The following is a 72089-nucleotide window of genomic DNA, read 5'->3' on the forward strand; positions in this document are numbered from 1 at the left end:
AAAACAGAGTGAAATGCCAGAGTGGAAACTGTTAGTGTAAACGAACGCTTCAACATAGAAGAACGAAATATGGAGAACCAAGTGGGCCAAGTGTACTGATCATTACCTGAAAGTATCATCCAGTTTGGGTGAAAATATATTTGCTGAGATTTCTGGAGACTAGTAATTTTTGGAAGCTTGCAACCCCTTTCAATGAAAGTGTTTCTCGCCCGTCACTGCTTAGGGCTACAAGAAAAGGAAACAAAACATAGAGTTAGAATGTGAAACTGCTTTACTGTGTCAAGTTTCAAGAAGCTAGCACAAACCGTGTTTGATTTAGAGTTCCAAATACATCTATCAATATAGGAGAAAACAGAGTGAAATGCCAGAATGGAAACTGTTACTGGAAACGAACGCTTCAACATAGAAGAACGAAATTTGGAGAACCAAGTGGGCTTAGTGTACTAATCATTACCTGAAAGTATCATCCAGTTTGGGTGAAAAAATATTTGCTGAGATTTCTGGAGACTCGTAATTTTTGGAAGCTTGCAACCCCTTTCAATGAAAGTGTTTCTCGCCAGTCACTGCTTAAAGCTACATGAAAAGGAAACAAAACATAGAGTTAGAATGTGAAACTGCTTTACTGTGTCAAGTTTCAAGAAGCTAGCACAAACCGTGTTTGATTTAGAGTTCCAAATACATCTATCAATATTTGAGAAAACAGAGTGAAACGACAAAATTCAAATTGTTACTAGAAACGAACGCTTCAACATAGAAGAACGAAATTTGGAGAACCAAGTGGGCTTAGTGTACTAATCATTACCTGAAAGTATCATCCAGTTTTGGTGAAAAAATATTTGCTGAGATTTCTGGAGACTCGTAATTTTTGGAAGCTTGCAACCCCTTTCAATGAAAGTGTTTCTCGCCAGTCACTGCTTAGGGCTACATGAAAAGGAAACAAAACATAGAGTTAGAATGTGAAACTGCTTTACTGTGTCAAGTTTCAAGAAGCTAGCACAAACCGTGTTTGATTTAGTGTTCCAAATACATCTATCAATATAGGAGAAAACAGAGTGAAACGACAAAATTCAAACTGTTACTGGAAACGAACGCTTACACATAGAAGAACGAAATTTGGGGAACCAAGTGGGCTTAGTGTACTGATCATTACCTGAAAGTATCATCCAGTTTGGGTGAAAAAATACTTGCTGAGATTTCTGGAGACTCATAATTTTTGGAAGCTTGCAACCCCTTTCAATGAAAGTGTTTCTCGCCAGTCACTGCTTAGGGCTACATGAAAAAAAAAAACAAAACTTAGAGTTAGAATGTGAAACTGCTTTACTGTGTCAAGTTTCAAGAAGCTAGCACAAACCGTGTTTGATTTAGAGTTCCAAATACATCTATCAATATAGGAGAAAACAGAGTGAAACGCCAAAATTCTAACTGTTACTGGAAACGAACGCTTCAACATAGAAGAACGAAATTTGGGGAACCAAGTGGGCTTAGTGTACTGATCATTACCTGAAAGTATCATGCAGCTTGGGTGAAAAAATATTTGCTGAGATTTCTGGAGACTCGTAATTTTTGGAATCTTGCAACCCCTTTCAATGCAAGTGTTCTCGCCAGTCACTGCTTAGGGCTACATGAAAAGGAAACAAAACATAGAGTTAGAATGTGAAACTGCTTTACTGTGTCAAGTTTCAAGAAGCTAGCACAAACCGTGTTTGATTTAGAGTTCCAAATACATCTATCAATATAGGAGAAAACAGAGTGAAATGCCAGAATGGAAAGTGTTACTGGAAACGAACGCTTCAACATAGAAGAATGAAATTTGGAGAACCAAGTGGGCTTAGTGTACTGATCATTACCTGAAAGTATCATCCAGTTTGGGTGAAAAAATATTTGCTGAGATTTCTGGAGACTCGTAATTTTTGGAAGCTTGCAACCCCTTTCAATGAAAGTGTTTCTCGCCAGTCACTGCTTAAAGCTACATGAAAAGGAAACAAAACATAGAGTTACAATGTGAAACTGCTTTACTGTGTCAAGTTTCAAGAAGCTAGCACAAACCGTGTTTGATTTAGAGTTCCAAATACATCTATCAATATAGGAGAAAACAGAGTGAAATGCCAGAGTGGAAACTGTTAGTGGAAACGAACGCATCAACATAGAAGAACGAAATTTGGGGAACCAAGAGGGCTTAGTGTACTGCTCATTACCTGAAAGTATCATCTAGTTTGGGTGAAAAAATATTTGCTGAGATTTCTGAAGACTCGTAATTTTTGGAAGCTTGCAACCCCTTTCAATGAAAGTGTTTCTCGCCAGTCACTGCTTAGGGCTACATGAAAAGGAAACAAAACATATTGTTAGAATGTGAAACTGCATTACTGTGTCAAGTTTCAAGAAGCTAGCACAAACCGTGTTTGATTTAGAGTTCCAAATACATCTATCAATATAGGAGAAAACAGAGTGTAATGCCAGAGTGGAAACTGTTACTGTAAACGAACGCTTCAACATAGAAGAACGAAATATGGAGAACCAAGTGGGCCAAGTGTACTGATCATTACCTGAAAGTATCATCCAGTTTGGGTGAAAAAATATTTGCTGAGATTTCTGGAGACTCGTGATTTTTGGAAGCTTGCAACCCCTTTCAATGAAGGTGTTTCTCGCCAGTCACTGCTTAAAGCTACATGAAAAGGAAACAAAACATAGAGTTAGAATGTGAAACTGCTTTACTGTGTCAAGTTTCAAGAAGCTAGCACAAACCGTGTTTGATTTAGTGTTCCAAATACATCTATCAATATAGGAGAAAACAGAGTGAAACGACAAAATTCAAACTGTTACTGGAAACGAACGCTTCAACATAGAAGAACGAAATTTGGGGAACCAAGTGGGCTTAGTGTACTGATCATTACCTGAAAGTATCATCCAGTTTGGGTGAAAAAATATTTGCTGAGATTTCTGGAGACTCGTAATTTTTGGAAGCTTGCAACCCCTTTCAATGCAAGTGTTTCTCGCCAGTCACTGCTTAGGGCTACATGAAAAGGAAACAAAACATAGAGTTAGAATGTGAAACTGCTTTACTGTGTCAAGTTTCAAGAAGCTAGCACAAACCGTGTTTGATTTAGAGTTCCAAATACATCTATCAATATAGGAGAAAACAGAGTGAAATGCCAGAATGGAAACTGTTACTGGAAACGAACGCTTCAACATAGAAGAATGACATTTGGAGAACCAAGTGGGCTTAGTGTACTGATCATTACCTGAAAGTATCATCCAGTTTGGGTGAAAAAATATTTGCTGAGATTTCTGGAGACTCGTAATTTTTGGAAGCTTGCAACCCCTTTCAATGAAAGTGTTTCTCGCCAGTCACTGCTTAAAGCTACATGAAAAGGAAACAAAACATAGAGTTACAATGTGAAACTGCTTTACTGTGTCAAGTTTCAAGAAGCTAGCACAAACCGTGTTTGATTTAGAGTTCCAAATACATCTATCAATATAGGAGAAAACAGAGTGAAACGACAAAATTCAAACTGTTACTGGAAACGAACGCTTCAACATAGAAGAACGAAATTTGGGGAACCAAGTGGGCCAAGTGTACTGATCATTACCTGAAAGTATCATCCAGTTTGGGTGAAAAAATATTTGCTGAGATTTCTGGAGACTAGTAATTTTTGGAAGCTTGCAACCCCTTTCAATGTAAGTGTTTCTCGCCCGTCACTGCTTAGGGCTACAAGAAAAAGAAACAAAACATAGAGTTAGAATGTGAAACTGCTTTACTGTGTCAAGTTTCAAGAAGCTAGCACAAACTGTGTTTGATTTAGAGTTCCAAATACATCTATCAATATAGGAGAAAACAGAGTGAAATGCCAGAATGGAAACTGTTACTGGAAACGAACGCTTCAACATAGAAGAATGAAATTTGGAGAACCAAGTGGGCTTAGTGTACTGATCATTACCTGAAAGTATCATCCAGTTTGGGTGAAAAAATATTTGCTGAGATTTCTGGAGACTCGTAATTTTTGGAAGCTTGCAACCCCTTTCAATGCAAGTGTTTCTCGCCAGTCACTGCTTAGGGCTACATGAAAAGGAAACAAAACATAGAGTTAGAATGTGAAACTGCTTTACTGTGTCAAGTTTCAAGAAGCTAGCACAAACCGTGTTTGATTTAGAGTTCCAAATACATCTATCAATATAGGAGAAAACAGAGTGAAATGCCAGAATGGAAACTGTTACTGGAAACGAACGCTTCAACATAGAAGAATGAAATTTGGAGAACCAAGTGGGCTTAGTGTACTGATCATTACCTGAAAGTATCATCCAGTTTGGGTGAAAAAATATTTGCTGAGATTTCTGGAGACTCGTAATTTTTGGAAGCTTGCAACCCCTTTCAATGAAAGTGTTTCTCGCCAGTCACTGCTTAAAGCTACATGAAAAGGAAACAAAACATAGAGTTACAATCTGAAACTGCTTTACTGTGTCAAGTTTCAAGAAGCTAGCACAAACCGTGTTTGATTTAGAGTTCCAAATACATCTATCAATATAGGAGAAAAAAGAGTGAAACGACAAAATTCAAACTGTTACTGGAAACGAACGCTTCAACATAGAAGAACGAAATTTGGAGAACCAAGTGGGCTTAGTGTACTGATCATTACCTGAAAGTATCATCCAGTTTGGGTGAAAAAATATTTGCTGAGATTTCTGGAGACTCGTAATTTTTGGAAGCTTGCAACCCCTTTCAATGAAAGTGTTTCTCGCCAGTCACTGCTTAGGGCTACATGAAAAGGAAACAAAAATTAGAGTTAGAATGTGAAACTGCTTTACTGTGTCAAGTTTCAAGAAGCTAGCACAAACCGTGTTTGATTTAGAGTTCCAAATACATCTATCAATATAGGAGAAAACAGAGTGAAACGCCAAAATTCTAACTGTTACTGGAAACGAACGCTTCAACATAGAAGAACGAAATTTGGGGAACCAAGTGGGCTTAGTGTACTGATCATTACCTGAAAGTATCATGCAGCTTGGGTGAAAAAATATTTGCTGAGATTTCTGGAGACTCGTAATTTTTGGAAGCTTGCAACCCCTTTCAATGAAAGTGTTTCTCGCCAGTCACTGCTTAAAGCTACATGAAAAGGAAACAAAACATAGAGTTACAATCTGAAACTGCTTTACTGTGTCAAGTTTCAAGAAGCTAGCACAAACCGTGTTTGATTTAGAGTTCCAAATACATGTATCAATATAGGAGAAAAAAGAGTGAAACGACAAAATTCAAACTGTTACTGGAAACGAATGCTTCAACATAGAAGAATGAAATTTGGGGAACCAAGAGGGCTTAGTGTACTGCTCATTACCTGAAAGTATCATCTAGTTTGGGTGAAAAAATATTTGCTGAGATTTCTGAAGACTCGTAATTTTTGGAAGCTTGCAACCCCTTTCAATGTAAGTGTTTCTCGCCAGTCACTGCTTAGGGCTACAAGAAAAGGAAACAAAACATAGAGTTAGAATGTGAAACTGCTTTACTGTGTCAAGTTTCAAGAAGCTAGCACAAACCGTGTTTGATTTAGAGTTCCAAATACATCTATCAATATAGGAGAAAACAGAGTGAAACGCAAAAATTCAAACTGTTACTGGAAACGAACGCTTCAACATAGAAGAACGAAATTTGGGGAACCCAGTGGGCTTAGTGTACTGATCATTACCTGAAAGTATCATGCAGTTTTGGTGAAAAAATATTTGCTGAGATTTCTGGAGACTCGTAATTTTTGGAAGCTTGCAACCCCTTTCAATGAAAGTGTTTCTCGCCAGTCACTGCTTAGGGCTACATGAAAAAGAAACAAAACATAGAGTTAGAATGTGAAACTGCTTTACTGTGTCAAGTTTCAAGAAGCTAGCACAAACCGTGTTTGATTTAGAGTTCCAAATACATCTATCAATATAGGAGAAAACAGAGTGAAATGCCAGAGTGGAAACTGTTAGTGTAAACGAACGCTTCAACATAGAAGAACGAAATATGGAGAACCAAGTGGGCCAAGTGTACTGATCATTACCTGAAGGTATCATCCAGTTTGGGTGAAAAAATATTTGCTGAGATTTCTGGAGACTCGTGATTTTTGGAAGCTTGCAACCCCTTTCAATGAAGGTGTTTCTCGCCAGTCACTGCTTAAAGCTACATGAAAAGGAAACAAAACACAGAGTTAGAAAGTGAAACTGCTTTACTGTGTCAAGTTTCAAGAAGCTAGCACAAACCGTGTTTGATTTAGTGTTCCAAATACATCTATTAATATAGGAGAAAACAGAGTGAAACGACAAAATTCAAACTGTTACTGGAAACGAACGCTTACACATAGAAGAACGAAATTTGGAGAACCAAGTGGGCTTAGTGTACTGATCATTACCTGAAAGTATCATCCAGTTTGGGTGAAAAAATACTTGCTGAGATTTCTGGAGACTCGTAATTTTTGGAAGCTTGCAACCCCTTTCAATGAAAGTGTTTCTCGCCAGTCACTGCTTAGGGCTACATGAAAAGGAAACAAAACATAGAGTTAGAATGTGAAACTGCTTTACTGTGTCAAGTTTCAAGAAGCTAGCACAAACCGTGTTTGATTTAGAGTTCCAAATACATCTATCAATATAGGAGAAAACAGAGTGAAACGCCAAAATTCTAACTGTTACTGGAATCGAACGCTTCAACATAGAAGAACGAAATTTGGGGAACCAAGTGGGCTTAGTGTACTGATCATTACCTGAAAGTATCATGCAGCTTGGGTGAAAAAATATTTGCTGAGATTTCTGAAGACTCGTAATTTTTGGAAGCTTGCAACCCCTTTCAATGAAAGTGTTTCTCGCCAGTCACTGCTTAAAGCTACATGAAAAAGAAACAAAACATAGAGTTAGAATGTGAAACTGCTTTACTGTGTCAAGTTTCAAGAAGCTAGCACAAACCGTGTTTGATTTAGAGTTCCAAATACATCTATCAATATAGGAGAAAACAGAGTGTAATGCCAGAGTGGAAACTGTTACTGTAAACGAACGCTTCAACATAGAAGAACGAAATATGGAGAACCAAGTGGGCCAAGTGTACTGATCATTACCTGAAAGTATCATCCAGTTTGGGTGAAAAAATATTTGCTGAGATTTCTGGAGACTCGTGATTTTTGGAAGCTTGCAACCCCTTTCAATGAAGGTGTTTCTCGCCAGTCACTGCTTAAAGCTACATGAAAAGGAAACAAAACATAGAGTTAGAATGTGAAACTGCTTTACTGTGTCAAGTTTCAAGAAGCTAGCACAAACCGTGTTTGATTTAGTGTTCCAAATACATCTATCAATATAGGAGAAAACAGAGTGAAACGACAAAATTCAAACTGTTACTGGAAACGAACGCTTCAACATAGAAGAACGAAATTTGGGGAACCAAGTGGGCTTAGTGTACTGATCATTACCTGAAAGTATCATCCAGTTTGGGTGAAAAAATATTTGCTGAGATTTCTGGAGACTCGTAATTTTTGGAAGCTTGCAACCCCTTTCAATGAAAGTGTTTCTCGCCAGTCACTGCTTAGGGCTACATGAAAAGGAAACAAAACATAGAGTTAGAATGTGAAACTGCTTTACTGTGTCAAGTTTCAAGAAGCTAGCACAAACCGTGTTTGATTTAGAGTTCCAAATACATCTATCAATATAGGAGAAAACAGAGTGAAATGCCAGAATGGAAACTGTTACTGGAAACGAACGCTTCAACATAGAAGAATGAAATTTGGAGAACCAAGTGGGCTTAGTGTACTGATCATTACCTGAAAGTATCATCCAGTTTGGGTGAAAAAATATTTGCTGAGATTTCTGGAGACTCGTAATTTTTGGAAGCTTGCAACCCCTTTCAATGAAAGTGTTTCTCGCCAGTCACAGCTTAAATCTACATGAAAAGGAAACAAAACATAGAGTTACAATGTGAAACTGCTTTACTGTGTCAAGTTTCAACAAGCTAGCACAAACCGTGTTTGATTTAGAGTTCCAAATGCATCTATCAATATAGGAGAAAACAGAGTGAAACGCCAAAATTCTAACTGTTACTGGAAACGAACGCTTCAACATAGAAGAACGAAATTTGGGGAACCAAGAGGGCTTAGTGTACTGATCATTACCTGAAAGTATCATCTAGTTTGGGTGAAAAAATATTTGCTGAGATTTCTGAAGACTCGTAATTTTTGGAAGCTTGCAACCCCTTTCAATGAAAGTGTTTCTCGCCAGTCACTGCTTAGGGCTACATGAAAAGGAAACAAAACATAGAGTTAGAATGTGAAACTGCTTTACTGTGTCAAGTTTCAAGAAGCTAGCACAAACCGTGTTTGATTTAGAGTTCCAAATACATCTATCAATATAGGAGAAAACAGAGTGAAACGCAAAAATTCAAACTGTTACTGAAACGAACGCTTCAACATAGAAGAACGAAATTTGGGGAACCAAGTGGGCCAAGTGTACTGATCATTACCTGAAAGTATCATCCAGTTTGGGTGAAAAAATATTTGCTGAGATTTCTGGAGACTCGTGATTTTTGGAAGCTTGCAACCCCTTTCAATGAAGGTGTTTCTCGCCAGTCACTGCTTAAAGCTACATGAAAAGGAAACAAAACATAGAGTTAGAATGTGAAACTGCTTTACTGTGTCAAGTTTCAAGAAGCTAGCACAAACCGTGTTTGATTTAGTGTTCCAAATACATCTATCAATATAGGAGAAAACAGAGTGAAACGACAAAATTCAAACTGTTACTGGAAACGAACGCTTCAACATAGAAGAACGAAATTTGGGGAACCAAGTGGGCTTAGTGTACTGATCATTACCTGAAAGTATCATGCAGCTTGGGTGAAAAAATATTTGCTGAGATTTCTGGAGACTCGTAATTTTTGGAAGCTTGCAACCCCTTTCAATGAAAGTGTTTCTCGCCAGTCACTGCTTAGGGCTACATGAAAAGGAAACAAAACATATTGTTAGAATGTGAAACTGCATTACTGTGTCAAGTTTCAAGAAGCTAGCACAAACCGTGTTTGATTTAGAGTTCCAAATACATCTATCAATATAGGAGAAAACAGAGTGTAATGCCAGAGTGGAAACTGTTACTGTAAACGAACGCTTCAACATAGAAGAACGAAATATGGAGAACCAAGTGGGCCAAGTGTACTGATCATTACCTGAAGGTATCATCCAGTTTGGGTGAAAAAATATTTGCTGAGATTTCTGGAGACTCGTGATTTTTGGAAGCTTGCAACCCCTTTCAATGAAGGTGTTTCTCGCCAGTCACTGCTTAAAGCTACATGAAAAGGAAACAAAACACAGAGTTAGAAAGTGAAACTGCTTTACTGTGTCAAGTTTCAAGAAGCTAGCACAAACCGTGTTTGATTTAGTGTTCCAAATACATCTATCAATATAGGAGAAAACAGAGTGAAACGACAAAATTCAAACTGTTACTGGAAACGAACGCTTACACATAGAAGAACGAAATTTGGAGAACCAAGTGGGCTTAGTGTACTGATCATTACCTGAAAGTATCATCCAGTTTGGGTGAAAAAATATTTGCTGAGATTTCTGGAGACTCGTAATTTTTGGAAGCTTGCAACCCCTTTCAATGAAAGTGTTTCTCGCCAGTCACTGCTTAGGGCTACATGAAAAAGAAACAAAACATAGAGTTAGAATGTGAAACTGCTTTACTGTGTCAAGTTTCAAGAAGCTAGCACAAACCGTGTTTGATTTAGAGTTCCAAATACATCTATCAATATAGGAGAAAACAGAGTGAAATGCCAGAGTGGAAACTGTTAGTGTAAACGAACGCTTCAACATAGAAGAACGAAATATGGAGAACCAAGTGGGCCAAGTGTACTGATCATTACCTGAAGGTATCATCCAGTTTGGGTGAAAAAATATTTGCTGAGATTTCTGGAGACTCGTGATTTTTGGAAGCTTGCAACCCCTTTCAATGAAGGTGTTTCTCGCCAGTCACTGCTTAAAGCTACATGAAAAGGAAACAAAACACAGAGTTAGAAAGTGAAACTGCTTTACTGTGTCAAGTTTCAAGAAGCTAGCACAAACCGTGTTTGATTTAGTGTTCCAAATACATCTATTAATATAGGAGAAAACAGAGTGAAACGACAAAATTCAAACTGTTACTGGAAACGAACGCTTACACATAGAAGAACGAAATTTGGAGAACCAAGTGGGCTTAGTGTACTGATCATTACCTGAAAGTATCATCCAGTTTGGGTGAAAAAATACTTGCTGAGATTTCTGGAGACTCGTAATTTTTGGAAGCTTGCAACCCCTTTCAATGAAAGTGTTTCTCGCCAGTCACTGCTTAGGGCTACATGAAAAGGAAACAAAACATAGAGTTAGAATGTGAAACTGCTTTACTGTGTCAAGTTTCAAGAAGCTAGCACAAACCGTGTTTGATTTAGAGTTCCAAATACATCTATCAATATAGGAGAAAACAGAGTGAAACGCCAAAATTCTAACTGTTACTGGAATCGAACGCTTCAACATAGAAGAACGAAATTTGGGGAACCAAGTGGGCTTAGTGTACTGATCATTACCTGAAAGTATCATGCAGCTTGGGTGAAAAAATATTTGCTGAGATTTCTGAAGACTCGTAATTTTTGGAAGCTTGCAACCCCTTTCAATGAAAGTGTTTCTCGCCAGTCACTGCTTAAAGCTACATGAAAAAGAAACAAAACATAGAGTTAGAATGTGAAACTGCTTTACTGTGTCAAGTTTCAAGAAGCTAGCACAAACCGTGTTTGATTTAGAGTTCCAAATACATCTATCAATATAGGAGAAAACAGAGTGTAATGCCAGAGTGGAAACTGTTACTGTAAACGAACGCTTCAACATAGAAGAACGAAATATGGAGAACCAAGTGGGCCAAGTGTACTGATCATTACCTGAAAGTATCATCCAGTTTGGGTGAAAAAATATTTGCTGAGATTTCTGGAGACTCGTGATTTTTGGAAGCTTGCAACCCCTTTCAATGAAGGTGTTTCTCGCCAGTCACTGCTTAAAGCTACATGAAAAGGAAACAAAACATAGAGTTAGAATGTGAAACTGCTTTACTGTGTCAAGTTTCAAGAAGCTAGCACAAACCGTGTTTGATTTAGTGTTCCAAATACATCTATCAATATAGGAGAAAACAGAGTGAAACGACAAAATTCAAACTGTTACTGGAAACGAACGCTTCAACATAGAAGAACGAAATTTGGGGAACCAAGTGGGCTTAGTGTACTGATCATTACCTGAAAGTATCATCCAGTTTGGGTGAAAAAATATTTGCTGAGATTTCTGGAGACTCGTAATTTTTGGAAGCTTGCAACCCCTTTCAATGAAAGTGTTTCTCGCCAGTCACTGCTTAGGGCTACATGAAAAGGAAACAAAACATAGAGTTAGAATGTGAAACTGCTTTACTGTGTCAAGTTTCAAGAAGCTAGCACAAACCGTGTTTGATTTAGAGTTCCAAATACATCTATCAATATAGGAGAAAACAGAGTGAAATGCCAGAATGGAAACTGTTACTGGAAACGAACGCTTCAACATAGAAGAATGAAATTTGGAGAACCAAGTGGGCTTAGTGTACTGATCATTACCTGAAAGTATCATCCAGTTTGGGTGAAAAAATATTTGCTGAGATTTCTGGAGACTCGTAATTTTTGGAAGCTTGCAACCCCTTTCAATGAAAGTGTTTCTCGCCAGTCACAGCTTAAATCTACATGAAAAGGAAACAAAACATAGAGTTACAATGTGAAACTGCTTTACTGTGTCAAGTTTCAACAAGCTAGCACAAACCGTGTTTGATTTAGAGTTCCAAATGCATCTATCAATATAGGAGAAAACAGAGTGAAACGCCAAAATTCTAACTGTTACTGGAAACGAACGCTTCAACATAGAAGAACGAAATTTGGGGAACCAAGAGGGCTTAGTGTACTGATCATTACCTGAAAGTATCATCTAGTTTGGGTGAAAAAATATTTGCTGAGATTTCTGAAGACTCGTAATTTTTGGAAGCTTGCAACCCCTTTCAATGAAAGTGTTTCTCGCCAGTCACTGCTTAGGGCTACATGAAAAGGAAACAAAACATAGAGTTAGAATGTGAAACTGCTTTACTGTGTCAAGTTTCAAGAAGCTAGCACAAACCGTGTTTGATTTAGAGTTCCAAATACATCTATCAATATAGGAGAAAACAGAGTGAAACGCAAAAATTCAAACTGTTACTGAAACGAACGCTTCAACATAGAAGAACGAAATTTGGGGAACCAAGTGGGCCAAGTGTACTGATCATTACCTGAAAGTATCATCCAGTTTGGGTGAAAAAATATTTGCTGAGATTTCTGGAGACTCGTGATTTTTGGAAGCTTGCAACCCCTTTCAATGAAGGTGTTTCTCGCCAGTCACTGCTTAAAGCTACATGAAAAGGAAACAAAACATAGAGTTAGAATGTGAAACTGCTTTACTGTGTCAAGTTTCAAGAAGCTAGCACAAACCGTGTTTGATTTAGTGTTCCAAATACATCTATCAATATAGGAGAAAACAGAGTGAAACGACAAAATTCAAACTGTTACTGGAAACGAACGCTTCAACATAGAAGAACGAAATTTGGGGAACCAAGTGGGCTTAGTGTACTGATCATTACCTGAAAGTATCATGCAGCTTGGGTGAAAAAATATTTGCTGAGATTTCTGGAGACTCGTAATTTTTGGAAGCTTGCAACCCCTTTCAATGAAAGTGTTTCTCGCCAGTCACTGCTTAGGGCTACATGAAAAGGAAACAAAACATATTGTTAGAATGTGAAACTGCATTACTGTGTCAAGTTTCAAGAAGCTAGCACAAACCGTGTTTGATTTAGAGTTCCAAATACATCTATCAATATAGGAGAAAACAGAGTGTAATGCCAGAGTGGAAACTGTTACTGTAAACGAACGCTTCAACATAGAAGAACGAAATATGGAGAACCAAGTGGGCCAAGTGTACTGATCATTACCTGAAGGTATCATCCAGTTTGGGTGAAAAAATATTTGCTGAGATTTCTGGAGACTCGTGATTTTTGGAAGCTTGCAACCCCTTTCAATGAAGGTGTTTCTCGCCAGTCACTGCTTAAAGCTACATGAAAAGGAAACAAAACACAGAGTTAGAAAGTGAAACTGCTTTACTGTGTCAAGTTTCAAGAAGCTAGCACAAACCGTGTTTGATTTAGTGTTCCAAATACATCTATCAATATAGGAGAAAACAGAGTGAAACGACAAAATTCAAACTGTTACTGGAAACGAACGCTTACACATAGAAGAACGAAATTTGGAGAACCAAGTGGGCTTAGTGTACTGATCATTACCTGAAAGTATCATCCAGTTTGGGTGAAAAAATACTTGCTGAGATTTCTGGAGACTCGTAATTTTTGGAAGCTTGCAACCCCTTTCAATGAAAGTGTTTCTCGCCAGTCACTGCTTAGGGCTACATGAAAAGGAAACAAAACATAGAGTTAGAATGTGAAACTGCTTTACTGTGTCAAGTTTCAAGAAGCTAGCACAAACCGTGTTTGATTTAGAGTTCCAAATACATCTATCAATATAGGAGAAAACAGAGTGAAACGCCAAAATTCTAACTGTTACTGGAATCGAACGCTTCAACATAGAAGAACGAAATTTGGGGAACCAAGTGGGCTTAGTGTACTGATCATTACCTGAAAGTATCATGCAGCTTGGGTGAAAAAATATTTGCTGAGATTTCTGGAGACTCGTAATTTTTGGAAGCTTGCAACCCCTTTCAATGAAAGTGTTTCTCGCCAGTCACTGCTTAAAGCTACATGAAAAAGAAACAAAACATAGAGTTAGAATGTGAAACTGCTTTACTGTGTCAAGTTTCAAGAAGCTAGCACAAACCGTGTTTGATTTAGAGTTCCAAATACATCTATCAATATAGGAGAAAACAGAGTGTAATGCCAGAGTGGAAACTGTTACTGTAAACGAACGCTTCAACATAGAAGAACGAAATATGGAGAACCAAGTGGGCCAAGTGTACTGATCATTACCTGAAAGTATCATCCAGTTTGGGTGAAAAAATATTTGCTGAGATTTCTGGAGACTCGTGATTTTTGGAAGCTTGCAACCCCTTTCAATGAAGGTGTTTCTCGCCAGTCACTGCTTAAAGCTACATGAAAAGGAAACAAAACATAGACTTAGAATGTGAAACTGCTTTACTGTGTCAAGTTTCAAGAAGCTAGCACAAACCGTGTTTGATTTAGTGTTCCAAATACATCTATCAATATAGGAGAAAACAGAGTGAAACGACAAAATTCAAACTGTTACTGGAAACGAACGCTTCAACATAGAAGAACGAAATTTGGGGAACCAAGTGGGCTTAGTGTACTGATCATTACCTGAAAGTATCATCCAGTTTGGGTGAAAAAATATTTGCTGAGATTTCTGGAGACTCGTAATTTTTTGAAGCTTGCAACCCCTTTCAATGAAAGTGTTTCTCGCCAGTCACTGCTTAGGGCTACATGAAAAGGAAACAAAACATAGAGTTAGAATGTGAAACTGCTTTACTGTGTCAAGTTTCAAGAAGCTAGCACAAACCGTGTTTGATTTAGAGTTCCAAATACATCTATCAATATAGGAGAAAACAGAGTGAAATGCCAGAATGGAAACTGTTACTGGAAACGAAAGTTTCAACATAGAAGAATGAAATTTGGAGAACCAAGTGGTCTTAGTGTACTGATCATTACCTGAAAGTATCATCCAGTTTGGGTGAAAAAATATTTGCTGAGATTTCTGGAGACTCGTAATTTTTGGAAGCTTGCAACCCCTTTCAATGAAAGTGTTTCTCGCCAGTCACAGCTTAAATCTACATGAAAAGGAAACAAAACATAGAGTTACAATGTGAAACTGCTTTACTGTGTCAAGTTTCAACAAGCTAGCACAAACCGTGTTTGATTTAGAGTTCCAAATGCATCTATCAATATAGGAGAAAACAGAGTGAAACGCCAAAATTCTAACTGTTACTGGAAACGAACGCTTCAACATAGAAGAACGAAATTTGGGGAACCAAGTGGGCTTAGTGTACTGATCATTACCTGAAAGTATCATCCAGTTTGGGTGAAAAAATATTTGCTGAGATTTCTGGAGACTCGTAATTTTTGGAAGCTTGCAACCCCTTTCAATGAAAGTGTTTCTCGCCAGTCACTGCTTAGGGCTACATGAAAAGGAAACAAAACATAGAGTTAGAATGTGAAACTGCTTTACTGTGTCAAGTTTCAAGAAGCTAGCACAAACCGTGTTTGATTTAGAGTTCCAAATACATCTATCAATATAGGAGAAAACAGAGTGAAATGCCAGAATGGAAAGTGTTACTGGAAACGAACGCTTCAACATAGAAGAATGAAATTTGGAGAACCAAGTGGGCTTAGTGTACTGATCATTACCTGAAAGTATCATCCAGTTTGGGTGAAAAAATATTTGCTGAGATTTCTGGAGACTCGTAATTTTTGGAAGCTTGCAACCCCTTTCAATGAAAGTGTTTCTCGCCAGTCACAGCTTAAATCTACATGAAAAGGAAACAAAACATAGAGTTACAATGTGAAACTGCTTTACTGTGTCAAGTTTCAACAAGCTAGCACAAACCGTGTTTGATTTAGAGTTCCAAATGCATCTATCAATATAGGAGAAAACAGAGTGAAACGCCAAAATTCTAACTGTTACTGGAAACGAACGCTTCAACATAGAAGAACGAAATTTGGGGAACCAAGTGGGCTTAGTGTACTGATCATTACCTGAAAGTATCATGCAGCTTGGGTGAAAAAATATTTGCTGAGATTTCTGGAGACTCGTAATTTTTGGAAGCTTGCAACCCCTTTCAATGAAAGTGTTTCTCGCCAGTCACTGCTTAGGGCTACATGAAAAGGAAACAAAACATATTGTTAGAATGTGAAACTGCATTACTGTGTCAAGTTTCAAGAAGCTAGCACAAACCGTGTTTGATTTAGAGTTCCAAATACATCTATCAATATAGGAGAAAACAGAGTGTAATGCCAGAGTGGAAACTGTTACTGTAAACGAACGCTTCAACATAGAAGAACGAAATATGGAGAACCAAGTGGGCCAAGTGTACTGATCATTACCTGAAAGTATCATCCAGTTTGGGTGAAAAAATATTTGCTGAGATTTCTGGAGACTCGTGATTTTTGGAAGCTTGCAACCCCTTTCAATGAAGGTGTTTCTCGCCAGTCACTGCTTAAAGCTACATGAAAAGGAAACAAAACATAGAGTTAGAATGTGAAACTGCTTTACTGTGTCAAGTTTCAAGAAGCTAGCACAAACCGTGTTTGATTTAGTGTTCCAAATACATCTATCAATATAGGAGAAAACAGAGTGAAACGACAAAATTCAAACTGTTACTGGAAACGAACGCTTCAACATAGAAGAACGAAATTTGGGGAACCAAGTGGGCTTAGTGTACTGATCATTACCTGAAAGTATCATCCAGTTTGGGTGAAAAAATATTTGCTGAGATTTCTGGAGACTCGTAATTTTTGGAAGCTTGCAACCCCTTTCAATAAAAGTGTTTCTCGCCAGTCACTGCTTAGGGCTACATGAAAAGGAAACAAAAAATAGAGTTAGAATGTGAAACTGCTTTACTGTGTCAAGTTTCAAGAAGCTAGCACAAACCGTGATTGATTTAGAGTTCCAAATACATCTATCAATATAGGAGAAAACAGAGTGAAATGCCAGAATGGAAACTGTTACTGGAAACGAACGCTTCAACATAGAAGAATGAAATTTGGAGAACCAAGTGGGCTTAGTGTACTGATCATTACCTGAAAGTATCATCCAGTTTGGGTGAAAAAATATTTGCTGAGATTTCTGGAGACTCGTAATTTTTGGAAGCTTGCAACCCCTTTCAATGAAAGTGTTTCTCGCCAGTCACTGCTTAAAGCTACATGAAAAGGAAACAAAACATAGAGTTAGAATGTGAAACTGCTTTACTGTGTCAAGTTTCAAGAAGCTAGCACAAACCGTGTTTGATTTAGAGTTCCAAATACATCTATCAATATAGGAGAAAACAGAGTGAAATGCCAGAGTGGAAACTGTTAGTGTAAACGAACGCTTCAACATAGAAGAACGAAATTTGGAGAACCAAGTGGGCTTAGTCTTCTGATCATTACCTGAAACTATCATCCAGTTTGGGTGAAAAAATATTTGCTGAGATTTCTGGAGACTCGTAATTTTTGGAAGCTTGCAACCCCTTTCAATGAAAGTGTTTCTCGCCAGTCACTGCTTAGGGCTACATGAAAAGGAAACAAAACATAGAGTTAGAATGTGAAACTGCTTTACTGTGTCAAGTTTCAAGAAGCTAGCACAAACCGTGTTTGATTTAGAGTTCCAAATACATCTATCAATATAGGAGAAAACAGAGTGAAACGACAAAATTCAAATTGTTACTAGAAACGAACGCTTCAACATAGAAGAACGAAATTTGGAGAACCAAGTGGGCTTAGTGTACTAATCATTACCTGAAAGTATCATCCAGTTTGGGTGAAAAAATATTTGCTGAGATTTCTGGAGACTCGTAATTTTTGGAAGCTTGCAACCCCTTTCAATGAAAGTGTTTCTCGCCAGTCACTGCTTAGGGCTACATGAAAAGGAAACAAAACATATTGTTAGAATGTGAAACTGCATTACTGTGTCAAGTTTCAAGAAGCTAGCACAAACCGTGTTTGATTTAGAGTTCCAAATACATCTATCAATATAGGAGAAAACAGAGTGTAATGCCAGAGTGGAAACTGTTACTGTAAACGAACGCTTCAACATAGAAGAACGAAATATGGAGAACCAAGTGGGCCAAGTGTACTGATCATTACCTGAAAGTATCATCCAGTTTGGGTGAAAAAATATTTGCTGAGATTTCTGGAGACTCGTGATTTTTGGAAGCTTGCAACCCCTTTCAATGAAGGTGTTTCTCGCCAGTCACTGCTTAAAGCTACATGAAAAGGAAACAAAACATAGAGTTAGAATGTGAAACTGCTTTACTGTGTCAAGTTTCAAGAAGCTAGCACAAACCGTGTTTGATTTAGTGTTCCAAATACATCTATCAATATAGGAGAAAACAGAGTGAAACGACAAAATTCAAACTGTTACTGGAAACGAACGCTTCAACATAGAAGAACGAAATTTGGGGAACCAAGTGGGCTTAGTGTACTGATCATTACCTGAAAGTATCATCCAGTTTGGGTGAAAAAATATTTGCTGAGATTTCTGGAGACTCGTAATTTTTGGAAGCTTGCAACCCCTTTCAATGAAAGTGTTTCTCGCCAGTCACTGCTTAGGGCTACATGAAAAGGAAACAAAACATAGAGTTGGAATGTGAAACTGCTTTACTGTGTCAAGTTTCAAGAAGCTAGCACAAACCGTGTTTGATTTAGAGTTCCAAATACATCTATCAATATAGGAGAAAACAGAGTGAAATGCCAGAATGGAAACTGTTACTGGAAACGAACGCTTCAACATAGAAGAATGAAATTTGGAGAACCAAGTGGGCTTAGTGTACTGATCATTACCTGAAAGTATCATCCAGTTTGGGTGAAAAAATATTTGCTGAGATTTCTGGAGACTCGTAATTTTTGGAAGCTTGCAACCCCTTTCAATGAAAGTGTTTCTCGCCAGTCACTGCTTAAAGCTACATGAAAAGGATACAAAACATAGAGTTAGAATGTGAAACTGCTTTACTGTGTCAAGTTTCAAGAAGCTAGCACAAACCGTGTTTGATTTAGAGTTCCAAATACATCTATCAATATAGGAGAAAACAGAGTGAAACGACAAAATTCAAATTGTTACTAGAAACGAACGCTTCAACATAGAAGAACGAAATTTGGAGAACCAAGTGGGCTTAGTGTACTAATCATTACCTGAAATTATCATCCAGTTTGGGTGAAAAAATATTTGCTGAGATTTCTGGAGACTCGTAATTTTTGGAAGCTTGCAACCCCTTTCAATGAAAGTGTTTCTCGCCAGTCACTGCTTAGGGCTACATGAAAAGGAAACAAAACATAGAGTTGGAATGTGAAACTGCTTTACTGTGTCAAGTTTCAAGAAGCTAGCACAAACCGTGTTTGATTTAGAGTTCCAAATACATCTATCAATATAGGAGAAAACAGAGTGAAATGCCAGAATGGAAACTGTTACTGGAAACGAACGCTTCAACATAGAAGAATGAAATTTGGAGAACCAAGTGGGCTTAGTGTACTGATCATTACCTGAAAGTATCATCCAGTTTGGGTGAAAAAATATTTGCTGAGATTTCTGGAGACTCGTAACTTTTGGAAGCTTGCAACCCCTTTCAATGAAAGTGTTTCTCGCCAGTCACTGCTTAAAGCTACATGAAAAGGAAACAAAACATAGAGTTACAATGTGAAACTGCTTTACTGTGTCAAGTTTCAAGAAGCTAGCACAAACCGTGTTTGATTTAGAGTTCCAAATACATCTATCAATATAGGAGAAAACAGAGTGAAATGCCAGAGTAGAAACTGTTAGTGTAAACGAACGCTTCAACACAGAAGAACGAAATTTGGGGAACCAAGAGGGCTTAGTGTACTGGTCATTACCTGAAAGTATCATCTAGTTTGGGTGAAAAAATATTTGCTGAGATTTCTAAAGACTCGTAATTTTTGGAAGCTTGCAACCCCTTTCAATGAAAGTGTTTCTCGCCAGTCACTGCTTAGGGCTACATGAAAAGGAAACAAAACATAGAGTTAGAATGTGAAACTGCTTTACTGTGTCAAGTTTCAAGAAGCTAGCACAAACCGTGTTTGATTTAGAGTTCCAAATACATCTATCAATATAGGAGAAAACAGAGTGAAACGCAAAAATTCAAACTGTTACTGGAAACGAACGCTTCAACATAGAAGAACGAAATTTGGGGAACCAAGTGGGCTTAGTGTACTGATCATTACCTGAAAGTATCATCCAGTTTGGGTGAAAAAATATTTGCTGAGATTTCTGGAGACTCGTAATTTTTGGAAGCTTGCAACCCCTTTCAATGAAAGTGTTTCTCGCCAGTCACTGCTTAGGGCTACATGAAAAAGAAACAAAACATATTGTTAGAATGTGAAACTGCATTACTGTGTCAAGTTTCAAGAAGCTAGCACAAACCGTGTTTGATTTAGAGTTCCAAATACATCTACCAATATAGGAGAAAACAGAGTGTAATGCCAGAGTGGAAACTGTTACTGTAAAGGAACGCTTCAACATAGAAGAACGAAATATGGAGAACCAAGTGGGCCAAGTGTACTGATCATTACCTGAAAGTATCATCCAGTTTGGGTGAAAAAATATTTGCTGAGATTTCTGGAGACTCGTGATTTTTGGAAGCTTGCAACCCCTTTCAATGAAGGTGTTTCTCGCCAGTCACTGCTTAAAGCTACATAAAAAGGAAACAAAACATAGAGTTAGAATGTGAAACTGCTTTACTGTGTCAAGTTTCAAGAAGCTAGCACAAACCGTGTTTGATTTAGAGTTCCAAATACATCTATCAATATAGGAGAAAACAGAGGGAAATGCCAGAATGGAAACTGTTACTGGAAACGAACGCTTCAACATAGAAGAATGAAATTTGGAGAACCGAGTGGGCTTAGTGTACTGATCATTACCTGAAAGTATCATCCATTTTGGGTGAAAAAATATTTGCTGAGATTTCTTGAGACTCGTAATTTTTGGAAGCTTGCAACCCTTTTCAATGTAGGTGTTTCTCGCCAGTCACTGCTTAAAGCTACATGAAAAGGAAACAAAACATAGAGTTAGAATGTGAAACTGCTTTACTGTGTCAAGTTTCAAGAAGCTAGCACAAACCGTGTTTGATTTAGTGTTCCAAATACATCTATCAATATAGGAGAAAACAGAGTGAAACGACAAAATTCAAACTGTTACTGGAAACGAACGCTTCAACATAGAAGAACGAAATTTGGGGAACCAAGTGGGCTTAGTGTTCTCATCATTACCTGAAACTATCATCCAGTTTGGGTGAAAAAATATTTGCTGAGATTTCTGGAGACTCGTAATTTTTGGAAGCTTGCAACCCCTTTCAATGAAAGTCTTTCTCACCAGTCACTGCTTAGGGCTACATGAAAAAGAAACAAAACATATTGTTAGAATGTGAAACTGCATTACTGTGTCAAGTTTCAAGAAGCTAGCACAAACCGTGTTTGATTTAGAGTTCCAAATACATCTACCAATATAGGAGAAAACAGAGTGTAATGCCAGAGTGGAAACTGTTACTGTAAACGAACGCTTCAACATAGAAGAACGAAATATGGAGAACCAAGTGGGCCAAGTGTACTGATCATTACCTGAAAGTATCATCCAGTTTGGGTGAAAAAATATTTGCTGAGATTTCTGGAGACTCGTGATTTTTGGAAGCTTGCAACCCCTTTCAATGAAAGTGTTTCTCGCCCGTCACTGCTTAGGGCTACAAGAAAAAGAAACAAAACATAGAGTTAGAATGTGAAACTGCTTTACTGTGTCAAGTTTCAAAGCTAGCACAAACTGTGTTTGATTTAGAGTTCCAAATACATCTATCAATATAGGAGAAAACAGAGTGAAACGCAAAAATTCAAACTGTTACTGGAAACGAACGCTTCAACATAGAAGAACGAAATTTGGGGAACCAAGTGGGCTTAGTGTACTGATCATTACCTGAAAGTATCATCCAGTTTGGGTGAAAAAATATTTGCTGAGATTTCTGGAGACTCGTAATTTTTGGAAGCTTGCAACCCCTTTCAATGAAAGTGTTTCTCGCCAGTCACTGCTTAAAGCTACATGAAAAGGATACAAAACATAGAGTTAGAATGTGAAACTGCTTTACTGTGTCAAGTTTCAAGAAGCTAGCACAAACCGTGTTTGATTTAGAGTTCCAAATACATCTATCAATATAGGAGAAAACAGAGTGAAACGACAAAATTCAAATTGTTACTAGAAACGAACGCTTCAACATAGAAGAACGAAATTTGGAGAACCAAGTGGGCTTAGTGTACTAATCATTACCTGAAATTATCATCCAGTTTGGGTGAAAAAATATTTGCTGAGATTTCTGGAGACTCGTAATTTTTGGAAGCTTGCAACCCCTTTCAATGAAAGTGTTTCTCGCCAGTCACTGCTTAGGGCTACATGAAAAGGAAACAAAACATAGAGTTGGAATGTGAAACTGCTTTACTGTGTCAAGTTTCAAGAAGCTAGCACAAACCGTGTTTGATTTAGAGTTCCAAATACATCTATCAATATAGGAGAAAACAGAGTGAAATGCCAGAATGGAAACTGTTACTGGAAACGAACGCTTCAACATAGAAGAATGAAATTTGGAGAACCAAGTGGGCTTAGTGTACTGATCATTACCTGAAAGTATCATCCAGTTTGGGTGAAAAAATATTTGCTGAGATTTCTGGAGACTCGTAACTTTTGGAAGCTTGCAACCCCTTTCAATGAAAGTGTTTCTCGCCAGTCACTGCTTAAAGCTACATGAAAAGGAAACAAAACATAGAGTTACAATGTGAAACTGCTTTACTGTGTCAAGTTTCAAGAAGCTAGCACAAACCGTGTTTGATTTAGAGTTCCAAATACATCTATCAATATAGGAGAAAACAGAGTGAAATGCCAGAGTAGAAACTGTTAGTGTAAACGAACGCTTCAACACAGAAGAACGAAATTTGGGGAACCAAGAGGGCTTAGTGTACTGGTCATTACCTGAAAGTATCATCTAGTTTGGGTGAAAAAATATTTGCTGAGATTTCTAAAGACTCGTAATTTTTGGAAGCTTGCAACCCCTTTCAATGAAAGTGTTTCTCGCCAGTCACTGCTTAGGGCTACATGAAAAGGAAACAAAACATAGAGTTAGAATGTGAAACTGCTTTACTGTGTCAAGTTTCAAGAAGCTAGCACAAACCGTGTTTGATTTAGAGTTCCAAATACATCTATCAATATAGGAGAAAACAGAGTGAAACGCAAAAATTCAAACTGTTACTGGAAACGAACGCTTCAACATAGAAGAACGAAATTTGGGGAACCAAGTGGGCTTAGTGTACTGATCATTACCTGAAAGTATCATCCAGTTTGGGTGAAAAAATATTTGCTGAGATTTCTGGAGACTCGTAATTTTTGGAAGCTTGCAACCCCTTTCAATGAAAGTGTTTCTCGCCAGTCACTGCTTAGGGCTACATGAAAAAGAAACAAAACATATTGTTAGAATGTGAAACTGCATTACTGTGTCAAGTTTCAAGAAGCTAGCACAAACCGTGTTTGATTTAGAGTTCCAAATACATCTACCAATATAGGAGAAAACAGAGTGTAATGCCAGAGTGGAAACTGTTACTGTAAAGGAACGCTTCAACATAGAAGAACGAAATATGGAGAACCAAGTGGGCCAAGTGTACTGATCATTACCTGAAAGTATCATCCAGTTTGGGTGAAAAAATATTTGCTGAGATTTCTGGAGACTCGTGATTTTTGGAAGCTTGCAACCCCTTTCAATGAAGGTGTTTCTCGCCAGTCACTGCTTAAAGCTACATAAAAAGGAAACAAAACATAGAGTTAGAATGTGAAACTGCTTTACTGTGTCAAGTTTCAAGAAGCTAGCACAAACCGTGTTTGATTTAGAGTTCCAAATACATCTATCAATATAGGAGAAAACAGAGGGAAATGCCAGAATGGAAACTGTTACTGGAAACGAACGCTTCAACATAGAAGAATGAAATTTGGAGAACCGAGTGGGCTTAGTGTACTGATCATTACCTGAAAGTATCATCCATTTTGGGTGAAAAAATATTTGCTGAGATTTCTTGAGACTCGTAATTTTTGGAAGCTTGCAACCCTTTTCAATGTAGGTGTTTCTCGCCAGTCACTGCTTAAAGCTACATGAAAAGGAAACAAAACATAGAGTTAGAATGTGAAACTGCTTTACTGTGTCAAGTTTCAAGAAGCTAGCACAAACCGTGTTTGATTTAGTGTTCCAAATACATCTATCAATATAGGAGAAAACAGAGTGAAACGACAAAATTCAAACTGTTACTGGAAACGAACGCTTCAACATAGAAGAACGAAATTTGGGGAACCAAGTGGGCTTAGTGTTCTCATCATTACCTGAAACTATCATCCAGTTTGGGTGAAAAAATATTTGCTGAGATTTCTGGAGACTCGTAATTTTTGGAAGCTTGCAACCCCTTTCAATGAAAGTCTTTCTCACCAGTCACTGCTTAGGGCTACATGAAAAAGAAACAAAACATATTGTTAGAATGTGAAACTGCATTACTGTGTCAAGTTTCAAGAAGCTAGCACAAACCGTGTTTGATTTAGAGTTCCAAATACATCTACCAATATAGGAGAAAACAGAGTGTAATGCCAGAGTGGAAACTGTTACTGTAAACGAACGCTTCAACATAGAAGAACGAAATATGGAGAACCAAGTGGGCCAAGTGTACTGATCATTACCTGAAAGTATCATCCAGTTTGGGTGAAAAAATATTTGCTGAGATTTCTGGAGACTCGTGATTTTTGGAAGCTTGCAACCCCTTTCAATGAAAGTGTTTCTCGCCAGTCACTGCTTAGGGCTACATGAAAAGGAAACAAAACATAGAGTTAGAATGTGAAACTGCTTTACTGTGTCAAGTTTCAAGAAGCTAGCACAAACCGTGTTTGATTTAGAGTTCCAAATACATCTATCAATATAGGAGAAAACAGAGTGAAACGCAAAAATTCAAACTGTTACTGGAAACGAACGCTTCAACATAGAAGAACGAAATTTGGGGAACCAAGTGGGCTTAGTGTACTGATCATTACCTGAAAGTATCATGCAGTTTGGGTGAAAAAATATTTGCTGAGATTTCTGGAGACTCGTAATTTTTGGAAGCTTGCAACCCCTTTCAATGAAAGTGTTTCTCGCCAGTCACTGCTTAGGGCTACATGAAAAGAAAACAAAACATAGAGTTAGAATGTGAAACTGCTTTACTGTGTCAAGTTTCAAGAAGCTAGCACAAACCGTGTTTGATTTAGAGTTCCAAATACATCTATCAATATAGGAGAAAACAGAGTGAAATGCCAGAGTGGAAACTGTTAGTGTAAACGAACGCTTCAACATAGAAGAACGAAATATGGAGAACCAAGTGGGCCAAGTGTACTGATCATTACCTGAAAGTATCATCCAGTTTGGGTGAAAATATATTTGCTGAGATTTCTGGAGACTAGTAATTTTTGGAAGCTTGCAACCCCTTTCAATGAAAGTGTTTCTCGCCCGTCACTGCTTAGGGCTACAAGAAAAAGAAACAAAACATAGAGTTAGAATGTGAAACTGCTTTACTGTGTCAAGTTTCAAAGCTAGCACAAACTGTGTTTGATTTAGAGTTCCAAATACATCTATCAATATAGGAGAAAACAGAGTGAAACGCAAAAATTCAAACTGTTACTGGAAACGAACGCTTCAACATAGAAGAACGAAATTTGGGGAACCAAGTGGGCTTAGTGTACTGATCATTACCTGAAAGTATCATGCAGTTTGGGTGAAAAAATATTTGCTGAGATTTCTGGAGACTCGTAATTTTTGGAAGCTTGCAACCCCTTTCAATGAAAGTGTTTCTCGCCAGTCACTGCTTAGGGCTACATGAAAAGGAAACAAAACATAGAGTTGGAATGTGAAACTGCTTTACTGTGTCAAGTTTCAAGAAGCTAGCACAAACCGTGTTTGATTTAGAGTTCCAAATACATCTATCAATATAGGAGAAAACAGAGTGAAATGCCAGAATGGAAACTGTTACTGGAAACGAACGCTTCAACATAGAAGAATGAAATTTGGAGAACCAAGTGGGCTTAGTGTACTGATCATTACCTGAAAGTATCATCCAGTTTGGGTGAAAAAATATTTGCTGAGATTTCTGGAGACTCGTAACTTTTGGAAGCTTGCAACCCCTTTCAATGAAAGTGTTTCTCGCCAGTCACTGCTTAAAGCTACATGAAAAGGAAACAAAACATAGAGTTACAATGTGAAACTGCTTTACTGTGTCAAGTTTCAAGAAGCTAGCACAAACCGTGTTTGATTTAGAGTTCCAAATACATCTATCAATATAGGAGAAAACAGAGTGAAATGCCAGAGTAGAAACTGTTAGTGTAAACGAACGCTTCAACACAGAAGAACGAAATTTGGGGAACCAAGAGGGCTTAGTGTACTGGTCATTACCTGAAAGTATCATCTAGTTTGGGTGAAAAAATATTTGCTGAGATTTCTAAAGACTCGTAATTTTTGGAAGCTTGCAACCCCTTTCAATGAAAGTGTTTCTCGCCAGTCACTGCTTAGGGCTACATGAAAAGGAAACAAAACATAGAGTTAGAATGTGAAACTGCTTTACTGTGTCAAGTTTCAAGAAGCTAGCACAAACCGTGTTTGATTTAGAGTTCCAAATACATCTATCAATATAGGAGAAAACAGAGTGAAACGCAAAAATTCAAACTGTTACTGGAAACGAACGCTTCAACATAGAAGAACGAAATTTGGGGAACCAAGTGGGCTTAGTGTACTGATCATTACCTGAAAGTATCATCCAGTTTGGGTGAAAAAATATTTGCTGAGATTTCTGGAGACTCGTAATTTTTGGAAGCTTGCAACCCCTTTCAATGAAAGTGTTTCTCGCCAGTCACTGCTTAGGGCTACATGAAAAAGAAACAAAACATATTGTTAGAATGTGAAACTGCATTACTGTGTCAAGTTTCAAGAAGCTAGCACAAACCGTGTTTGATTTAGAGTTCCAAATACATCTACCAATATAGGAGAAAACAGAGTGTAATGCCAGAGTGGAAACTGTTACTGTAAACGAACGCTTCAACATAGAAGAACGAAATATGGAGAACCAAGTGGGCCAAGTGTACTGATCATTACCTGAAAGTATCATCCAGTTTGGGTGAAAAAATATTTGCTGAGATTTCTGGAGACTCGTGATTTTTGGAAGCTTGCAACCCCTTTCAATGAAGGTGTTTCTCGCCAGTCACTGCTTAAAGCTACATAAAAAGGAAACAAAACATAGAGTTAGAATGTGAAACTGCTTTACTGTGTCAAGTTTCAAGAAGCTAGCACAAACCGTGTTTGATTTAGAGTTCCAAATACATCTATCAATATAGGAGAAAACAGAGGGAAATGCCAGAATGGAAACTGTTACTGGAAACGAACGCTTCAACATAGAAGAATGAAATTTGGAGAACCGAGTGGGCTTAGTGTACTGATCATTACCTGAAAGTATCATCCATTTTGGGTGAAAAAATATTTGCTGAGATTTCTTGAGACTCGTAATTTTTGGAAGCTTGCAACCCTTTTCAATGTAGGTGTTTCTCGCCAGTCACTGCTTAAAGCTACATGAAAAGGAAACAAAACATAGAGTTAGAATGTGAAACTGCTTTACTGTGTCAAGTTTCAAGAAGCTAGCACAAACCGTGTTTGATTTAGTGTTCCAAATACATCTATCAATATAGGAGAAAACAGAGTGAAACGACAAAATTCAAACTGTTACTGGAAACGAACGCTTCAACATAGAAGAACGAAATTTGGGGAACCAAGTGGGCTTAGTGTTCTCATCATTACCTGAAACTATCATCCAGTTTGGGTGAAAAAATATTTGCTGAGATTTCTGGAGACTCGTAATTTTTGGAAGCTTGCAACCCCTTTCAATGAAAGTGTTTCTCACCAGTCACTGCTTAGGGCTACATGAAAAAGAAACAAAACATATTGTTAGAATGTGAAACTGCATTACTGTGTCAAGTTTCAAGAAGCTAGCACAAACCGTGTTTGATTTAGAGTTCCAAATACATCTACCAATATAGGAGAAAACAGAGTGTAATGCCAGAGTGGAAACTGTTACTGTAAACGAACGCTTCAACATAGAAGAACGAAATATGGAGAACCAAGTGGGCCAAGTGTACTGATCATTACCTGAAAGTATCATCCAGTTTGGGTGAAAAAATATTTGCTGAGATTTCTGGAGACTCGTGATTTTTGGAAGCTTGCAACCCCTTTCAATGAAAGTGTTTCTCGCCAGTCACTGCTTAGGGCTACATGAAAAGGAAACAAAACATAGAGTTAGAATGTGAAACTGTTTAATGTGTCAAGTTTCAAGAAGCTAGCACAAACCGTGTTTGATTTAGAGTTCCAAATACATCTATCAATATAGGAGAAAACAGAGTGAAACGCAAAAATTCAAACTGTTACTGGAAACGAACGCTTCAACATAGAAGAACGAAATTTGGGGAACCAAGTGGGCTTAGTGTACTGATCATTACCTGAAAGTATCATGCAGTTTGGGTGAAAAAATATTTGCTGAGATTTCTGGAGACTCGTAATTTTTGGAAGCTTGCAACCCCTTTCAATGAAAGTGTTTCTCGCCAGTCACTGCTTAGGGCTACAAGAAAAGAAAACAAAACATAGAGTTAGAATGTGAAACTGCTTTACTGTGTCAAGTTTCAAGAAGCTAGCACAAACCGTGTTTGATTTAGAGTTCCAAATACATCTATCAATATAGGAGAAAACAGAGTGAAATGCCAGAGTGGAAACTGTTAGTGTAAACGAACGCTTCAACATAGAAGAACGAAATATGGAGAACCAAGTGGGCCAAGTGTACTGATCATTACCTGAAAGTATCATCCAGTTTGGGTGAAAATATATTTGCTGAGATTTCTGGAGACTAGTAATTTTTGGAAGCTTGCAACCCCTTTCAATGAAAGTGTTTCTCGCCCGTCACTGCTTAGGGCTACAAGAAAAGGAAACAAAACATAGAGTTAGAATGTGAAACTGCTTTACTGTGTCAAGTTTCAAGAAGCTAGCACAAACTGTGTTTGATTTAGAGTTCCAAATACATCTATCAATATAGGAGAAAACAGAGTGAAACGCAAAAATTCAAACTGTTACTGGAAACGAACGCTTCAACATAGAAGAACGAAATTTGGGGAACCAAGTGGGCTTAGTGTACTGATCATTACCTGAAAGTATCATGCAGTTTGGGTGAAAAAATATTTGCTGAGATTTCTGGAGACTCGTAATTTTTGGAAGCTTGCAACCCCTTTCAATGAAAGTGTTTCTCGCCAGTCACTGCTTAGGGCTACATGAAAAAGAAACAAAACATAGAGTTAGAATGTGAAACTGCTTTACTGTGTCAAGTTTCAAGAAGCTAGCACAAACCGTGTTTGATTTAGAGTTCCAAATACATCTATCAATATAGGAGAAAACAGAGTGAAATGCCAGAGTGGAAACTGTTAGTGTAAACGAACGCTTCAACATAGAAGAACGAAATATGGAGAACCAAGTGGGCCAAGTGTACTGATCATTACCTGAAAGTATCATCCAGTTTGGGTGAAAATATATTTGCTGAGATTTCTGGAGACTAGTAATTTTTGGAAGCTTGCAACCCCTTTCAATGAAAGTGTTTCTCGCCCGACACTGCTTAGGGCTACAAGAAAAGGAAACAAAACATAGAGTTAGAATGTGAAACTGCTTTACTGTGTCAAGTTTCAAGAAGCTAGCACAAACTGTGTTTGATTTAGAGTTCCAAATACATCTATCAATATAGGAGAAAACAGAGTGAAATGCCAGAATGGAAACTGTTACTGGAAACGAACGCTTCAACATAGAAGAACGAAATTTGGAGAACCAAGTGGGCTTAGTGTTCTGATCATTACCTGAAACTATCATCCAGTTTGGGTGAAAAAATATTTGCTGAGATTTCTGGAGACTCGTAATTTTTGGAAGCTTGCAACCCCTTTCAATGAAAGTGTTTCTCGCCAGTCACTGCTTAGGGCTACATGAAAAGGAAACAAAACATAGAGTTAGAATGTGAAACTGCTTTACTGTGTCAAGTTTCAAGAAGCTAGCACAAACCGTGTTTGATTTAGAGTTCCAAATACATCTATCAATATAGGAGAAAACAGAGTGAAACGACAAAATTCAAATTGTTACTAGAAACGAACGCTTCAACATAGAATAACGAAATTTGGAGAACCAAGTGGGCTTAGTGTACTAATCATTACCTGAAAGTATCATCCAGTTTGGGTGAAAAAATATTTGCTGAGATTTCTGGAGACTCGTAATTTTTGGAAGCTTGCAACCCCTTTCAATGAAAGTGTTTCTCGCCAGTCACTGCTTAAAGCTACATGAAAAGGAAACAAAACATAGAGTTAGAATGTGAAACTGCTTTACTGTGTCAAGTTTCAAGAAGCTAGCACAAACCGTGTTTGATTTAGAGTTCCAAATACATCTATCAATATAGGAGAAAACAGAGTGAAATGCCAGAATGGAAACTGTTACTGGAAACGAACGCTTCAACATAGAAGAATGAAATTTGGAGAACCAAGTGGGCTTAGTGTACTGATCATTACCTGAAAGTATCATCCAGTTTGGGTGAAAAAATATTTGCTGAGATTTCTGGAGACTCGTAATTTTTGGAAGCTTGCAACCCCTTTCAATGAAAGTGTTTCTCGCCAGTCACTGCTTAAAGCTACATGAAAAGGAAACAAAACATAGAGTTACAATGTGAAACTGCTTTACTGTGTCAAGTTTCAAGAAGCTAGCACAAACCGTGTTTGATTTAGAGTTCCAAATACATCTATCAATATAGGAGAAAACAGAGTGAAATGCCAGAGTGGAAACTGTTAGTGGAAACGAACGCTTCAACATAGAAGAACGAAATTTGGGGAACCAAGAGGGCTTAGTGTACTGATCATTACCTGAAAGTATCATCTAGTTTCGGTGAAAAAATATTTGCTGAGATTTCTGAAGACTCGTAATTTTTGGAAGCTTGCAACCCCTTTCAATGAAAGTGTTTCTCGCCAGTCACTGCTTAGGGCTACATGAAAAGGAAACAAAACATAGAGTTAGAATGTGAAACTGCTTTACTGTGTCAAGTTTCAAGAAGCTAGCACAAACCGTGTTTGATTTAGAGTTCCAAATACATCTATCAATATAGGAGAAAACAGAGTGAAACGCAAAAATTCAAACTGTTACTGGAAACGAACGCTTCAACATAGAAGAACGAAATTTGGGGAACCAAGTGGGCTTAGTGTACTGATCATTACCTGAAAGTATCATGCAGTTTGGGTGAAAAAATATTTGCTGAGATTTCTGGAGACTCGTAATTTTTGAAAGCTTGCAACCCCTTTCAATGAAAGTGTTTCTCGCCAGTCACTGCTTAGGGCTACATGAAAAAGAAACAAAACATAGAGTTAGAATGTGAAACTGCTTTACTGTGTCAAGTTTCAAAAAGCTAGCACAAACCGTGTTTGATTTAGAGTTCCAAATACATCTATCAATATAGGAGAAAACAGAGTGAAATGCCAGAGTGGAAACTGTTAGTGTAAACGAACGCTTCAACATAGAAGAACGAAATATGGAGAACCAAGTGGGCCAAGTGTACTGATCATTACCTGAAAGTATCATCCAGTTTGGGTGAAAATATATTTGCTGAGATTTCTGGAGACTAGTAATTTTTGGAAGCTTGCAACCCCTTTCAATGAAAGTGTTTTCGCCCGTCACTGCTTAGGGCTACAAGAAAAGGAAACAAAACATAGAGTTAGAATGTGAAACTGCTTTACTGTGTCAAGTTTCAAGAAGCTAGCACAAACTGTGTTTGATTTAGAGTTCCAAATACATCTATCAATATAGGAGAAAACAGAGTGAAATGCCAGAATGGAAACTGTTACTGGAAATGAACGATTCAACATAGAAGAACGAAATTTGGAGAACCAAGTGGGCTTAGTGTTCTGATCATTACCTGAAACTATCATCCAGTTTGGGTGAAAAAATATTTGCTGAGATTTCTGGAGACTCGTAATTTTTGGAAGCTTGCAACCCCTTTCAATGAAAGTGTTTCTCGCCAGTCACTGCTTAGGGCTACATGAAAAGGAAACAAAACATAGAGTTAGAATGTGAAACTGCTTTACTGTGTCAAGTTTCAAGAAGCTAGCACAAACCGTGTTTGATTTAGAGTTCCAAATACATCTATCAATATAGGAGAAAACAGAGTGAAACGACAAAATTCAAATTGTTCCTAGAAACGAACGCTTCAACATAGAAGAACGAAATTTGGAGAACCAAGTGGGATAAGTGTACTAATCATTACCTGAAAGTATCATCCAGTTTGGGTGAAAAAATATTTGCTGAGATTTCTGGAGACTCGTAATTTTTGAAAGCTTGCAACCCCTTTCAATGAAAGTGTTTCTCGCCAGTCACTGCTTAGGGCTACATGAAAAAGAAACAAAACATAGAGTTAGAATGTGAAACTGCTTTACTGTGTCAAGTTTCAAAAAGCTAGCACAAACCGTGTTTGATTTAGAGTTCCAAATACATCTATCAATATAGGAGAAAACAGAGTGAAATGCCAGAGTGGAAACTGTTAGTGTAAACGAACGCTTCAACATAGAAGAACGAAATATGGAGAACCAAGTGGGCCAAGTGTACTGATCATTACCTGAAAGTATCATCCAGTTTGGGTGAAAATATATTTGCTGAGATTTCTGGAGACTAGTAATTTTTGGAAGCTTGCAACCCCTTTCAATGAAAGTGTTTTCGCCCGTCACTGCTTAGGGCTACAAGAAAAGGAAACAAAACATAGAGTTAGAATGTGAAACTGCTTTACTGTGTCAAGTTTCAAGAAGCTAGCACAAACTGTGTTTGATTTAGAGTTCCAAATACATCTATCAATATAGGAGAAAACAGAGTGAAATGCCAGAATGGAAACTGTTACTGGAAATGAACGATTCAACATAGAAGAACGAAATTTGGAGAACCAAGTGGGCTTAGTGTTCTGATCATTACCTGAAACTATCATCCAGTTTGGGTGAAAAAATATTTGCTGAGATTTCTGGAGACTCGTAATTTTTGGAAGCTTGCAACCCCTTTCAATGAAAGTGTTTCTCGCCAGTCACTGCTTAGGGCTACATGAAAAGGAAACAAAACATAGAGTTAGAATGTGAAACTGCTTTACTGTGTCAAGTTTCAAGAAGCTAGCACAAACCGTGTTTGATTTAGAGTTCCAAATACATCTATCAATATAGGAGAAAACAGAGTGAAACAACAAAATTCAAATTGTTCCTAGAAACGAACGCTTCAACATAGAAGAACGAAATTTGGAGAACCAAGTGGGATAAGTGTACTAATCATTACCTGAAAGTATCATCCAGTTTGGGTGAAAAAATATTTGCTGAGATTTCTGGAGACTCGTAATTTTTGGAAGCTTGCAACCCCTTTCAATGAAAGTGTTTCTCGCCAGTCACTGCTTAGGGCTACATGAAAAAGAAACAAAACATAGAGTTAGAATGTGAAACTGCTTTACTGTGTCAAGTTTCAAGAAGCTAGCACAAACCGTGTTTGATTTAGAGTTCCAAATACATCTATCAATATAGGAGAAAACAGAGTGAAATGCCAGAGTGGAAACTGTTAGTGTAAACGAACGCTTCAACATAGAAGAACGAAATATGGAGAACCAAGTGGGCCAAGTGTACTGATCATTACCTGAAAGTATCATCCAGTTTGGGTGAAAATATATTTGCTGAGATTTCTGGAGACTAGTAATTTTTGGAAGCTTGCAACCCCTTTCAATGAAAGTGTTTCTCGCCCGTCACTGCTTAGGGCTACAAGAAAAGGAAACAAAACATAGAGTTAGAATGTGAAACTGCTTTACTGTGTCAAGTTTCAAGAAGCTAGCACAAACTGTGTTTGATTTAGAGTTCCAAATACATCTATCAATATAGGAGAAAACAGAGTGAAATGCCAGAATGGAAACTGTTACTGGAAATGAACGATTCAACATAGAAGAACGAAATTTGGAGAACCAAGTGGGCTTAGTGTTCTGATCATTACCTGAAACTATCATCCAGTTTGGGTGAAAAAATATTTGCTGAGATTTCTGGAGACTCGTAATTTTTGGAAGCTTGCAACCCCTTTCAATGAAAGTGTTTCTCGCCAGTCACTGCTTAGGGCTACATGAAAAGGAAACAAAACATAGAGTTAGAATGTGAAACTGCTTTACTGTGTCAAGTTTCAAGAAGCTAGCACAAACCGTGTTTGATTTAGAGTTCCAAATACATCTATCAATATAGGAGAAAACAGAGTGAAACGACAAAATTCAAATTGTTCCTAGAAACGAACGCTTCAACATAGAAGAACGAAATTTGGAGAACCAAGTGGGATAAGTGTACTAATCATTACCTGAAAGTATCATCCAGTTTGGGTGAAAAAATATTTGCTGAGATTTCTGGAGACTCGTAATTTTTGGAAGCTTGCAACCCCTTTCAATGAAAGTCTTTCTCGCCAGTCACTGCTTAAAGCTACATGAAAAGGAAACAAACGTAGAGTTAGAATGTGAAACTGCTTTACTGTGTCAAGTTTCAAGAAGCTAGCACAAACCGTGTTTGATTTAGAGTTCCAAATACATCTATCAATATAGGAGAAAACAGAGTGTAATGCCAGAGTGGAAACTGTTACTGTAAACGAACGCTTCAACATAGAAGAACGAAATATGGAGAACCAAGTGGGCCAAGTGTACTGATCATTACCTGAAGGTATCATCCAGTTTGGGTGAAAAAATATTTGCTGAGATTTCTGGAGACTCGTGATTTTTGGAAGCTTGCAACCCCTTTCAATGAAGGTGTTTCTCGCCAGTCACTGCTTAAAGCTACATGAAAAGGAAACAAAACGCAGAGTTAGAAAGTGAAACTGCTTTACTGTGTCAAGTTTCAAGAAGCTAGCACAAACCGTGTTTGATTTAGTGTTCCAAATACATCTATCAATATAGGAGAAAACAGAGTGAAACGACAAAATTCAAACTGTTACTGGAAACGAACGCTTACACATAGAAGAACGAAATTTGGAGAACCAAGTGGGCTTAGTGTACTGATCATTACCTGAAAGTATCATCCAGTTTGGGTGAAAAAATACTTGCTGAGATTTCTGGAGACTCGTAATTTTTGGAAGCTTGCAACCCCTTTCAATGAAAGTGTTTCTCGCCAGTCACTGCTTAGGGCTACATGAAAAGGAAACAAAACATAGAGTTAGAATGTGAAACTGCTTTACTGTGTCAAGTTTCAAGAAGCTAGCACAAACCGTGTTTGATTTAGAGTTCCAAATACATCTATCAATATAGGAGAAAACAGAGTGAAACGCCAAAATTCTAACTGTTACTGGAATCGAACGCTTCAACATAGAAGAACGAAATTTGGGGAACCAAGTGGGCTTAGTGTACTGATCATTACCTGAAAGTATCATGCAGCTTGGGTGAAAAAATATTTGCTGAGATTTCTGGAGACTCGTAATTTTTGGAAGCTTGCAACCCCTTTCAATGAAAGTGTTTCTCGCCAGTCACTGCTTAGGGCTACATGAAAAAGAAACAAAACATAGAGTTAGAATGTGAAACTGCTTTACTGTGTCAAGTTTCAAGAAGCTAGCACAAACCGTGTTTGATTTAGAGTTCCAAATACATCTATCAATATAGGAGAAAACAGAGTGAAATGCCAGAGTGGAAACTGTTAGTGTAAACGAACGCTTCAACATAGAAGAACGAAATATGGAGAACCAAGTGGGCCAAGTGTACTGATCATTACCTGAAAGTATCATCCAGTTTGGGTGAAAAAATATTTGCTGAGATTTCTGGAGACTAGTAATTTTTGGAAGCTTGCAACCCCTTTCAATGAAAGTGTTTCTCGCCCGTCACTGCTTAGGGCTACAAGAAAAGGAAACAAAACATAGAGTTAGAATGTGAAACTGCTTTACTGTGTCAAGTTTCAAGAAGCTAGCACAAACTGTGTTTGATTTAGAGTTCCAAATACATCTATCAATATAGGAGAAAACAGAGTGAAATGCCAGAATGGAAACTGTTACTGGAAACGAACGCTTCAACATAGAAGAAAGAAATTTGGAGAACCAAGTGGGCTTAGTGTACTGATCATTACCTGAAAGTATCATGCAGCTTGGGTGAAAAAATATTTGCTGAGATTTCTGGAGACTCGTAATTTTTGGAAGCTTGCAACCCCTTTCAATGAAAGTGTTTCTCGCCAGTCACTGCTTAGGGCTACATGAAAAGGAAACAAAACATAGAGTTAGAATGTGAAACTGCTTTACTGTGTCAAGTTTCAAGAAGCTAGCACAAACCGTGTTTGATTTAGAGTTCCAAATACATCTATCAATATAGGAGAAAACAGAGTGAAACGACAAAATTCAAATTGTTACTAGAAACGAACGCTTCAACATAGAAGAACGAAATTTGGAGAACCAAGTGGGCTTAGTGTACTAATCATTACCTGAAAGTATCATCCAGTTTGGGTGAAAAAATATTTGCTGAGATTTCTGGAGACTCGTAATTTTTGGAAGCTTGCAACCCCTTTCAATGAAAGTGTTTCTCGCCAGTCACTGCTTAAAGCTACATGAAAAGGAAACAAAACATAGAGTTAGAATGTGAAACTGCTTTACTGTGTCAAGTTTCAAGAAGCTAGCACAAACCGTGTTTGATTTAGAGTTCCAAATACATCTATCAATATAGGAGAAAAAAGAGTGAAACGACAAAATTCAAACTGTTACTGGAAACGAACGCTTCAACATAGAAGAACGAAATTTGGAGAACCAAGTGGGCTTAGTGTACTGATCATTACCTGAAAGTATCATCCAGTTTGGGTGAAAAAATATTTGCTGAGATTTCTGGAGACTCGTGATTTTTGGAAGCTTGCAACCCCTTTCAATGAAGGTGTTTCTCGCCAGTCACTGCTTAAAGCTACATGAAAAGGAAACAAAACATAGAGTTAGAATGTGAAACTGCTTTACTGTGTCAAGTTTCAAGAAGCTAGCACAAACCGTGTTTGATTTAGAGTTCCAAATACATCTATCAATATAGGAGAAAACAGAGGGAAATGCCAGAATGGAAACTGTTACTGGAAACGAACGCTTCAACATAGAAGAATGAAATTTGGAGAACCGAGTGGGCTTAGTGTACTGATCATTACCTGAAAGTATCATCCAGTTTGGGTGAAAAAATATTTGCTGAGATTTCTTGAGACTCGTAATTTTTGGAAGCTTGCAACCCTTTTCAATGTAGGTGTTTCTCGCCAGTCACTGCTTAAAGCTACATGAAAAGGAAACAAAACATAGAGTTAGAATGTGAAACTGCTTTACTGTGTCAAGTTTCAAGAAGTTAGCACAAACCGTGTTTGATTTAGTGTTCCAAATACATCTATCAATATAGGAGAAAACAGAGTGAAACGACAAAATTCAAACTGTTACTGGAAACGAACGCTTCAACATAGAAGAACGAAATTTGGGGAACCAAGTGGGCTTAGTGTACTGATCATTACCTGAAAGTATCATCCAGTTTGGGTGAAAAAATATTTGCTGAGATTTCTGGAGACTCGTAATTTTTGGAAGCTTGCAACCCCTTTCAATGAAAGTGTTTCTCGCCAGTCACTGCTTAGGGCTACATGAATGGGAAACAAAACATAGAGTTAGAATGTGAAACTGCTTTACTGTGTCAAGTTTCAAGAAGCTAGCACAAACCGTGTTTGATTTAGAGTTCCAAATACATCTATCAATATAGGAGAAAACAGAGTGTAATGCCAGAGTGGAAACTGTTACTGTAAACGAACGCTTCAACATAGAAGAACGAAATATGAGAACCAAGTGGGCCAAGTGTACTGATCATTACCTGAAAGTATCATCCAGTTTGGGTGAAAAAATATTTGCTGAGATTTCTGGAGACTCGTAATTTTTGGAAGCTTGCAACCCATTTCAATGAAGGTGTTTCTCGCCAGTCACTGCTTGAAGCTACATGAAAAGGAAACAAAACATAGAGTTAGAATGTGAAACTGCTTTACTGTGTCAAGTTTCAAGAAGCTAGCACAAACCGTGTTTGATTTAGAGTTCCAAATACATCTATCAATATAGGAGAAAACAGAGTGAAATGCCAGAGTGGAAACTGTTAGTGTAAACGAACGCTTCAACATAGAAGAACGAAATATGGAGAACCAAGTGGGCCAAGTGTACTGATCATTACCTGAAAGTATCATCCAGTTTGGGTGAAAATATATTTGCTGAGATTTCTGGAGACTAGTAATTTTTGGAAGCTTGCAACCCCTTTCAATGAAAGTGTTTCTCGCCCGTCACTGCTTAGGGCTACAAGAAAAGGAAACAAAACATAGAGTTAGAATGTGAAACTGCTTTACTGTGTCAAGTTTCAAGAAGCTAGCACAAACCGTGTTTGATTTAGAGTTCCAAATACATCTATCAATATAGGAGAAAACAGAGTGAAATGCCAGAATGGAAACTGTTACTGGAAACGAACGCTTCAACATAGAAGAATGAAATTTGGAGAACCAAGTGGGCTTAGTGTACTGATCATTACCTGAAAGTATCATCCAGTTTGGGTGAAAAAATATTTGCTGAGATTTCTGGAGACTCGTAATTTTTGGAAGCTTGCAACCCCTTTCAATGAAAGTGTTTCTCGCCAGTCACTGCTTAAAGCTACATGAAAAGGAAACAAAACATAGAGTTACAATGTGAAACTGCTTTACTGTGTCAAGTTTCAAGAAGCTAGCACAAACCGTGTTTGATTTAGAGTTCCAAATACATCTATCAATATAGGAGAAAACAGAGTGAAATGCCAGAGTGGAAACTGTTAGTGGAAACGAACGCTTCAACATAGAAGAACGAAATTTGGGGAACCAAGAGGGCTTAGTGTACTGATCATTACCTGAAAGTATCATCTAGTTTCGGTGAAAAAATATTTGCTGAGATTTCTGAAGACTCGTAATTTTTGGAAGCTTGCAACCCCTTTCAATGAAAGTGTTTCTCGCCAGTCACTGCTTAGGGCTACATGAAAAGGAAACAAAACATAGAGTTAGAATGTGAAACTGCTTTACTGTGTCAAGTTTCAAGAAGCTAGCACAAACCGTGTTTGATTTAGAGTTCCAAATACATCTATCAATATAGGAGAAAACAGAGTGAAACGCAAAAATTCAAACTGTTACTGGAAACGAACGCTTCAACATAGAAGAACGAAATTTGGGGAACCAAGTGGGCTTAGTGTACTGATCATTACCTGAAAGTATCATGCAGTTTGGGTGAAAAAATATTTGCTGAGATTTCTGGAGACTCGTAATTTTTGAAAGCTTGCAACCCCTTTCAATGAAAGTGTTTCTCGCCAGTCACTGCTTAGGGCTACATGAAAAAGAAACAAAACATAGAGTTAGAATGTGAAACTGCTTTACTGTGTCAAGTTTCAAAAAGCTAGCACAAACCGTGTTTGATTTAGAGTTCCAAATACATCTATCAATATAGGAGAAAACAGAGTGAAATGCCAGAGTGGAAACTGTTAGTGTAAACGAACGCTTCAACATAGAAGAACGAAATATGGAGAACCAAGTGGGCCAAGTGTACTGATCATTACCTGAAAGTATCATCCAGTTTGGGTGAAAATATATTTGCTGAGATTTCTGGAGACTAGTAATTTTTGGAAGCTTGCAACCCCTTTCAATGAAAGTGTTTTCGCCCGTCACTGCTTAGGGCTACAAGAAAAGGAAACAAAACATAGAGTTAGAATGTGAAACTGCTTTACTGTGTCAAGTTTCAAGAAGCTAGCACAAACTGTGTTTGATTTAGAGTTCCAAATACATCTATCAATATAGGAGAAAACAGAGTGAAATGCCAGAATGGAAACTGTTACTGGAAATGAACGATTCAACATAGAAGAACGAAATTTGGAGAACCAAGTGGGCTTAGTGTTCTGATCATTACCTGAAACTATCATCCAGTTTGGGTGAAAAAATATTTGCTGAGATTTCTGGAGACTCGTAATTTTTGGAAGCTTGCAACCCCTTTCAATGAAAGTGTTTCTCGCCAGTCACTGCTTAGGGCTACATGAAAAGGAAACAAAACATAGAGTTAGAATGTGAAACTGCTTTACTGTGTCAAGTTTCAAGAAGCTAGCACAAACCGTGTTTGATTTAGAGTTCCAAATACATCTATCAATATAGGAGAAAACAGAGTGAAACGACAAAATTCAAATTGTTCCTAGAAACGAACGCTTCAACATAGAAGAACGAAATTTGGAGAACCAAGTGGGATAAGTGTACTAATCATTACCTGAAAGTATCATCCAGTTTGGGTGAAAAAATATTTGCTGAGATTTCTGGAGACTCGTAATTTTTGGAAGCTTGCAACCCCTTTCAATGAAAGTGTTTCTCGCCAGTCACTGCTTAGGGCTACATGAAAAAGAAACAAAACATAGAGTTAGAATGTGAAACTGCTTTACTGTGTCAAGTTTCAAGAAGCTAGCACAAACCGTGTTTGATTTAGAGTTCCAAATACATCTATCAATATAGGAGAAAACAGAGTGAAATGCCAGAGTGGAAACTGTTAGTGTAAACGAACGCTTCAACATAGAAGAACGAAATATGGAGAACCAAGTGGGCCAAGTGTACTGATCATTACCTGAAAGTATCATCCAGTTTGGGTGAAAATATATTTGCTGAGATTTCTGGAGACTAGTAATTTTTGGAAGCTTGCAACCCCTTTCAATGAAAGTGTTTCTCGCCCGTCACTGCTTAGGGCTACAAGAAAAGGAAACAAAACATAGAGTTAGAATGTGAAACTGCTTTACTGTGTCAAGTTTCAAGAAGCTAGCACAAACCGTGTTTGATTTAGAGTTCCAAATACATCTATCAATATAGGAGAAAACAGAGTGAAATGCCAGAATGGAAACTGTTACTGGAAACGAACGCTTCAACATAGAAGAATGAAATTTGGAGAACCAAGTGGGCTTAGTGTACTGATCATTACCTGAAAGTATCATCCAGTTTGGGTGAAAAAATATTTGCTGAGATTTCTGGAGACTCGTAATTTTTGGAAGCTTGCAACCCCTTTCAATGAAAGTGTTTCTCGCCAGTCACTGCTTAGGGCTACATGAAAAGGAAACAAAACATAGAGTTACAATGTGAAACTGCTTTACTGTGTCAAGTTTCAAGAAGCTAGCACAAACCGTGTTTGATTTAGAGTTCCAAATACATCTATCAATATAGGAGAAAACAGAGTGAAACGACAAAATTCAAATTGTTCCTAGAAACGAACGCTTCAACATAGAAGAACGAAATTTGGAGAACCAAGTGGGATAAGTGTACTAATCATTACCTGAAAGTATCATCCAGTTTGGGTGAAAAAATATTTGCTGAGATTTCTGGAGACTCGTAATTTTTGGAAGCTTGCAACCCCTTTCAATGAAAGTGTTTCTCGCCAGTCACTGCTTAAAGCTACATGAAAAGGAAACAAAACATAGAGTTACAATCTGAAACTGCTTTACTGTGTCAAGTTTCAAGAAGCTAGCACAAACCGTGTTTGATTTAGAGTTCCAAATACATCTATCAATATAGGAGAAAAAAGAGTGAAACGACAAAATTCAAACTGTTACTGGAAACGAACGCTTCAACATAGAAGAACGAAATTTGGAGAACCAAGTGGGCTTAGTGTACTGATCATTACCTGAAAGTATCATCCAGTTTGGGTGAAAAAATATTTGCTGAGATTTCTGGAGACTCGTGATTTTTGGAAGCTTGCAACCCCTTTCAATGAAGGTGTTTCTCGCCAGTCACTGCTTAAAGCTACATGAAAAGGAAACAAAACATAGAGTTAGAATGTGAAACTGCTTTACTGTGTCAAGTTTCAAGAAGCTAGCACAAACCGTGTTTGATTTAGAGTTCCAAATACATCTATCAATATAGGAGAAAACAGAGGGAAATGCCAGAATGGAAACTGTTACTGGAAACGAACGCTTCAACATAGAAGAATGAAATTTGGAGAACCGAGTGGGCTTAGTGTACTGATCATTACCTGAAAGTATCATCCAGTTTGGGTGAAAAAATATTTGCTGAGATTTCTTGAGACTCGTAATTTTTGGAAGCTTGCAACCCTTTTCAATGTAGGTGTTTCTCGCCAGTCACTGCTTAAAGCTACATGAAAAGGAAACAAAACATAGAGTTAGAATGTGAAACTGCTTTACTGTGTCAAGTTTCAAGAAGTTAGCACAAACCGTGTTTGATTTAGTGTTCCAAATACATCTATCAATATAGGAGAAAACAGAGTGAAACGACAAAATTCAAACTGTTACTGGAAACGAACGCTTCAACATAGAAGAACGAAATTTGGGGAACCAAGTGGGCTTAGTGTACTGATCATTACCTGAAAGTATCATCCAGTTTGGGTGAAAAAATATTTGCTGAGATTTCTGGAGACTCGTAATTTTTGGAAGCTTGCAACCCCTTTCAATGAAAGTGTTTCTCGCCAGTCACTGCTTAGGGCTACATGAATGGGAAACAAAACATAGAGTTAGAATGTGAAACTGCTTTACTGTGTCAAGTTTCAAGAAGCTAGCACAAACCGTGTTTGATTTAGAGTTCCAAATACATCTATCAATATAGGAGAAAACAGAGTGTAATGCCAGAGTGGAAACTGTTACTGTAAACGAACGCTTCAACATAGAAGAACGAAATATGAGAACCAAGTGGGCCAAGTGTACTGATCATTACCTGAAAGTATCATCCAGTTTGGGTGAAAAAATATTTGCTGAGATTTCTGGAGACTCGTAATTTTTGGAAGCTTGCAACCCATTTCAATGAAGGTGTTTCTCGCCAGTCACTGCTTGAAGCTACATGAAAAGGAAACAAAACATAGAGTTAGAATGTGAAACTGCTTTACTGTGTCAAGTTTCAAGAAGCTAGCACAAACCGTGTTTGATTTAGAGTTCCAAATACATCTATCAATATAGGAGAAAACAGAGTGAAATGCCAGAGTGGAAACTGTTAGTGTAAACGAACGCTTCAACATAGAAGAACGAAATTTGGGGAACCAAGAGGGCTTAGTGTACTGATCATTACCTGAAAGTATCATCTAGTTTGGGTGAAAAAATATTTGCTGAGATTTCTGAAGACTCGTAATTTTTGGAAGCTTGCAACCCCTTTCAATGAAAGTGTTTCTCGCCAGTCACTGCTTAGGGCTACATGAAAAGGAAACAAAACATAGAGTTAGAATGTGAAACTGCTTTACTGTGTCAAGGTTCAAGAAGCTAGCACAAACCGTGTTTGATTTAGAGTTTCAAATACATCTATCAATATAGGAGAAAACAGAGTGAAACGCAAAAATTCAAACTGTTACTGGAAACGAACGCTTCAACATAGAAGAACGAAATTTGGGGAACCAAGTGGGCTTAGTGTACTGATCATTACGTGAAAGTATCATGCAGTTTGGGTGAAAAAATATTTGCTGAGATTTCTGGAGACTCGTAATTTTTGGAAGCTTGCAACCCCTTTCAATGAAAGTGTTTCTCGCCAGTCACTGCTTAGGGCTACATGAAAAACAAACAAAACGTAGAGTTAGAATGTGAAACTGCTTTACTGTGTCAAGTTTCAAGTAGCTAGCACAAACCGTGTTTGATTTAGAGTTCCAAATACATCTATCAATATAGGAGAAAACAGAGTGAAATGCCAGAGTGGAAACTGTTACTGGAAACGAACGCTTCAACATAGAAGAACGAAATTTGGAGAACCAAGTGGGCTTAGTGTTCTGATCATTACCTGAAACTATCATCCAGTTTGGGTGAAAAAATATTTGCTGAGATTTCTGGAGACTCGTAATTTTTGGAAGCTTGCAACCCCTTTCAATGAAAGTGTTTCTCGCCAGTCACTGCTTAGGGCTACATGAAAAGGAAACAAAACATAGAGTTAGAATGTGAAACTGCTTTACTGTGTCAAGTTTCAAGAAGCTAGCACAAACCGTGTTTGATTTAGAGTTCCAAATACATCTATCAATATAGGAGAAAACAGAGTGAAACGACAAAATTCAAATTGTTACTAGAAACGAACGCTTCAACATAGAAGAACGAAATTTGGAGAACCAAGTGGGCTTAGTGTACTAATCATTACCTGAAAGTATCATCCAGTTTGGGTGAAAAAATATTTGCTGAGATTTCTGGAGACTCGTAATTTTTGGAAGCTTGCAACCCCTTTCAATGAAAGTGTTTCTCGCCAGTCACTGCTTAGGGCTACATGAAAAGGAAACAAAACATATTGTTAGAATGTGAAACTGCATTACTGTGTCAAGTTTCAAGAAGCTAGCACAAACCGTGTTTGATTTAGAGTTCCAAAAACATCTATCAATATAGGAGAAAACAGAGTGTAATGCCAGAGTGGAAACTGTTACTGTAAACGAACGCTTCAACATAGAAGAACGAAATATGGAGAACCAAGTGGGCCAAGTGTACTGATCATTACCTGAAAGTATCATCCAGTTTGGGTGAAAAAATATTTGCTGAGATTTCTGGAGACTCGTGATTTTTGGAAGCTTGCAACCCCTTTCAATGAAGGTGTTTCTCGCCAGTCACTGCTTAAAGCTACATGAAAAGGAAACAAAACATAGAGTTAGAATGTGAAACTGCTTTACTGTGTCAAGTTTCAAGAAGCTAGCACAAACCGTGTTTGATTTAGTGTTCCAAATACATCTATCAATATAGGAGAAAAGAGAGTGAAACGACAAAATTCAAACTGTTACTGGAAACGAACGCTTCAACATAGAAGAACGAAATTTGGGGAACCAAGTGGGCTTAGTGTACTGATCATTACCTGAAAGTATCATCCAGTTTGGGTGAAAAAATATTTGCTGAGATTTCTGGAGACTCGGAATTTTTGGAAGCTTGCAACCCCTTTCAATGAAAGTGTTTCTCGCCAGTCACTGCTTAAAGCTACATGAAAAGGAAACAAAACATAGAGTTAGAATGTGAAACTGCTTTACTGTGTCAAGTTTCAAGGAGCTAGCACAAAACGTGTTTGATTTAGAGTTCCAAATACATCTATCAATATAGGAGAAAACAGAGTGAAACGCAAAAATTCAAACTGTTACTGGAAACGAACGCTTCAACACAGAAGAACGAAATTTGGGGAACCAAGTGGGCTTATTGTACTGATCATTACCTGAAAGTATCATCCAGTTTGGGTGAAAAAATATTTGCTGAGATTTCTGGAGACTCGTAATTTTTGGAAGCTTGCAACCCCTTTCAATGAAAGTGTTTCTCGCCAGTCACTGCTTAAAGCTACATGAAAAGGAAACAAAACATAGAGTTACAATGTGAAACTGCTTTACTGGGTCAAGTTTCAAGAAGCTAGCACAAACCGTGTTTGATTTAGAGTTCCAAATACATCTATCAATATAGGAGAAAACAGAGTGAAATGCCAGAGTGGAAACTGTTAGTGGAAACGAACGCTTCAACATAGAAGAACGAAATATGGGGAACCAAGAGGGCTTAGTGTACTGATCATTACCTGAAAGTATCATCTAGTTTGGGTGAAAAAATATTTGCTGAGATTTCTGAAGACTCGTAATTTTTGGAAGCTTGCAACCCCTTTCAATGAAAGTGTTTCTCGCCAGTCACTGCTTAGGGCTACATGAAAAGGAAACAAAACATAGAGTTAGAATGTGAAACTGCTTTACTGTGTCAAGTTTCAAGAAGCTAGCACAAACCGTGTTTGATTTAGAGTTCCAAATACATCTATCAATATAGGAGAAAACAGAGTGAAACGCAAAAATTCAAACTGTTACTGGAAACGAACGCTTCAACGTAGAAGAACGAAATTTGGAGAACCAAGTGGGCTTAGTGTACTGATCATTACCTGAAAGTATCATCCAGTTTGGGTGAAAAAATATTTGCTGAGATTTCTGGAGACTCGTAATTTTTGGAAGCTTGCAACCCCTTTCAATGAAAGTGTTTCTCGCCAGTCACTGCTTAGGGCTACATGAAAAGGAAACAAAACTTAGAGTTAGAATGTGAAACTGCTTTACTGTGTCAAGTTTCAAGAAGCTAGCACAAACCGTGTTTGATTTAGTTTTCCAAATACATCTATCAATATAGGAGAAAACAGAGTGAAACGACAAAATTCAAACTGTTACTGGAAACGAACGCTTCAACATAGAAGAACGAAATTTGGGGAACCAAGTGGGCTTAGTGTACTGATCATTACCTGAAAGTATCATCCAGTTTGGGTGAAAAAATATTTGCTGAGATTTCTGGAGACTCGTAATTTTTGGAAGCTTGCAACCCCTTTCAATGAAAGTGTTTCTCGCCAGTCACTGCTTAAAGCTACATGAAAAAGAAACAAAACATAGAGTTAGAATGTGAAACTGCTTTACTGTGTCAAGTTTCAAGAAGCTAGCACAAACCGTGTTTGATTTAGAGTTCCAAATACATCTATCAATATAGGAGAAAACAGAGTGAAATGCCAGAATGGAAACTGTTACTGGAAACGAACGCTTCAACATAGAAGAACGAAATTTGGAGAACCAAGTGGGCTTAGTGTACTGATCATTACCTGAAAGTATCATCCAGTTTGGGTGAAAAAATATTTGCTGAGATTTCTGGAGACTCGTAATTTTTGGAAGCTTGCAACCCCTTTCAATGAAAGTGTTTCTCGCCAGTCACTGCTTAAAGCTACATGAAAAGGAAACAAAACATAGAGTTACAATGTGAAACTGCTTTACTGTGTCAAGTTTCAAGAAGCTAGCACAAACCGTGTTTGATTTAGTGTTCCAAATACATCTATCAATATAGGAGAAAAGAGAGTGAAACGACAAAATTCAAACTGTTACTGGAAACGAACGCTTCAACATAGAAGAACGAAATTTGGGGAACCAAGAGGGCTTAGTGTACTGATCATTACCTGAAAGTATCATCTAGTTTGGGTGAAAAAATATTTGCTGAGATTTCTGAAGACTCGTAATTTTTGGAAGCTTGCAACCCCTTTCAATGAAAGTGTTTCTCGCCAGTCACTGCTTAGGGCTACATGAAAAGGAAACAAAACATAGAGTTAGAATGTGAAACTGCTTTACTGTGTCAAGTTTCAAGAAGCTAGCACAAACCGTGTTTGATTTAGAGTTCCAAATACATCTATCAATATAGGAGAAAACAGAGTGAAACGCAAAAATTCAAACTGTTACTGGAAACGAACGCTTCAACATAGAAGAACGAAATTTGGGGAACCAAGTGGGCTTAGTGTACTGATCATTACCTGAAAGTATCATGCAGTTTGGGTGAAAAAATATTTGCTGAGATTTCTGGAGACTCGTAATTTTTGGAAGCTTGCAACCCCTTTCAATGAAAGTGTTTCTCGCCAGTCACTGCTTAGGGCTACATGAAAAAGAAACAAAACATAGAGTTAGAATGTGAAACTGCTTTACTGTGTCAAGTTTCAAAAAGCTAGCACAAACCGTGTTTGATTTAGAGTTCCAAATACATCTATCAATATAGGAGAAAACAGAGTGAAATGCCAGAGTGGAAACTGTTAGTGTAAACGAACGCTTCAACATAGAAGAACGAAATATGGAGAACCAAGTGGGCCAAGTGTACTGATCATTACCTGAAAGTATCATCCAGTTTGGGTGAAAATATATTTGCTGAGATTTCTGGAGACTAGTAATTTTTGGAAGCTTGCAACCCCTTTCAATGAAAGTGTTTTCGCCCGTCACTGCTTAGGGCTACAAGAAAAGGAAACAAAACATAGAGTTAGAATGTGAAACTGCTTTACTGTGTCAAGTTTCAAGAAGCTAGCACAAACTGTGTTTGATTTAGAGTTCCAAATACATCTATCAATATAGGAGAAAACAGAGTGAAACGCAAAAATTCAAACTGTTACTGGAAACGAACGCTTCAACATAGAAGAACGAAATTTGGGGAACCAAGTGGGCTTAGTGTTCTGATCATTACCTGAAACTATCATCCAGTTTGGGTGAAAAAATATTTGCTGAGATTTCTGGAGACTCGTAATTTTTGGAAGCTTGCAACCCCTTTCAATGAAAGTGTTTCTCGCCAGTCACTGCTTAGGGCTACATGAAAAGGAAACAAAACATAGAATTAGAATGTGAAACTGCTTTACTGTGTCAAGTTTCAAGAAGCTAGCACAAACCGTGTTTGATTTAGAGTTCCAAATACATCTATCAATATAGGAGAAAACAGAGTGAAACGACAAAATTCAAATTGTTCCTAGAAACGAACGCTTCAACATAGAAGAACGAAATTTGGAGAACCAAGTGGGATAAGTGTACTAATCATTACCTGAAAGTATCATCCAGTTTGGGTGAAAAAATATTTGCTGAGATTTCTGGAGACTCGTAATTTTTGGAAGCTTGCAACCCCTTTCAATGAAAGTCTTTCTCGCCAGTCACTGCTTAAATCTACATGAAAAGGAAACAAAACGTAGAGTTAGAATGTGAAACTGCTTTACTGTGTCAAGTTTCAAGAAGCTAGCACAAACCGTGTTTGATTTAGAGTTCCAAATACATCTATCAATATAGGAGAAAACAGAGTGAAATGCCAGAGTGGAAACTGTTAGTGTAAACGAACGCTTCAACATAGAAGAACGAAATTTGGGGAACCAAGTGGGCTTAGTGTACTGATCATTACCTGAAAGTATCATCTAGTTTGGGTGAAAAAATATTTGCTGAGATTTCTGAAGACTCGTAATTTTTGGAAGCTTGCAACCCCTTTCAATGAAAGTGTTTCTCGCCCGTCACTGCTTAGGGCTACATGAAAAGTAAACAAAACATAGAGTTAGAATGTGAAACTGCTTTACTGTGTCAAGTTTCAAGAAGCTAGCACAAACCGTGTTTGATTTAGAGTTCCAAATACATCTATCAATATAGGAGAAAACAGAGTGAAACGCAAAAATTCAAACTGTTACTGGAAACGAACGCTTCAACATAGAAGAACGAAATTTGAAGAACCAAGTGGGCTTAGTGTACTGATCATTACCTGAAAGTATCATGCAGTTTGGGTGAAAAAATATTTGCTGAGATTTCTGGAGACTCGTAATTTTTGGAAGCTTGCAACCCCTTTCAATGAAAGTGTTTCTCGCCAGTCACTGCTTAGGGCTACATGAAAAAGAAACAAAACATAGAGTTAGAATGTGAAACTGCTTTACTGTGTCAAGTTTCAAGAAGCTAGCACAAACCGTGTTTGATTTAGAGTTCCAAATACATCTATCAATATAGGAGAAAACAGAGTGAAATGCCAGAGTGGAAACTGTTAGTGTAAACGAACGCTTCAACATAGAAGAACGAAATATGGAGAACCAAGTGGGCCAAGTGTACTGATCATTACCTGAAAGTATCATCCAGTTTGGGTGAAAAAATATTTGCTGAGATTTCTGGAGACTAGTAATTTTTGGAAGCTTGCAACCCCTTTCAATGAAAGTGTTTCTCGCCCGTCACTGCTTAGGGCTACAAGAAAAGGAAACAAAACATAGAGTTAGAATGTGAAACTGCTTTACTGTGTCAAGTTTCAAGAAGCTAGCACAAACTGTGTTTGATTTAGAGTTCCAAATACATCTATCAATATAGGAGAAAACAGAGTGAAATGCCAGAATGGAAACTGTTACTGGAAACGAACGCTTCAACATAGAAGAACGAAATTTGGAGAACCAAGTGGGCTTAGTGTACTGATCATTACCTGAAAGTATCATGCAGCTTGGGTGAAAAAATATTTGCTGAGATTTCTGGAGACTCGTAATTTTTGGAAGCTTGCAACCCCTTTCAATGAAAGTGTTTCTCGCCAGTCACTGCTTAGGGCTACATGAAAAGGAAACAAAACATAGAGTTAGAATGTGAAACTGCTTTACTGTGTCAAGTTTCAAGAAGCTAGCACAAACCGTGTTTGATTTAGAGTTCCAAATACATCTATCAATATAGGAGAAAACAGAGTGAAACGACAAAATTCAAATTGTTACTAGAGACGAACGCTTCAACATAGAAGAACGAAATTTGGAGAACCAAGTGGGCTTAGTGTACTAATCATTACCTGAAAGTATCATCCAGTTTGGGTGAAAAAATATTTGCTGAGATTTCTGGAGACTCGTAATTTTTGGAAGCTTGCAACCCCTTTCAATGAAAGTGTTTCTCGCCAGTCACTGCTTAAAGCTACATGAAAAGGAAACAAAACATAGAGTTACAATCTGAAACTGCTTTACTGTGTCAAGTTTCAAGAAGCTAGCACAAACCGTGTTTGATTTAGAGTTCCAAATACATCTATCAATATAGGAGAAAAAAGAGTGAAACGACAAAATTCAAACTGTTACTGGAAACGAACGCTTCAACATAGAAGAACGAAATTTGGAGAACCAAGTGGGCTTAGTGTACTGATCATTACCTGAAAGTATCATCCAGTTTGGGTGAAAAAATATTTGCTGAGATTTCTGGAGACTCGTGATTTTTGGAAGCTTGCAACCCCTTTCAATGAAGGTGTTTCTCGCCAGTCACTGCTTAAAGCTACATGAAAAGGAAACAAAACATAGAGTTAGAATGTGAAACTGCTTTACTGTGTCAAGTTTCAAGAAGCTAGCACAAACCGTGTTTGATTTAGAGTTCCAAATACATCTATCAATATAGGAGAAAACAGAGGGAAATGCCAGAATGGAAACTGTTACTGGAAACGAACGCTTCAACATAGAAGAATGAAATTTGGAGAACCGTGTGGGCTTAGTGTACTGATCATTACCTGAAAGTATCATCCAGTTTGGGTGAAAAAATATTTGCTGAGATTTCTTGAGACTCGTAATTTTTGGAAGCTTGCAACCCTTTTCAATGTAGGTGTTTCTCGCCAGTCACTGCTTAAAGCTACATGAAAAGGAAACAAAACATAGAGTTAGAATGTGAAACTGCTTTACTGTGTCAAGTTTCAAGAAGTTAGCACAAACCGTGTTTGATTTAGTGTTCCAAATACATCTATCAATATAGGAGAAAACAGAGTGAAACGACAAAATTCAAACTGTTACTGGAAACGAACGCTTCAACATAGAAGAACGAAATTTGGGGAACCAAGTGGGCTTAGTGTACTGATCATTACCTGAAAGTATCATCCAGTTTGGGTGAAAAAATATTTGCTGAGATTTCTGGAGACTCGTAATTTTTGGAAGCTTGCAACCCCTTTCAATGAAAGTGTTTCTCGCCAGTCACTGCTTAGGGCTACATGAATGGGAAACAAAACATAGAGTTAGAATGTGAAACTGCTTTACTGTGTCAAGTTTCAAGAAGCTAGCACAAACCGTGTTTGATTTAGAGTTCCAAATACATCTATCAATATAGGAGAAAACAGAGTGTAATGCCAGAGTGGAAACTGTTACTGTAAACGAACGCTTCAACATAGAAGAACGAAATATGAGAACCAAGTGGGCCAAGTGTACTGATCATTACCTGAAAGTATCATCCAGTTTGGGTGAAAAAATATTTGCTGAGATTTCTGGAGACTCGTAATTTTCGGAAGCTTGCAACCCATTTCAATGAAGGTGTTTCTCGCCAGTCACTGCTTGAAGCTACATGAAAAGGAAACAAAACATAGAGTTAGAATGTGAAACTGCTTTACTGTGTCAAGTTTCAAGAAGCTAGCACAAACCGTGTTTGATTTAGAGTTCCAAATACATCTATCAATATAGGAGAAAACAGAGTGAAATGCCAGAGTGGAAACTGTTAGTGTAAACGAACGCTTCAACATAGAAGAACGAAATTTGGGGAACCAAGAGGGCTTAGTGTACTGATCATTACCTGAAAGTATCATCTAGTTTGGGTGAAAAAATATTTGCTGAGATTTCTGAAGACTCGAAATTTTTGGAAGCTTGCAACCCCTTTCAATGAAAGTGTTTCTCGCCAGTCACTGCTTAGGGCTACATGAAAAGGAAACAAAACTTAGAGTTAGAATGTGAAACTGCTTTACTGTGTCAAGTTTCAAGAAGCTAGCACAAACCGTGTTTGATTTAGTGTTCCAAATACATCTATCAATATAGGAGAAAACAGAGGGAAATGCCAGAATGGAAACTGTTACTGGAAACGAACGCTTCAACATAGAAGAATGAAATTTGGAGAACCGAGTGGGCTTAGTGTACTGATCATTACCTGAAAGTATCATCCATTTTGGGTGAAAAAATATTTGCTGAGATTTCTTGAGACTCGTAATTTTTGGAAGCTTGCAACCCTTTTCAATGTAGGTGTTTCTCGCCAGTCACTGCTTAAAGCTACATGAAAAGGAAACAAAACATAGAGTTAGAATGTGAAACTGCTTTACTGTGTCAAGTTTCAAGAAGCTAGCACAAACCGTGTTTGATTTAGTGTTCCAAATACATCTATCAATATAGGAGAAAACAGAGTGAAACGACAAAATTCAAACTGTTACTGGAAACGAACGCTTCAACATAGAAGAACGAAATTTGGGGAACCAAGTGGGCTTAGTGTTCTCATCATTACCTGAAACTATCATCCAGTTTGGGTGAAAAAATATTTGCTGAGATTTCTGGAGACTCGTAATTTTTGGAAGCTTGCAACCCCTTTCAATGAAAGTGTTTCTCGCCAGTCACTGCTTAGGGCTACATGAAAAGGAAACAAAACATATTGTTAGAATGTGAAACTGCATTACTGTGTCAAGTTTCAAGAAGCTAGCACAAACCGTGTTTGATTTAGAGTTCCAAAAACATCTATCAATATAGGAGAAAACAGAGTGTAATGCCAGAGTGGAAACTGTTACTGTAAACGAACGCTTCAACATAGAAGAACGAAATATGGAGAACCAAGTGGGCCAAGTGTACTGATGATTACCTGAAAGTATCATCCAGTTTGGGTGAAAAAATATTTGCTGAGATTTCTGGAGACTCGTGATTTTTGGAAGCTTGCAACCCCTTTCAATGAAGGTGTTTCTCGCCAGTCACTGCTTAAAGCTACATGAAAAGGAAACAAAACATAGAGTTAGAATGTGAAACTGCTTTACTGTGTCAAGTTTCAAGAAGCTAGCACAAACCGTGTTTGATTTAGTGTTCCAAATACATCTATCAATATAGGAGAAAAGAGAGTGAAACGACAAAATTCAAACTGTTACTGGAAACGAACGCTTCAACATAGAAGAACGAAATTTGGGGAACCAAGTGGGCTTAGTGTACTGATCATTACCTGAAAGTATCATCCAGTTTGGGTGAAAAAATATTTGCTGAGATTTCTGGAGACTCGGAATTTTTGGAAGCTTGCAACCCCTTTCAATGAAAGTGTTTCTCGCCAGTCACTGCTTAAAGCTACATGAAAAGGAAACAAAACATAGAGTTAGAATGTGAAACTGCTTTACTGTGTCAAGTTTCAAGGAGCTAGCACAAAACGTGTTTGATTTAGAGTTCCAAATACATCTATCAATATAGGAGAAAACAGAGTGAAACGCAAAAATTCAAACTGTTACTGGAAACGAACGCTTCAACACAGAAGAACGAAATTTGGGGAACCAAGTGGGCTTAGTGTACTGATCATTACCTGAAAGTATCATCCAGTTTGGGTGAAAAAATATTTGCTGAGATTTCTGGAGACTCGTAATTTTTGGAAGCTTGCAACCCCTTTCAATGAAAGTGTTTCTCGCCAGTCACTGCTTAAAGCTACATGAAAAGGAAACAAAACATAGAGTTACAATGTGAAACTGCTTTACTGGGTCAAGTTTCAAGAAGCTAGCACAAACCGTGTTTGATTTAGAGTTCCAAATACATCTATCAATATAGGAGAAAACAGAGTGAAATGCCAGAGTGGAAACTGTTAGTGGAAACGAACGCTTCAACATAGAAGAACGAAATATGGGGAACCAAGAGGGCTTAGTGTACTGATCATTACCTGAAAGTATCATCTAGTTTGGGTGAAAAAATATTTGCTGAGATTTCTGAAGACTCGTAATTTTTGGAAGCTTGCAACCCCTTTCAATGAAAGTGTTTCTCGCCAGTCACTGCTTAGGGCTACATGAAAAGGAAACAAAACATAGAGTTAGAATGTGAAACTGCTTTACTGTGTCAAGTTTCAAGAAGCTAGCACAAACCGTGTTTGATTTAGAGTTCCAAATACATCTATCAATATAGGAGAAAACAGAGTGAAACGCAAAAATTCAAACTGTTACTGGAAACGAACGCTTCAACGTAGAAGAACGAAATTTGGAGAACCAAGTGGGCTTAGTGTACTGATCATTACCTGAAAGTATCATCCAGTTTGGGTGAAAAAATATTTGCTGAGATTTCTGGAGACTCGTAATTTTTGGAAGCTTGCAACCCCTTTCAATGAAAGTGTTTCTCGCCAGTCACTGCTTAGGGCTACATGAAAAGGAAACAAAACTTAGAGTTAGAATGTGAAACTGCTTTACTGTGTCAAGTTTCAAGAAGCTAGCACAAACCGTGTTTGATTTAGTGTTCCAAATACATCTATCAATATAGGAGAAAACAGAGTGAAACGACAAAATTCAAACTGTTACTGGAAACGAACGCTTCAACATAGAAGAACGAAATTTGGGGAACCAAGTGGGCTTAGTGTACTGATCATTACCTGAAAGTATCATCCAGTTTGGGTGAAAAAATATTTGCTGAGATTTCTGGAGACTCGTAATTTTTGGAAGCTTGCAACCCCTTTCAATGAAAGTGTTTCTCGCCAGTCACTGCTTAAAGCTACATGAAAAAGAAACAAAACATAGAGTTAGAATGTGAAACTGCTTTACTGTGTCAAGTTTCAAGAAGCTAGCACAAACCGTGTTTGATTTAGAGTTCCAAATACATCTATCAATATACGAGAAAACAGAGTGAAATGCCAGAATGGAAACTGTTACTGGAAACGAACGCTTCAACATAGAAGAACGAAATTTGGAGAACCAAGTGGGCTTAGTGTACTGATCATTACCTGAAAGTATCATCCAGTTTGGGTGAAAAAATATTTGCTGAGATTTCTGGAGACTCGTAATTTTTGGAAGCTTGCAACCCCTTTCAATGAAAGTGTTTCTCGCCAGTCACTGCTTAAAGCTACATGAAAAGGAAACAAAACATAGAGTTACAATGTGAAACTGCTTTACTGTGTCAAGTTTCAAGAAGCTAGCACAAACCGTGTTTGATTTAGTGTTCCAAATACATCTATCAATATAGGAGAAAAGAGAGTGAAACGACAAAATTCAAACTGTTACTGGAAACGAACGCTTCAACATAGAAGAACGAAATTTGGGGAACCAAGAGGGCTTAGTGTACTGATCATTACCTGAAAGTATCATCTAGTTTGGGTGAAAAAATATTTGCTGAGATTTCTGAAGACTCGTAATTTTTGGAAGCTTGCAACCCCTTTCAATGAAAGTGTTTCTCGCCAGTCACTGCTTAGGGCTACATGAAAAGGAAACAAAACATAGAGTTAGAATGTGAAACTGCTTTACTGTGTCAAGTTTCAAGAAGCTAGCACAAACCGTGTTTGATTTAGAGTTCCAAATACATCTATCAATATAGGAGAAAACAGAGTGAAACGCAAAAATTCAAACTGTTACTGGAAACGAACGCTTCAACATAGAAGAACGAAATTTGGGGAACCAAGTGGGCTTAGTGTACTGATCATTACCTGAAAGTATCATGCAGTTTGGGTGAAAAAATATTTGCTGAGATTTCTGGAGACTCGTAATTTTTGGAAGCTTGCAACCCCTTTCAATGAAAGTGTTTCTCGCCAGTCACTGCTTAGGGCTACATGAAAAAGAAACAAAACATAGAGTTAGAATGTGAAACTGCTTTACTGTGTCAAGTTTCAAAAAGCTAGCACAAACCGTGTTTGATTTAGAGTTCCAAATACATCTATCAATATAGGAGAAAACAGAGTGAAATGCCAGAGTGGAAACTGTTAGTGTAAACGAACGCTTCAACATAGAAGAACGAAATATGGAGAACCAAGTGGGCCAAGTGTACTGATCATTACCTGAAAGTATCATCCAGTTTGGGTGAAAATATATTTGCTGAGATTTCTGGAGACTAGTAATTTTTGGAAGCTTGCAACCCCTTTCAATGAAAGTGTTTTCGCCCATCACTGCTTAGGGCTACAAGAAAAGGAAACAAAACATAGAGTTAGAATGTGAAACTGCTTTACTGTGTCAAGTTTCAAGAAGCTAGCACAAACTGTGTTTGATTTAGAGTTCCAAATACATCTATCAATATAGGAGAAAACAGAGTGAAACGCAAAAATTCAAACTGTTACTGGAAACGAACGCTTCAACATAGAAGAACGAAATTTGGGGAACCAAGTGGGCTTAGTGTTCTGATCATTACCTGAAACTATCATCCAGTTTGGGTGAAAAAATATTTGCTGAGATTTCTGGAGACTCGTAATTTTTGGAAGCTTGCAACCCCTTTCAATGAAAGTGTTTCTCGCCAGTCACTGCTTAGGGCTACATGAAAAGGAAACAAAACATAGAATTAGAATGTGAAACTGCTTTACTGTGTCAAGTTTCAAGAAGCTAGCACAAACCGTGTTTGATTTAGAGTTCCAAATACATCTATCAATATAGGAGAAAACAGAGTGAAACGACAAAATTCAAATTGTTCCTAGAAACGAACGCTTCAACATAGAAGAACGAAATTTGGAGAACCAAGTGGGATAAGTGTACTAATCATTACCTGAAAGTATCATCCAGTTTGGGTGTTAAAATATTTGCTGAGATTTCTGGAGACTCGTAATTTTTGGAAGCTTGCAACCCCTTTCAATGAAAGTCTTTCTCGCCAGTCACTGCTTAAATCTACATGAAAAGGAAACAAAACGTAGAGTTAGAATGTGAAACTGCTTTACTGTGTCAAGTTTCAAGAAGCTAGCACAAACCGTGTTTGATTTAGAGTTCCAAATACATCTATCAATATAGGAGAAAACAGAGTGAAATGCCAGAGTGGAAACTGTTAGTGTAAACGAACGCTTCAACATAGAAGAACGAAATTTGGGGAACCAAGTGGGCTTAGTGTACTGATCATTACCTGAAAGTATCATCTAGTTTGGGTGAAAAAATATTTGCTGAGATTTCTGAAGACTCGTAATTTTTGGAAGCTTGCAACCCCTTTCAATGAAAGTGTTTCTCGCCCGTCACTGCTTAGGGCTACATGAAAAGTAAACAAAACATAGAGTTAGAATGTGAAACTGCTTTACTGTGTCAAGTTTCAAGAAGCTAGCACAAACCGTGTTTGATTTAGAGTTCCAAATACATCTATCAATATAGGAGAAAACAGAGTGAAACGCAAAAATTCAAACTGTTACTGGAAACGAACGCTTCAACATAGAAGAACGAAATTTGGGGAACCAAGTGGGCTTAGTGTACTGATCATTACCTGAAAGTATCATGCAGTTTGGGTGAAAAAATATTTGCTGAGATTTCTGGAGACTCGTAATTTTTGGAAGCTTGCAACCCCTTTCAATGAAAGTGTTTCTCGCCAGTCACTGCTTAGGGCTACATGAAAAAGAAACAAAACATAGAGTTAGAATGTGAAACTGCTTTACTGTGTCAAGTTTCAAGAAGCTAGCACAAACCGTGTTTGATTTAGAGTTCCAAATACATCTATCAATATAGGAGAAAACAGAGTGAAATGCCAGAGTGGAAACTGTTAGTGTAAACGAACGCTTTAACATAGAAGAACGAAATATGGAGAACCAAGTGGGCCAAGTGTACTGATCATTACCTGAAAGTATCATCCAGTTTGGGTGAAAAAATATTTGCTGAGATTTCTGGAGACTAGTAATTTTTGGAAGCTTGCAACCCCTTTCAATGAAAGTGTTTCTCGCCCGTCACTGCTTAGGGCTACAAGAAAAGGAAACAAAACATAGAGTTAGAATGTGAAACTGCTTTACTGTGTCAAGTTTCAAGAAGCTAGCACAAACTGTGTTTGATTTAGAGTTCCAAATACATCTATCAATATAGGAGAAAACAGAGTGAAATGCCAGAATGGAAACTGTTACTGGAAACGAACGCTTCAACATAGAAGAACGAAATTTGGAGAACCAAGTGGGCTTAGTGTACTGATCATTACCTGAAAGTATCATGCAGCTTGGGTGAAAAAATATTTGCTGAGATTTCTGGAGACTCGTAATTTTTGGAAGCTTGCAACCCCTTTCAATGAAAGTGTTTCTCGCCAGTCACTGCTTAGGGCTACATGAAAAGGAAACAAAACATAGAGTTAGAATGTGAAACTGCTTTACTGTGTCAAGTTTCAAGAAGCTAGCACAAACCGTGTTTGATTTAGAGTTCCAAATACATCTATCAATATAGGAGAAAACAGAGTGAAACGACAAAATTCAAATTGTTACTAGAAACGAACGCTTCAACATAGAAGAACGAAATTTGGAGAACCAAGTGGGCTTAGTGTACTAATCATTACCTGAAAGTATCATCCAGTTTGGGTGAAAAAATATTTGCTGAGATTTCTGGAGACTCGTAATTTTTGGAAGCTTGCAACCCCTTTCAATGAAAGTGTTTCTCGCCAGTCACTGCTTAAAGCTACATGAAAAGGAAACAAAACATAGAGTTACAATCTGAAACTGCTTTACTGTGTCAAGTTTCAAGAAGCTAGCACAAACCGTGTTTGATTTAGAGTTCCAAATACATCTATCAATATAGGAGAAAAAAGAGTGAAACGACAAAATTCAAACTGTTACTGGAAACGAACGCTTCAACATAGAAGAACGAAATTTGGAGAACCAAGTGGGCTTAGTGTACTGATCATTACCTGAAAGTATCATCCAGTTTGGGTGAAAAAATATTTGCTGAGATTTCTGGAGACTCGTGATTTTTGGAAGCTTGCAACCCCTTTCAATGAAGGTGTTTCTCGCCAGTCACTGCTTAAAGCTACATGAAAAGGAAACAAAACATAGAGTTAGAATGTGAAACTGCTTTACTGTGTCAAGTTTCAAGAAGCTAGCACAAACCGTGTTTGATTTAGAGTTCCAAATACATCTATCAATATAGGAGAAAACAGAGGGAAATGCCAGAATGGAAACTGTTACTGGAAACGAACGCTTCAACATAGAAGAATGAAATTTGGAGAACCGTGTGGGCTTAGTGTACTGATCATTACCTGAAAGTATCATCCAGTTTGGGTGAAAAAATATTTGCTGAGATTTCTTGAGACTCGTAATTTTTGGAAGCTTGCAACCCTTTTCAATGTAGGTGTTTCTCGCCAGTCACTGCTTAAAGCTACATGAAAAGGAAACAAAACATAGAGTTAGAATGTGAAACTGCTTTACTGTGTCAAGTTTCAAGAAGTTAGCACAAACCGTGTTTGATTTAGTGTTCCAAATACATCTATCAATATAGGAGAAAACAGAGTGAAACGACAAAATTCAAACTGTTACTGGAAACGAACGCTTCAACATAGAAGAACGAAATTTGGGGAACCAAGTGGGCTTAGTGTACTGATCATTACCTGAAAGTATCATCCAGTTTGGGTGAAAAAATATTTGCTAAGATTTCTGGAGACTCGTAATTTTTGGAAGCTTGCAACCCCTTTCAATGAAAGTGTTTCTCGCCAGTCACTGCTTAGGGCTACATGAATGGGAAACAAAACATAGAGTTAGAATGTGAAACTGCTTTACTGTGTCAAGTTTCAAGAAGCTAGCACAAACCGTGTTTGATTTAGAGTTCCAAATACATCTATCAATATAGGAGAAAACAGAGTGTAATGCCAGAGTGGAAACTGTTACTGTAAACGAACGCTTCAACATAGAAGAACGAAATATGAGAACCAAGTGGGCCAAGTGTACTGATCATTACCTGAAAGTATCATCCAGTTTGGGTGAAAAAATATTTGCTGAGATTTCTGGAGACTCGTAATTTTTGGAAGCTTGCAACCCATTTCAATGAAGGTGTTTCTCGCCAGTCACTGCTTGAAGCTACATGAAAAGGAAACAAAACATAGAGTTAGAATGTGAAACTGCTTTACTGTGTCAAGTTTCAAGAAGCTAGCACAAACCGTGTTTGATTTAGAGTTCCAAATACATCTATCAATATAGGAGAAAACAGAGTGAAATGCCAGAGTGGAAACTGTTAGTGTAAACGAACGCTTCAACATAGAAGAACGAAATTTGGGGAACCAAGAGGGCTTAGTGTACTGATCATTACCTGAAAGTATCATCTAGTTTGGGTGAAAAAATATTTGCTGAGATTTCTGAAGACTCGAAATTTTTGGAAGCTTGCAACCCCTTTCAATGAAAGTGTTTCTCGCCAGTCACTGCTTAGGGCTACATGAAAAGGAAACAAAACTTAGAGTTAGAATGTGAAACTGCTTTACTGTGTCAAGTTTCAAGAAGCTAGCACAATCCGTGTTTGATTTAGTGTTCCAAATACATCTATCAATATAGGAGAAAACAGAGGGAAATGCCAGAATGGAAACTGTTACTGGAAACGAACGCTTCAACATAGAAGAATGAAATTTGGAGAACCGAGTGGGCTTAGTGTACTGATCATTACCTGAAAGTATCATCCATTTTGGGTGAAAAAATATTTGCTGAGATTTCTTGAGACTCGTAATTTTTGGAAGCTTGCAACCCTTTTCAATGTAGGTGTTTCTCGCCAGTCACTGCTTAAAGCTACATGAAAAGGAAACAAAACATAGAGTTAGAATGTGAAACTGCTTTACTGTGTCAAGTTTCAAGAAGCTAGCACAAACCGTGTTTGATTTAGTGTTCCAAATACATCTATCAATATAGGAGAAAACAGAGTGAAACGACAAAATTCAAACTGTTACTGGAAACGAACGCTTCAACATAGAAGAACGAAATTTGGGGAACCAAGTGGGCTTAGTGTTCTCATCATTACCTGAAACTATCATCCAGTTTGGGTGAAAAAATATTTGCTGAGATTTCTGGAGACTCGTAATTTTTGGAAGCTTGCAACCCCTTTCAATGAAAGTGTTTCTCACCAGTCACTGCTTAGGGCTACATGAAAAAGAAACAAAACATATTGTTAGAATGTGAAACTGCATTACTGTGTCAAGTTTCAAGAAGCTAGCACAAACCGTGTTTGATTTAGAGTTCCAAATACATCTACCAATATAGGAGAAAACAGAGTGTAATGCCAGAGTGGAAACTGTTACTGTAAACGAACGCTTCAACATAGAAGAACGAAATATGGAGAACCAAGTGGGCCAAGTGTACTGATCATTACCTGAAAGTATCATCCAGTTTGGGTGAAAAAATATTTGCTGAGATTTCTGGAGACTCGTGATTTTTGGAAGCTTGCAACCCCTTTCAATGAAAGTGTTTCTCGCCAGTTACTGCTTAGGGCTACATGAAAAGGAAACAAAACATAGAGTTAGAATGTGAAACTGCTTTACTGTGTCAAGTTTCAAGAAGCTAGCACAAACCGTGTTTGATTTAGAGTTCCAAATACATCTATCAATATAGGAGAAAACAGAGTGAAACGCAAAAATTCAAACTGTTACTGGAAACGAACGCTTCAACATAGAAGAACGAAATTTGGGGAACCAAGTGGGCTTAGTGTACTGATCATTACCTGAAAGTATCATGCAGTTTGGGTGAAAAAATATTTGCTGAGATTTCTGGAGACTCGTAATTTTTGGAAGCTTGCAACCCCTTTCAATGAAAGTGTTTCTCGCCAGTCACTGCTTAGGGCTACATGAAAAGAAAACAAAACATAGAGTTAGAATGTGAAACTGCTTTACTGTGTCAAGTTTCAAGAAGCTAGCACAAACCGTGTTTGATTTAGAGTTCCAAATACATCTATCAATATAGGAGAAAACAGAGTGAAATGCCAGAGTGGAAACTGTTAGTGTAAACGAACGCTTCAACATAGAAGAACGAAATATGGAGAACCAAGTGGGCCAAGTGTACTGATCATTACCTGAAAGTATCATCCAGTTTGGGTGAAAATATATTTGCTGAGATTTCTGGAGACTAGTAATTTTTGGAAGCTTGCAACCCCTTTCAATGAAAGTGTTTCTCGCCCGTCACTGCTTAGGGCTACAAGAAAAAGAAACAAAACATAGAGTTAGAATGTGAAACTGCTTTACTGTGTCAAGTTTCAAGAAGCTAGCACAAACTGTGTTTGATTTAGAGTTCCAAATACATCTATCAATATAGGAGAAACAGAGTGAAACGCAAAAATTCAAACTGTTACTGGAAACGAACGCTTCAACATAGAAGAACGAAATTTGGGGAACCAAGTGGGCTTAGTGTACTGATCATTACCTGAAAGTATCATGCAGTTTGGGTGAAAAAATATTTGCTGAGATTTCTGGAGACTCGTAATTTTTGGAAGCTTGCAACCCCTTTCAATGAAAGTGTTTCTCGCCAGTCACTGCTTAGGGCTACATGAAAAAGAAACAAAACATAGAGTTAGAATGTGAAACTGCTTTACTGTGTCAAGTTTCAAGAAGCTAGCACAAACCGTGTTTGATTTAGAGTTCCAAATACATCTATCAATATAGGAGAAAACAGAGTGAAATGCCAGAGTGGAAACTGTTAGTGTAAACGAACGCTTCAACATAGAAGAACGAAATATGGAGAACCAAGTGGGCCAAGTGTACTGATCATTACCTGAAAGTATCATCCAGTTTGGGTGAAAATATATTTGCTGAGATTTCTGGAGACTAGTAATTTTTGGAAGCTTGCAACCCCTTTCAATGAAAGTGTTTCTCGCCCGTCACTGCTTAGGGCTACAAGAAAAGGAAACAAAACATAGAGTTAGAATGTGAAACTGCTTTACTGTGTCAAGTTTCAAGAAGCTAGCACAAACTGTGTTTGATTTAGAGTTCCAAATACATCTATCAATATAGGAGAAAACAGAGTGAAATGCCAGAATGGAAACTGTTACTGGAAACGAACGCTTCAACATAGAAGAACGAAATTTGGAGAACCAAGTGGGCTTAGTGTTCTGATCATTACTTGAAACTATCATCCAGTTTGGGTGAAAAAATATTTGCTGAGATTTCTGGAGACTCGTAATTTTTGGAAGCTTGCACCCCTTTCAATGAAAGTGTTTCTCGCCAGTCACTGCTTAGGGCTACATGAAAAGGAAACAAAACATAGAGTTAGAATGTGAAACTGCTTTACTGTGTCAAGTTTCAAGAAGCTAGCACAAACCGTGTTTGATTTAGAGTTCCAAATACATCTATCAATATAGGAGAAAACAGAGTGAAACGACAAAATTCAAATTGTTACTAGAAACGAACGCTTCAACATAGAATAACGAAATTTGGAGAACCAAGTGGGCTTAGTGTACTAATCATTACCTGAAAGTATCATCCAGTTTGGGTGAAAAAATATTTGCTGAGATTTCTGGAGACTCGTAATTTTTGGAAGCTTGCAACCCCTTTCAATGAAAGTGTTTCTCGCCAGTCACTGCTTAAAGCTACATGAAAAGGAAACAAAACATAGAGTTAGAATGTGAAACTGCTTTACTGTGTCAAGTTTCAAGAAGCTAGCACAAACCGTGTTTGATTTAGAGTTCCAAATACATCTATCAATATAGGAGAAAACAGAGTGAAACGACAAAATTCAAATTGTTACTAGAAACGAACGCTTCAACATAGAAGAACGAAATTTGGAGAACCAAGTGGGCTTAGTGTACTAATCATTACCTGAAAGTATCATCCAGTTTGGGTGAAAAAATATTTGCTGAGATTTGTGGAGACTCGTAATTTTTGGAAGCTTGCAACCCCTTTCAATGAAAGTGTTTCTCGCCAGTCACTGCTTAAAGCTACATGAAAAGGAAACAAAACATAGAGTTAGAATGTGAAACTGCTTTACTGTGTCAAGTTTCAAGAAGCTAGCACAAACCGTGTTTGATTTAGAGTTCCAAATACATCTATCAATATAGGAGAAAACAGAGGGAAATGCCAGAATGGAAACTGTTACTGGAAACGAACGCTTCAACATAGAAGAATGAAATTTGGAGAACCAAGTGGGCTTAGTGTACTGATCATTACCTGAAAGTATCATCCAGTTTGGGTGAAAAAATATTTGCTGAGATTTCTGGAGACTCGTAATTTTTGGAAGCTTGCAACCCCTTTCAATGAAAGTGTTTCTCGCCAGTCACTGCTTAAAGCTACATGAAAAGGAAACAAAACATAGAGTTACAATGTGAAACTGCTTTACTGTGTCAAGTTTCAAGAAGCTAGCACAAACCGTGTTTGATTTAGAGTTCCAAATACATCTATCAATATAGGAGAAAACAGAGTGAAATGCCAGAGTGGAAACTGTTAGTGGAAACGAACGCTTCAACATAGAAGAACGAAATTTGGGGAACCAAGAGGGCTTAGTGTACTGATCATTACCTGAAAGTATCATCTAGTTTCGGTGAAAAAATATTTGCTGAGATTTCTGAAGACTCGTAATTTTTGGAAGCTTGCAACCCCTTTCAATGAAAGTGTTTCTCGCCAGTCACTGCTTAGGGCTACATGAAAAGGAAACAAAACATAGAGTTAGAATGTGAAACTGCTTTACTGTGTCAAGTTTCAAGAAGCTAGCACAAACCGTGTTTGATTTAGAGTTCCAAATACATCTATCAATATAGGAGAAAACAGAGTGAAACGCAAAAATTCAAACTGTTACTGGAAACGAACGCTTCAACATAGAAGAACGAAATTTGGGGAACCAAGTGGGCTTAGTGTACTGATCATTACCTGAAAGTATCATGCAGTTTGGGTGAAAAAATATTTGCTGAGATTTCTGGAGACTCGTAATTTTTGAAAGCTTGCAACCCCTTTCAATGAAAGTGTTTCTCGCCAGTCACTGCTTAGGGCTACATGAAAAAGAAACAAAACATAGAGTTAGAATGTGAAACTGCTTTACTGTGTCAAGTTTCAAAAAGCTAGCACAAACCGTGTTTGATTTAGAGTTCCAAATACATCTATCAATATAGGAGAAAACAGAGTGAAATGCCAGAGTGGAAACTGTTAGTGTAAACGAACGCTTCAACATAGAAGAACGAAATATGGAGAACCAAGTGGGCCAAGTGTACTGATCATTACCTGAAAGTATCATCCAGTTTGGGTGAAAATATATTTGCTGAGATTTCTGGAGACTAGTAATTTTTGGAAGCTTGCAACCCCTTTCAATGAAAGTGTTTTCGCCCGTCACTGCTTAGGGCTACATGAAAAGGAAACAAAACATAGAGTTAGAATGTGAAACTGCTTTACTGTGTCAAGTTTCAAGAAGCTAGCACAAACCGTGTTTGATTTAGAGTTCCAAATACATCTATCAATATAGGAGAAAACAGAGTGAAACGCAAAAATTCAAACTGTTACTGGAAACGAACGCTTCAACATAGAAGAACGAAATTTGGGGAACCAAGTGGGCTTAGTGTACTGATCATTACCTGAAAGTATCATGCAGTTTGGGTGAAAAAATATTTGCTGCGATTTCTGGAGACTCGTAATTTTTGAAAGCTTGCAACCCCTTTCAATGAAAGTGTTTCTCGCCAGTCACTGCTTAGGGCTACATGAAAAGGAAACAAAACATAGAGTTAGAATGTGAAACTGCTTTACTGTGTCAAGTTTCAAGAAGCTAGCACAAACCATGTTTGATTTAGAGTTCCAAATACATCTATCAATATAGGAGAAAACAGAGTGAAACGACAAAATTCAAATTGTTCCTAGAAACGAACGCTTCAACATAGAAGAACGAAATTTGGAGAACCAAGTGGGATAAGTGTACTAATCATTACCTGAAAGTATCATCCAGTTTGGGTGAAAAAATATTTGCTGAGATTTCTGGAGACTCGTAATTTTTGGAAGCTTGCAACCCCTTTCAATGAAAGTCTTTCTCGCCAGTCACTGCTTAAATCTACATGAAAAGGAAACAAAACGTAGAGTTAGAATGTGAAACTGCTTTACTGTGTCAAGTTTCAAGAAGCTAGCACAATCCGTGTTTGATTTAGTGTTCCAAATACATCTATCAATATAGGAGAAAACAGAGGGAAATGCCAGAATGGAAACTGTTACTGGAAACGAACGCTTCAACATAGAAGAATGAAATTTGGAGAACCGAGTGGGCTTAGTGTACTGATCATTACCTGAAAGTATCATCCATTTTGGGTGAAAAAATATTTGCTGAGATTTCTTGAGACTCGTAATTTTTGGAAGCTTGCAACCCTTTTCAATGTAGGTGTTTCTCGCCAGTCACTGCTTAAAGCTACATGAAAAGGAAACAAAACATAGAGTTAGAATGTGAAACTGCTTTACTGTGTCAAGTTTCAAGAAGCTAGCACAAACCGTGTTTGATTTAGTGTTCCAAATACATCTATCAATATAGGAGAAAACAGAGTGAAACGACAAAATTCAAACTGTTACTGGAAACGAACGCTTCAACATAGAAGAACGAAATTTGGGGAACCAAGTGGGCTTAGTGTTCTCATCATTACCTGAAACTATCATCCAGTTTGGGTGAAAAAATATTTGCTGAGATTTCTGGAGACTCGTAATTTTTGGAAGCTTGCAACCCCTTTCAATGAAAGTGTTTCTCACCAGTCACTGCTTAGGGCTACATGAAAAAGAAACAAAACATATTGTTAGAATGTGAAACTGCATTACTGTGTCAAGTTTCAAGAAGCTAGCACAAACCGTGTTTGATTTAGAGTTCCAAATACATCTACCAATATAGGAGAAAACAGAGTGTAATGCCAGAGTGGAAACTGTTACTGTAAACGAACGCTTCAACATAGAAGAACGAAATATGGAGAACCAAGTGGGCCAAGTGTACTGATCATTACCTGAAAGTATCATCCAGTTTGGGTGAAAAAATATTTGCTGAGATTTCTGGAGACTCGTGATTTTTGGAAGCTTGCAACCCCTTTCAATGAAAGTGTTTCTCGCCAGTTACTGCTTAGGGCTACATGAAAAGGAAACAAAACATAGAGTTAGAATGTGAAACTGCTTTACTGTGTCAAGTTTCAAGAAGCTAGCACAAACCGTGTTTGATTTAGAGTTCCAAATACATCTATCAATATAGGAGAAAACAGAGTGAAACGCAAAAATTCAAACTGTTACTGGAAACGAACGCTTCAACATAGAAGAACGAAATTTGGGGAACCAAGTGGGCTTAGTGTACTGATCATTACCTGAAAGTATCATGCAGTTTGGGTGAAAAAATATTTGCTGAGATTTCTGGAGACTCGTAATTTTTGGAAGCTTGCAACCCCTTTCAATGAAAGTGTTTCTCGCCAGTCACTGCTTAGGGCTACATGAAAAGAAAACAAAACATAGAGTTAGAATGTGAAACTGCTTTACTGTGTCAAGTTTCAAGAAGCTAGCACAAACCGTGTTTGATTTAGAGTTCCAAATACATCTATCAATATAGGAGAAAACAGAGTGAAATGCCAGAGTGGAAACTGTTAGTGTAAACGAACGCTTCAACATAGAAGAACGAAATATGGAGAACCAAGTGGGCCAAGTGTACTGATCATTACCTGAAAGTATCATCCAGTTTGGGTGAAAATATATTTGCTGAGATTTCTGGAGACTAGTAATTTTTGGAAGCTTGCAACCCCTTTCAATGAAAGTGTTTCTCGCCCGTCACTGCTTAGGGCTACAAGAAAAAGAAACAAAACATAGAGTTAGAATGTGAAACTGCTTTACTGTGTCAAGTTTCAAGAAGCTAGCACAAACTGTGTTTGATTTAGAGTTCCAAATACATCTATCAATATAGGAGAAACAGAGTGAAACGCAAAAATTCAAACTGTTACTGGAAACGAACGCTTCAACATAGAAGAACGAAATTTGGGGAACCAAGTGGGCTTAGTGTACTGATCATTACCTGAAAGTATCATGCAGTTTGGGTGAAAAAATATTTGCTGAGATTTCTGGAGACTCGTAATTTTTGGAAGCTTGCAACCCCTTTCAATGAAAGTGTTTCTCGCCAGTCACTGCTTAGGGCTACATGAAAAAGAAACAAAACATAGAGTTAGAATGTGAAACTGCTTTACTGTGTCAAGTTTCAAGAAGCTAGCACAAACCGTGTTTGATTTAGAGTTCCAAATACATCTATCAATATAGGAGAAAACAGAGTGAAATGCCAGAGTGGAAACTGTTAGTGTAAACGAACGCTTCAACATAGAAGAACGAAATATGGAGAACCAAGTGGGCCAAGTGTACTGATCATTACCTGAAAGTATCATCCAGTTTGGGTGAAAATATATTTGCTGAGATTTCTGGAGACTAGTAATTTTTGGAAGCTTGCAACCCCTTTCAATGAAAGTGTTTCTCGCCCGTCACTGCTTAGGGCTACAAGAAAAGGAAACAAAACATAGAGTTAGAATGTGAAACTGCTTTACTGTGTCAAGTTTCAAGAAGCTAGCACAAACTGTGTTTGATTTAGAGTTCCAAATACATCTATCAATATAGGAGAAAACAGAGTGAAATGCCAGAATGGAAACTGTTACTGGAAACGAACGCTTCAACATAGAAGAACGAAATTTGGAGAACCAAGTGGGCTTAGTGTTCTGATCATTACCTGAAACTATCATCCAGTTTGGGTGAAAAAATATTTGCTGAGATTTCTGGAGACTCGTAATTTTTGGAAGCTTGCACCCCTTTCAATGAAAGTGTTTCTCGCCAGTCACTGCTTAGGGCTACATGAAAAGGAAACAAAACATAGAGTTAGAATGTGAAACTGCTTTACTGTGTCAAGTTTCAAGAAGCTAGCACAAACCGTGTTTGATTTAGAGTTCCAAATACATCTATCAATATAGGAGAAAACAGAGTGAAACGACAAAATTCAAATTGTTACTAGAAACGAACGCTTCAACATAGAATAACGAAATTTGGAGAACCAAGTGGGCTTAGTGTACTAATCATTACCTGAAAGTATCATCCAGTTTGGGTGAAAAAATATTTGCTGAGATTTCTGGAGACTCGTAATTTTTGGAAGCTTGCAACCCCTTTCAATGAAAGTGTTTCTCGCCAGTCACTGCTTAAAGCTACATGAAAAGGAAACAAAACATAGAGTTAGAATGTGAAACTGCTTTACTGTGTCAAGTTTCAAGAAGCTAGCACAAACCGTGTTTGATTTAGAGTTCCAAATACATCTATCAATATAGGAGAAAACAGAGTGAAACGACAAAATTCAAATTGTTACTAGAAACGAACGCTTCAACATAGAAGAACGAAATTTGGAGAACCAAGTGGGCTTAGTGTACTAATCATTACCTGAAAGTATCATCCAGTTTGGGTGAAAAAATATTTGCTGAGATTTGTGGAGACTCGTAATTTTTGGAAGCTTGCAACCCCTTTCAATGAAAGTGTTTCTCGCCAGTCACTGCTTAAAGCTACATGAAAAGGAAACAAAACATAGAGTTAGAATGTGAAACTGCTTTACTGTGTCAAGTTTCAAGAAGCTAGCACAAACCGTGTTTGATTTAGAGTTCCAAATACATCTATCAATATAGGAGAAAACAGAGGGAAATGCCAGAATGGAAACTGTTACTGGAAACGAACGCTTCAACATAGAAGAATGAAATTTGGAGAACCAAGTGGGCTTAGTGTACTGATCATTACCTGAAAGTATCATCCAGTTTGGGTGAAAAAATATTTGCTGAGATTTCTGGAGACTCGTAATTTTTGGAAGCTTGCAACCCCTTTCAATGAAAGTGTTTCTCGCCAGTCACTGCTTAAAGCTACATGAAAAGGAAACAAAACATAGAGTTACAATGTGAAACTGCTTTACTGTGTCAAGTTTCAAGAAGCTAGCACAAACCGTGTTTGATTTAGAGTTCCAAATACATCTATCAATATAGGAGAAAACAGAGTGAAATGCCAGAGTGGAAACTGTTAGTGGAAACGAACGCTTCAACATAGAAGAACGAAATTTGGGGAACCAAGAGGGCTTAGTGTACTGATCATTACCTGAAAGTATCATCTAGTTTCGGTGAAAAAATATTTGCTGAGATTTCTGAAGACTCGTAATTTTTGGAAGCTTGCAACCCCTTTCAATGAAAGTGTTTCTCGCCAGTCACTGCTTAGGGCTACATGAAAAGGAAACAAAACATAGAGTTAGAATGTGAAACTGCTTTACTGTGTCAAGTTTCAAGAAGCTAGCACAAACCGTGTTTGATTTAGAGTTCCAAATACATCTATCAATATAGGAGAAAACAGAGTGAAACGCAAAAATTCAAACTGTTACTGGAAACGAACGCTTCAACATAGAAGAACGAAATTTGGGGAACCAAGTGGGCTTAGTGTACTGATCATTACCTGAAAGTATCATGCAGTTTGGGTGAAAAAATATTTGCTGAGATTTCTGGAGACTCGTAATTTTTGAAAGCTTGCAACCCCTTTCAATGAAAGTGTTTCTCGCCAGTCACTGCTTAGGGCTACATGAAAAAGAAACAAAACATAGAGTTAGAATGTGAAACTGCTTTACTGTGTCAAGTTTCAAAAAGCTAGCACAAACCGTGTTTGATTTAGAGTTCCAAATACATCTATCAATATAGGAGAAAACAGAGTGAAATGCCAGAGTGGAAACTGTTAGTGTAAACGAACGCTTCAACATAGAAGAACGAAATATGGAGAACCAAGTGGGCCAAGTGTACTGATCATTACCTGAAAGTATCATCCAGTTTGGGTGAAAATATATTTGCTGAGATTTCTGGAGACTAGTAATTTTTGGAAGCTTGCAACCCCTTTCAATGAAAGTGTTTTCGCCCGTCACTGCTTAGGGCTACATGAAAAGGAAACAAAACATAGAGTTAGAATGTGAAACTGCTTTACTGTGTCAAGTTTCAAGAAGCTAGCACAAACCGTGTTTGATTTAGAGTTCCAAATACATCTATCAATATAGGAGAAAACAGAGTGAAACGCAAAAATTCAAACTGTTACTGGAAACGAACGCTTCAACATAGAAGAACGAAATTTGGGGAACCAAGTGGGCTTAGTGTACTGATCATTACCTGAAAGTATCATGCAGTTTGGGTGAAAAAATATTTGCTGCGATTTCTGGAGACTCGTAATTTTTGAAAGCTTGCAACCCCTTTCAATGAAAGTGTTTCTCGCCAGTCACTGCTTAGGGCTACATGAAAAGGAAACAAAACATAGAGTTAGAATGTGAAACTGCTTTACTGTGTCAAGTTTCAAGAAGCTAGCACAAACCATGTTTGATTTAGAGTTCCAAATACATCTATCAATATAGGAGAAAACAGAGTGAAACGACAAAATTCAAATTGTTCCTAGAAACGAACGCTTCAACATAGAAGAACGAAATTTGGAGAACCAAGTGGGATAAGTGTACTAATCATTACCTGAAAGTATCATCCAGTTTGGGTAAAAATATTTGCTGAGATTTCTGGAGACTCGTAATTTTTGGAAGCTTGCAACCCCTTTCAATGAAAGTCTTTCTCGCCAGTCACTGCTTAAATCTACATGAAAAGGAAACAAAACGTAGAGTTAGAATGTGAAACTGCTTTACTGTGTCAAGTTTCAAGAAGCTAGCACAAACCGTGTTTGATTTAGAGTTCCAAATACATCTATCAATATAGGAGAAAACAGAGTGAAATGCCAGAGTGGAAACTGTTAGTGTAAACGAACGCTTCAACATAGAAGAACGAAATTTGGGGAACCAAGTGGGCTTAGTGTACTGATCATTACCTGAAAGTATCATCTAGTTTGGGTGAAAAAATATTTGCTGAGATTTCTGAAGACTCGTAATTTTTGGAAGCTTGCAACCCCTTTCAATGAAAGTGTTTCTCGCCCGTCACTGCTTAGGGCTACATGAAAAGGAAACAAAACATAGAGTTAGAATGTGAAACTGCTTTACTGTGTCAAGTTTCAAGAAGCTAGCACAAACCGTGTTTGATTTAGAGTTCCAAATACATCTATCAATATAGGAGAAAACAGAGTGAAACGCAAAAATTCAAACTGTTACTGGAAACGAACGCTTCAACATAGAAGAACGAAATTTGGGGAACCAAGTGGGCTTAGTGTACTGATCATTACCTGAAAGTATCATGCAGTTTGGGTGAAAAAATATTTGCTGAGATTTCTGGAGACTCGTAATTTTTGGAAGCTTGCAACCCCTTTCAATGAAAGTGTTTCTCGCCAGTCACTGCTTAGGGCTACATGAAAAAGAAACAAAACATAGAGTTAGAATGTGAAACTGCTTTACTGTGTCAAGTTTCAAGAAGCTAGCACAAACCGTGTTTGATTTAGAGTTCCAAATACATCTATCAATATAGGAGAAAACAGAGTGAAATGCCAGAGTGGAAACTGTTAGTGTAAACGAACGCTTCAACATAGAAGAACGAAATATGGAGAA

The sequence above is a fragment of the Spermophilus citellus genome (genome assembly GCF_964194105.1).
Source record: "Spermophilus citellus genome assembly, chromosome: 4".
NCBI lineage: Eukaryota > Metazoa > Chordata > Mammalia > Rodentia > Sciuridae > Spermophilus > Spermophilus citellus.